General features: G+C 43.7%; 1 protein-coding gene across 1 annotated transcript; it reads right to left on the bottom strand.

Annotated features, from left to right (window-relative positions):
* Nucleotides 1–24794: 24794 nt before the first annotated feature.
* LOC146005801 (uncharacterized) lies at nt 24795–46420 on the bottom strand. Its single transcript, XM_083145227.1, has 5 exons — nt 46368–46420; nt 44202–44340; nt 42742–42842; nt 26406–27594; nt 24795–26225 (listed from the first exon to the last, which is right to left on the bottom strand). The coding sequence occupies exons 1-5, from the start codon at nt 46418–46420 to the stop codon at nt 24795–24797; spliced, it is 2913 nt and encodes a 970-aa protein (XP_083001353.1).
* Between the last annotated feature and the right edge of the window lie 25669 nt (nt 46421–72089).

The raw sequence follows: 72089 nt of genomic DNA, 5'->3' as shown, positions 1-72089 counted from the left end.
TTATGATAAAATACAGGAGTGTCCTTTTATAGGTGAAATAGTAGAACAATGTTAGTAATAGTTACACTCCATTTGAAAAATGGCCACACTTAGGAGGTTCTGATTGACTCGCAAAGCTGCGAAATTTGCAGCTTTGGAAGTAATTTTAACCCCACCCACCGCAAGAACGACCACCTGCAGCATGCACCGTGAATCTCCCCGCACGCATGCGAATGGCTGTTTTGCATAAACATCCATTCGCAGATTGCATGCGGGTAAGCGGGTAACAGTGGGCGTTCCCATGTGCGGTTCGCCACCCTACGCCCCCCACCCGCAGTGCTGTGTGCAAGTGGCCGGCGACTAAGCAATTCGCAGTGGCTGCTTGCATGAAGCGGCTGCACATGTGCATAAATGATTATGCACGTGTGCAGTCGCCAAACATCGCTCACAGTTGCGAATTTGCAACGGCGAGTAGGGACCAGAGTGACCTCCTTAGAATGACTGAGTCCTCACGATGTAAGATGGCTAAATTAGGGTACGATGCAAGTCCCAATAGCCATTGGAGGATATTCCTAGTGGATTTGTTGAGTCCTCAATATGTAGATGGCCAAATTAGAGTGCGTTTTAAATCCCAATAGCCACTGGAGGATACTCTTGATGGTAATAGCCATGGAAGGATGGTATTTTACAAATGGACAGAGGAACAGGCCGGAGTGATAATTCCGAAATTTGGGAAAGGGCTGGTTCAGACTCCATAAGGTACAATGGCATACATGTCAACATCTTACATTGTGTGGACTCATTCATTCTAAGTGTGGACATTTTTCAAATTGAGGGTTAGCTATTACTAACATTAAAAGGACACTCATGCACTTTTTCATAAAGGGCTTTCTAGGGAGAGACTCATCTTAATGCATTATTCATGGATCAATCCTGGTACATGTTACATCTGCCCCACCTGCAATGCACATGGTTTTGTCCATTAAGGAAGGCGTTTGATGCACATGGTTTTGTCCATTAAGGAAGGCGTTTGCTTTTGCAAACAAACCTGAATAAGGCCCTTTCTCTCCTTCCACGATTTTACCAACACACGGTACTTAAATGCCCTACCTTTTTTTAATTCTCCATAAAAGATCCCATACTGTTTATGTTTGTAGATGTTGAACAGTTATCAGTGAATAATTCAGATTATTTTCACATTTGAAATTGTTGCTGTAAACATATAAAATTGTATGAAATTAGCTGGTAATTATATCAGTCCTCTAAAAGATTTAAAAGCAGCATTGCCACAGTTTATATATACCTTTTTAGCATGCATCTTAATGTGCCCACACACACAGTGCGATTCTGGCATATGATTTGAACTTTTTAGTTAAAATCAGTGCTCGAAGTGGGTATCGAACGGTATGGTATACCGGCACTTCAAGCCGGCAGCTGAGCGGAGACCCAGGGAGAAGGGGCTGGAGCGTGGAGATCAGCACTGAGAGGGAGCTGGTACAGAGCTCCGCAGAGCTGCTATTGTACAGAATGTCACCATAGTATTTTTCTGTGAGACCTATGTGTTTATATTTTTCCCTATCAATGTCAATAGGTGTGGTACCATTAGGCACAGTGATTGCTCCTATGTGTAGTGCACTACCAGTACCCCACCCCCCCCCTTCCATATTGACTCCTCTCTTCATTATAGAACAAACATCATACATCTAGGAAAAGGGGGGCGGGGGACATGCCTCATTTAAATGATCACACTTCTTTTCCCAGAGCGTGCCAAATCTGCAAATGAATTGTGAATTGATCGCTATTCGCTATTCTCTTCAAATCCATACGCAATTCACTCACCATCGAATGGTTTTCCCAGTACAGGTTGAGTATCCCATATCCGAATATCCGTTATCCGAATTATTCTGAAAACCATACATTCCAGAAAGTGAACAATTTTTGGTACTCTTTACCTAGCACAGCGCCCACGATTTTGACCGTGGGCATCGCAGGTAAAAAAATCGCGGGCATCGCGGCCATTGAATGCACTAAAAATCGGGTGCGACGCGACCGCAATTTCCCATAGGGACCAATGTTAAATTTCTCAATTGACCCGATTTTACTGTTCAATGCCTCAATTGACACGATTTTTCCATAGGAAACAATGTTAAATGGCCCACAGAGGCCAAATAGCCACCCTGAAGTGTGAAATGGCCCCCACAATTGTTAACGCCACCCCACGATCAACGTCAACCCGAAGCGTGGCGAGCGCAGCGAGCCCGCGAGGAGCGGCGGTACGCGTCCTACGACCTTTTCATACCCCCACTATCCACGTCGGCATGGAGTTGAGAATAGAATAGTGTGGCGAGCGCAGCGAGCCACCGAGCCCGAAGCGTGGCGAGCGGACGCGGATACCTTCACAGGTAAACGCGTCCCTTCGCGGGCTTCACAGGTATCCTCGTCCCCTCGCCTCTGTGGGCCATTTAACATTGTTTCCTATGGAAAAATCGTGTCAATTGAGGCATTGAACAGTAAAATCGGGTCAATTGAGAAATTTAACATTGGTCCCTATGGGAAATCACGGGCATCGCGTCGGTCGCGTCGCACCCGATTTTTTAGTGCATTCAATGCCCGCGATGACCGCGATGGGTGCCGTGCTAGGTAAAGAGTACCCAATTTTTTTTTTTTTTGCTAAAAACTTACTGGGGACATCTGTAACAGCACTACTGGGGACATGTTATGTAACTGGCACTACTGGGGACATCTGTAACAGCACTACTGGGGACATGATATGTAACTAGCACTACTAGGGACATCTGTAACAGCACTACTGGGGACATGATATGTAACTGGCACTACTGGGGACATCTGTAACAGCACTACTGGGGACATGATATGTAACTGGCACTACTAGGGACATCTGTAACAGCACTACTGGGGACATGATATGTAACTGGCACTACTGAGAACATGATATGTAACTGTCACTACTGAGGACATGATATGTAACTGGCGCTACTGGGGACATCTGTAACAGCACTACTGGGGACATGATATGTAACTGGCACTACTGGGGACATCTGTAACAGCACTACTGGGGACATGATATGTAACTGGCACTACTGGGAACCTCTGTAACAGCACTACTGGGGACATGATATGTAACTGGCACTACTGGGGACATCTGTAACAGCACTACTGGGGACATGATATGTAACTGGCACTACTGGGGACATCTGTAACAGCACTACTGGGGACATGATATGTAACTGGCACTACTGGGGACATCTGTAACAGCACTACTGGGGACATGATATGTAACTGGCACTACTGGGGACATCTGTAACAGCACTACTGGGGACATGATATATAACTGGCACTACTGGGGACATCTGTAATAGCACTACTGGGGACATGATATGTAACTGGCACTACTGGGGACATCTGTAACAGCACTACTGAGGACATGATATGTAACTGGCACTACTGGGGACATCTGTAACAGCACTACTGGGGACATGATATGTAACTGGCGCTACTGGGGACATCTGTAACAGCACTACTGGGGACATGATATGTAACTGTCACTACTGAGAACATGATATGTAACTGTTACTACTGAGGACATGATATGTAACTGGCGCTACTGGGGACATCTGTAACAGCACTACTGGGGACATGACATGTAACTGGCACTACTGGGGACATCTGTAACAGCACTACTGGGGACATGATATGTAACTGGCGCTACTGGGGACATCTGTAACAGCACTACTGGGGATATGATATGTAACTGGCACTACTGGGAACCTCTGTAACAGCACTACTGGGGACATGATACAGTATGTAACTGGCACTACTGGGGACATCTGTAACAGCACTACTGGGGACATGATATGTAACTGGCACTACTGGGGACATCTGTAACAGCACTACTGGGGACATGATATGTAACTGGCACTACTAGGGACCTCTGTAACAGCACTACTGGGGACATGATATGTAACTGGCACTACTGGGGCCATCTGTAACAGCACTACTGGGGACATGATATGTAACTGGCACTACTGGGAACCTCTGTAACAGCACTACTGGGGACATGATATGTAACTGGCACTACTGGGGACATCTGTAACAGCACTACTGGGGACATGATATGTAACTGGCACTACTGGGGACATCTGTAACAGCACTACTGGGGACATGATATGTAACTGGCACTACTGGGGACATCTGTAACAGCACTACTGGGGACATGATATGTAACTGGCACTACTGGGGACATCTGTAACAGCACTACTGGGGACATGATACAGTATGTAACTGGCACTACTGGGGACATCTGTAACAGCACTACTGGGAACATGATATGTAACTGGCACTACTGGGGACATCTGTAACAGCACTACTGGGGACATGCTATGTAACTGGCACTACTGGGGACATCTGTAACAGCACTACTGGGGACATGATATGTAACTGGCACTATATATGTCAAGAAAATGATTGCTTGGCATTTAAATTCAGTGCCTGAGATTGTACACAAACTTTGTTTCATGTTTTGAAACCTTGTTTTATGCACAAATAAAATATATTTGTGTTTATTTTATGTGTTTGATGTATATGTACAACATAAATGCAAGATATCTCAAGATACATCATTGAAATATTAAAATATTCCGAAATACGGAATAATCCATTATCCAAAATTCTCCTGGTCCCAAGCATTTTGGATAAGGGATACTCAACCTGTGTGTGCAAATGAGAGTAACTCTGACTCTTTCACAACTCTGCGACAGAGGCAGGCTGATCGAGGCAGCAGTCAACATTGATCAACTCAGAATAACCCCCTAAATCCCTTTTCATTCTTCATACCCCCACTTCAAAATTCCCACTTCAACCACTGGTTCAAATCGCATCGTGTCCAGTTCAAATTGCACCGTGTTTATTATGCATGCTTCCGTGTATTCCGTATGTGCAGGCAGGTATTTTTATACTGCATTGCATCGTGTCTAGTTCAAATTGCACACTGTGTAGGGAATCGCATGTGATATGTACATTACATATTTAAATTACATATTGAAGTCTAGTCCTAATCTTATGTAGTTCAAATAGCACAGTGTATATAGCTCAAATCACATAGCACTGAAGTCCAAAATGCATAATACACATTGTATAGCTCAAATCGCACCTAGCACACATCTCACCGTGTGTGGGCACCTTAAGGGCGGGATGTATTAAAATACATCGCCGCCACCCCACGATCAACGTCAACCCGAAGCGTGGCGAGCGCAGCGAGCCCGCGAGGAGCGGCGGTACGCGTCCTACGACCTTTTCATACCCCCACTATCCACGTCGGCATGGAGTTGAGAATAGAATAGTGTGGCGAGCGCAGCGAGCCACCGAGCCCGAAGCGTGGCGAGCGGACGCGGATACCTTCACAGGTAAACGCGTCCCTTCGCGGGCTTCACAGGTATCCTCGTCCCCTCGCCTCTGTGGGCCATTTAACATTGTTTCCTATGGAAAAATCGTGTCAATTGAGGCATTGAACAGTAAAATCGGGTCAATTGAGAAATTTAACATTGGTCCCTATGGGAAATCACGGGCATCGCGTCGGTCGCGTCGCACCCGATTTTTTAGTGCATTCAATGCCCGCGATGACCGCGATGGGTGCCGTGCTAGGTAAAGAGTACCCAATTTTTTTTTTTTTTGCTAAAAACTTACTGGGGACATCTGTAACAGCACTACTGGGGACATGTTATGTAACTGGCACTACTGGGGACATCTGTAACAGCACTACTGGGGACATGATATGTAACTAGCACTACTAGGGACATCTGTAACAGCACTACTGGGGACATGATATGTAACTGGCACTACTGGGGACATCTGTAACAGCACTACTGGGGACATGATATGTAACTGGCACTACTAGGGACATCTGTAACAGCACTACTGGGGACATGATATGTAACTGGCACTACTGAGAACATGATATGTAACTGTCACTACTGAGGACATGATATGTAACTGGCGCTACTGGGGACATCTGTAACAGCACTACTGGGGACATGATATGTAACTGGCACTACTGGGGACATCTGTAACAGCACTACTGGGGACATGATATGTAACTGGCACTACTGGGAACCTCTGTAACAGCACTACTGGGGACATGATATGTAACTGGCACTACTGGGGACATCTGTAACAGCACTACTGGGGACATGATATGTAACTGGCACTTCTGGGGACATCTGTAACAGCACTACTGGGGACATGATATGTAACTGGCACTACTGGGGACATCTGTAACAGCACTACTGGGGACATGATATGTAACTGGCACTACTGGGGACATCTGTAACAGCACTACTGGGGACATGATATATAACTGGCACTACTGGGGACATCTGTAATAGCACTACTGGGGACATGATATGTAACTGGCACTACTGGGGACATCTGTAACAGCACTACTGAGGACATGATATGTAACTGGCACTACTGGGGACATCTGTAACAGCACTACTGGGGACATGATATGTAACTGGCGCTACTGGGGACATATGTAACAGCACTACTGGGGACATGATATGTAACTGTCACTACTGAGAACATGATATGTAACTGTTACTACTGAGGACATGATATGTAACTGGCGCTACTGGGGACATCTGTAACAGCACTACTGGGGACATGACATGTAACTGGCACTACTGGGGACATCTGTAACAGCACTACTGGGGACATGATATGTAACTGGCGCTACTGGGGACATCTGTAACAGCACTACTGGGGATATGATATGTAACTGGCACTACTGGGAACCTCTGTAACAGCACTACTGGGGACATGATACAGTATGTAACTGGCACTACTGGGGACATCTGTAACAGCACTACTGGGGACATGATATGTAACTGGCACTACTGGGGACATCTGTAACAGCACTACTGGGGACATGATATGTAACTGGCACTACTAGGGACCTCTGTAACAGCACTACTGGGGACATGATATGTAACTGGCACTACTGGGGCCATCTGTAACAGCACTACTGGGGACATGATATGTAACTGGCACTACTGGGAACCTCTGTAACAGCACTACTGGGGACATGATATGTAACTGGCACTACTGGGGACATCTGTAACAGCACTACTGGGGACATGATATGTAACTGGCACTACTGGGGACATCTGTAACAGCACTACTGGGGACATGATATGTAACTGGCACTACTGGGGACATCTGTAACAGCACTACTGGGGACATGATATGTAACTGGCACTACTGGGGACATCTGTAACAGCACTACTGGGGACATGATACAGTATGTAACTGGCACTACTGGGGACATCTGTAACAGCACTACTGGGAACATGATATGTAACTGGCACTACTGGGGACATCTGTAACAGCACTACTGGGGACATGCTATGTAACTGGCACTACTGGGGACATCTGTAACAGCACTACTGGGGACATGATATGTAACTGGCACTATATATGTCAAGAAAATGATTGCTTGGCATTTAAATTCAGTGCCTGAGATTGTACACAAACTTTGTTTCATGTTTTGAAACCTTGTTTTATGCACAAATAAAATATATTTGTGTTTATTTTATGTGTTTGATGTATATGTACAACATAAATGCAAGATATCTCAAGATACATCATTGAAATATTAAAATATTCCGAAATACGGAATAATCCATTATCCAAAATTCTCCTGGTCCCAAGCATTTTGGATAAGGGATACTCAACCTGTGTGTGCAAATGAGAGTAACTCTGACTCTTTCACAACTCTGCGACAGAGGCAGGCTGATCGAGGCAGCAGTCAACATTGATCAACTCAGAATAACCCCCTAAATCCCTTTTCATTCTTCATACCCCCACTTCAAAATTCCCACTTCAACCACTGGTTCAAATCGCATCGTGTCCAGTTCAAATTGCACCGTGTTTATTATGCATGCTTCCGTGTATTCCGTATGTGCAGGCAGGTATTTTTATACTGCATTGCATCGTGTCTAGTTCAAATTGCACACTGTGTAGGGAATCGCATGTGATATGTACATTACATATTTAAATTACATATTGAAGTCTAGTCCTAATCTTATGTAGTTCAAATAGCACAGTGTATATAGCTCAAATCACATAGCACTGAAGTCCAAAATGCATAATACACATTGTATAGCTCAAATCGCACCTAGCACACATCTCACCGTGTGTGGGCACCTTAAGGGCGGGATGTATTAAAATACATCGCCGCCCTTTGCTGCCTGCCCGCCGCGATGCCAGCGCATATGTACTAACATATGGGGCTGCCATCGCGGTGCGGTGACGGAGACCCCCCGCGATACCTGTACTGTGGTGTGCGGGGACAGCTAAACAGGCTATCCCCGGGGCCTCCTCCTCCCACCTGCAGCCGGAAGGACATTCGGCTGCATTTGCCAGGGGGAGGACCTTCCAGGGTCCAGGAGGACCTTTCAGGAAGGTAAGCCCAAGTGAGGCGGCGGGGTTGCGGTAGAGGCAGCGAAAAGAAGCCCATAGGCTTCTTTAGGGTATCGCTACCCAAAGGTGGCGATACCCTGCCTGGCGATATCGGTGCACCGGGTTTTAGTAAATATGAAAATGCGGTAAAACGGGGGTTTTACCGCATTTTCATTTTAATACATCCCGCCCTAAATCCTATTCCTAGAAGTTTGCATAGGTGAAGTTTTACAGTTAGGAGCCTCCACTCCCTGGTTGTCTGAGGAGAGCAGGGCAGATAGTGGAGGCTCCTTGAGTGTAATTATAAATATATCTAATGACAGATGTTCTCTTATTTATCTTCTATTACTAAGTAGTAGTTGCCTCAAAAACAAAACCTGTAAAGTGTACTCAGCAGTGGTTTAGATGACTTTCAAGACTGCTACAAAAAGCTAGTTTGATCTTGGCTTAAATGACTTAAATGAAAAAGGAAAAATAATTTTGACTGTCAAGTCTGCCATCTAGTGGTCACTATTACATTTGTAGCTGTGATGTTTTACAATGCTTCTAAAGTTGTCAATATTCTATTTAGGTTCTCTCTCTCTCTCTCTCTCTCTCTCTCTCTATCTCTCTCTCTTTCTCTTACTCTTTCTTTCTCTCTCTATGTATAATTATTGCCATATTGTATTAGATTTAATGCAGATTAAAGGCCCAGACACACGTTGAGATTTGTGCTTAGTGATTTAGGGTAGGCAAATTCCCTAGAACTTCCAGGCATTTAAATCGCCCATACATGCATGGCAATGTGTGCTAAGCCTTTTGTGCTAAATTGCAACAGGTGTGCGCCCCCTAACTTTGAATGGTGCCCAGCAGCAAACAGGCTAATTGATGTAGCAGTGCCTCTTAGCTGCAATGGAATATACTGGCACTATATAAGTAATTGTTACAAAAAAAATTAAAATTCCCTTTTTTTAAATGTACAGCTCTTAACCCCTGCTCTACCTACTGATTATTTTCCTCGATAATATATTATTTCCTCTGATGCTTTCCATGGGTGTAAATCCCATAGGTAATGGAGATGCCTGCCATCAGGCTCCAACCCGTTAAGGGGAACCTGCATGTACAGCAGCACCTGTGTGGGTCACAGCGGCATCCAAGTGTGACCATTGCTCTTCCAATGGAGCTTTGCGAGATGACTCATGGCTGAATCGTGTGAGTCCGTTGTCACACCTCTTTAGGGAAGTGCACCAAATTTCAATTTATACTGTACCTCTGCTGACCTCGTATACACTGTGACCTACTGTCTCTATGTTTGGTTTTAATAAATGGTGTTATACTATATATAATCTCATCATTTTTGGGGTCATCATCATCAGCTACCATTGCCCTGAGTTTCGCTGCCATATGTTTGAACACGGTGAACCCCTGTTTTGAAACTAAGGGGCAGATTTATTAAGCTTGGAGAAGAGATAAACTGGTGATAAAGTGGAGAAAAGGTAAAAGGAGATAAAGCACCAGCCAATCCGCTGTGTTTGAAAAAGACAGTTGGGAGCTGATTGGCTGGTGCTTTATCTCCTTTTACCTTTTCTCTGCTTTATCTCCAGTGTATCTCTTCTCCAAGCTTAATAAATCTGCCCCTAAATCTGATACATACTGTAGAGGTGGAGAAGAGGAACTCCCCACTGACAGGAGGGACTTAGAGTATTTATTATACACACCACTTGCTATCTGTTATTGGGAGAAGAGGAGTGCATCCTGCCTTTCAGAGACATACCTTTCTATCTAGCACCAGTGAAGGGAACACCCTAATTTTTATATATTTTGCATTGTTTGATGGTAATAGGGTAACCATTTTTGGGCTGTACCCATCACAAGGCTGCTTGAAGCGCACTTTGCTTGAACTGTCTTTTATTTATTTACATAATATACAATTAATGTTTCTATTTTGAACCACAATTTAAAAAAAAGGTTTGGTTTTATGTTTGTAAATCTTAATTTGTAGTGTGAAAATGTTGGTATTAACTGTCATTAACCCCTTCCCGACATTGCCTTTTGTGTTAATTTTTTTTTTTTCCTCCTTGCGTTCAAATAAGCGTAACTTTTTTAATTTTCCGGCTATATAGACACATGAGGGCTTTTTTTTTGCGGGACAAGTTGTACTTTGTAATGGTACCATTTACTATACCGTATAATATTCTGGGGAATCAGGAAATAATTCAATGTGGGGTAAAAAAAAAAAAAAACGCCATTCCACAATTTTGCGCTGGTTACGCTTTTTTTGGAGTTCATAGTTCGTTTAAAATGATGGGTTATCTTTATTCTATGGGTCGTTACGATTCTGGTGATACCAAACTTATATAGTTTTCGTTATGTTTTACCACTAAAAAAAAAAATAGCAACTTTTACGGTTTTTCGAATTTGCGTCGCGTCGCCATGTTCTGCGGCTTATAACTTTTTTATTTTTCCACCTACGGACCTGGGTGAGGGCTCATTTTTTGCGGGCTGAAGTGTACTTTTTAATTAATACCATTATGGGATATGGGCAACTTTCTGATCTCTTTTAGTTATTTTTTTTTGGGTACGCGATGCGACCAAAAAACGTAGTTTTGGCGTTGGGAATTATTTTCCGTTTACGCCTTTAACCGTGCGGGATAACTAATGTTATATTTTAATAGATTGGACTTTTAGGAACGCGGCGATACCAAATATGTTTATTTTTTTTATTTTTTATTTATTTTTATTTGTGAAATGGGGAAAGGGGGGTGATTTGAACTTTTAATATTTTTTTTTTTTTTTTATACTTTATTTTTTTTTTTTTTTTACTTTTACTACAAGGCCCCCTAGTGTACTTGACCACTAGGGGGCGCGATCGCCTGTACTAGGTTCAGCCATAGAGCTCTATGGCTGAACATAGTGATTTTCAGCACTTTCTATTACATCCTGCCTCAGTCAGGATGTAATAGGAATGCTGACACGGCCAGCACAGGGGTCTACATTAGACCCCTGGCTACCATGGCAACCGATCGGCACCCTCCGATCTCGCCGCGGGGGGCCGCGATCGGCGCCGGAGGGGGGCGCCCCCCTCCGATCAGCTATTTAAGCACTGCGGGCGCTTTGCCCGCGGTGCTTAAAGGGTTAAACGGCCACGATCGGCGAACTCGCCGCTCGTGGCCGTGAGAGCAGGTGCCTGGCTGTAATATACAGCCATTACCTGCTCTCTTTCAAGCCAGCTCACTCCGTGAGCTGGCTTGATTCCCCCGCAACCGACATATGACGTAAATGTACGTCATATGTCGGGAAGGGGTTAAATTTTCCACTTGGCAAGCATTCTATTAAAGCTTATGGGGGGGGGGGGGGTTAATTTAGCCACCAATTGGTGGAATTATAAGGGATTTTGTTTCACTTGCCCGGAGGCAGGAAAAACAAAGTACCCTAATAAGTGCCTTTTTTCGTGGCCAGGATAGCAAAACCAAATGGGTCCAGGAACTTACCCCATAGTGTGTGTGTCTTCACAGAATGCATAATTTTTTCTGGAAAAAAGGACATTAACTGGATTACCAATAAAACAAAACAAAACAGACAAGTCATTGTAAAAAGAGCCATTTTTTTCTTTAGGAAAAACGTACTTTTTCTAATTGAATTCCCCTTACATGTATTATGTTAAAAAGATAATATTTGCAAAACATCACAAATTCTATTTGAAATATTAAACCACATTCACATTTAAAGGCCACGAGTGAACAGTTACGATTCAGGCAGTTGTCATATATTTGGGAAACGGTTGTGGATTTCACAGGAAACAAAAACCTTTCATATTTATTTTATCTAGCTGGCATTTTTTGCAACCCAAATTTTTGTGAATTCAGCTGAAGTTTCTTTCATAAATATGTAATGAGCCGACAGTGTTCCTGGCCTCTTGTCACTTAATTCCATTAATTTCACCTTAATAACCAGAGAAATGCTCAGTCTGTGTACAGTATAAAACCTGTTTGATACTAGAGGCAAAGGATGCTGAGTAATTCTCAAGTTTTTGTGGGTCAGTGTAGAATTTGTGCAATATCTGGGAACTAGCATTCCCTCAATTTTAATGAAATACAGATTTCAGTCCAATTAGGTGACTGCAGAGTATATGTGATTTTTTTCTATTTAAACAGTGTGGTCAGATATGTTGGAAAATGAGGTTCAATGTGGATAAATGCAAAGGTATGCATCTTGGGAGACATAACCAGTTTGCTAGTTATAACCAAAGTGGGGTTGCTTTGGTATTTTAGAACTGGAAAAGGATCTAGGAGTCCAAATTGATAACAAATTGGGGTGTAGTGCTCAGTGTCATGTAGCAACAAATAAGGCCAACAGGATACTAGCCTGTATAAGAAGGGGTATGGAGACTATGGACTAAAATGTAATTTTGCCACTCTACAAAGCATTGGTTAGATGCATCTAGAATACGGAGTACAATTCTGGGCCTGGCACTATAAAAAGGACATCATAGAACTGGAAAAAGTCCAAAGAAGAGCAACAAAGCTAATAAAGACAAAGGTTTGGGATAAATCCACTTTCAGCGCCACAGATGAGGAAAGGTAATATTTGAGGAAATGTGCGTCCCTTATGAATAAATACTGTTCCTCTTCTCCGTATATGTCACTCGAGGATTCAACCGAAATGACAAGCAGTATTCAAATATCCTCTAGGATTCCGTCCTGTTCTCAGGGTATTTCATCCATTGTATATGCAAAAGAATGTGCAAAGGAAATGCATATAGTGCAATGATCCTTTTTTATTCAAACATAACACATACTGACATATACATAAAAAGCTAATAAAGGGATTGGAGAATTTAAGCTACAGTACTGTATGAAGACAGTTTGAACAAATTGGGATTTTTTTTGCTAGAAAAGTGACATGCTTAACATGTACAAATACAGCAGGAGCCAATATAAGGACCTGTCAGGCAAACTTTTCCCTTTGAGGAAGGACTCTAGGCAGGGCCGGCAACAGAAATCTTGGGGCCCGATACCAAGATATGTCTGAGGCCCCTATATATATACAGTCGGGCAAAAAAGTATTTAGTCAGCCACCAATTGTGCAAGTTCTCCCACTTAAAAAGATGAGAGAGGCCTGTAATTTTCATCATAGGTATACCTCAACTATGAGAGACAAAATGAGGAAAAAAAATCCAGAAAATGACATTGTCTGATTTTTAAAGAATTTATTTGCAAATTATGGTGGAAAATAAGTATTTGGTCAATAACAAAAGTTCATCTCAGTACTTTGTTATATACCCTTTGTTGGCAATGACAGAGGTCAAACGTTTTCTGTAAGTCTTCACAAGGTTTTCACAAACTGTTGCTGGTATTTTGGCCCATTCCTCCATGCAGATCTCCTCTAGAGCAGTGATGTTTTGGGGCTGTCGCTGGGCAACACAGACTTTCAACTCCCTCCAAAGATTTTCTATGGGGTTGAGATCTGGAGACTGGCTCGGCCACTCCAGGACCTTGAAATGCTTCTTACGAAGCCACTCCTTTGTTACCCGGGCAGTGTGTTTGGGATCGTTGTCATGCTGAAAGACCCAGCCACGTTTCATCTTCAATGCCCTTGCTGATGGAAGGAGGTTTTCACTCAAAATCTGACGATACATGGCCCCATTCATTCTTTCCTTTACACGGAGCAGTCGTCCTGTTCCCTTTGCAGAAAAACAGCCCCAAAGCATGATGTTTCCACCCCCATGCTTTACAGTAGGTATGGTGTTCTTTGGATGCAACTCAGCATTCTTTCTCCTCCAAACACGACGAGTAGAGTTGTTACCAAAAAGTTCTATTTTGGTTTCATCTGACCATATGACATTCTCCCAATCCTCTTCTGGATCATCCAAATGCTCTCTAGCAAACTTCAGACGGGCCTGCACATGTACTGCCTTTAGCAGGGGGACACGTCTGGCACTGCAGGATTTGAGTCCCTGGCGGCGTAGTGTGTTACTGATGGTAGCCTTTGTTACTTTGGTCCCAGCTCTCAGCAGGTCATTCACTAGGTCCCCCCGTGTGGTTCTGGGATTTTTGATCACCGTTCTTGTGATCATTTTGACCCCACGGGGTGAGATCTTGCGGGGAGCCCCAGATCGAGGGAGACTATCAGTGGTCTTGTATGCCTTCCATTTCCTAATAATTGCTCCCACAGTTGATTTCTTCACACCAAGCTGCTTACCTATTGCAGATTCAGTCTTCCCAGCCTGGTGCAGGTCTACAATTTTGTTTCTGGTGTCCTTTGACAGCTCTTTGCTCTTGGCCATAGTGGAGTTTGGAGTGTGACTGTTTGAAGTGTTGGACAGGTGTCTTTTATATAGATAAAGAGTTCAAACAGGTGTCATTAATACAGGTAACGAGTGGAGGACAGAGGAGCCTCTTACAGAAGAAGTTACAGGTCTGTGAGAGCAAGAAATCTTGCTTGTTTGTTTTTGACCAAATACTTATTTTCCACCATAATTTGCAAATAAATTCTTTAAAAATCAGACAATGTCATTTTCTGGATTTTTTTTCCTCATTTTGTCTCTCATAGTTGAGGTATACCTATGATGAAAATTACAGGCCTCTCTCATCTTTTTAAGTGGGAGAACTTGCACAATTGGTGGCTGACTAAATACTTTTTTGCCCGACTGTATATATATATATATATATATATATATATATATGTACACACATACTCACACATATATATATATATATATATATATATATACACACACACACACAATTTAGGTAGTTTTGTAACAGTTGGCAAAACTACAACTGCCAGAGTTAGGGAAAGGGGGAGGGGAATGCTCTCTCAGCATAGCACAGCTAGCAACCCTCAACAATTTGAGCACCCTCTAACATCACAGCACCCACCTCCCATTCTAGCACAAGTCTCCCACCAAACCATCCCCTTCCCTTCACAGAACCCACTCCTACCACAGCGCTCCTCACCCATTGCACTACACCTCCATAAGTTCCCCTTACATTACAATACCCCTTTTTTCACTCCTTCACACCATACCCCAACTACCCTCATAGAACACTACAAGGTGACAAGGCACGTACCTTAATAGCACAGAACACTTCTGAAGCTGGGGCTGTGTGTGGTCTCCTTTCGGCAGCCTGCTTCCGGCGCAGGCTGCGCAATCAAACAGGCATCACAGCCCGCCCCGCACTAAATCTACAGCGCTGCCGGCTATGACTTGTGTCACAGGGGGCACTAGGGCTGCGGATCAGATCGCAGCCCTGGTTCCACAACACATATCCCTCCCTTGCCGCCGTGCAACCTTCGCATCCACGCTGCACAATTAAAAAAAAAAGGAACCCTGAAAACAGCAGGATGCAACGCAGACGGCTGCTGTCTGACACAGACAGCCAGTGTGCCCGGGACCTTGGCAGTGTTATACTGCTGCAGCACGGCCCCATTTTATGTGCCTTTGATCACTGGGGCCCCTCCGACCCTCAGGGCCCGGGTCAAGTGTCCCCTTTGACCCCCCCCTGTCGCCGGGCCTGACTCTAGGACACGTGGGCATGAGTTTAGACTAGAGGAAAGAATATTTTGTTCCCTTAGAAAAAAATTGTGGAACCCTCTTCCTGGTGAGGTGGTGTCGGCAGACACAATAGATACATTTAAAATACAGTTGGACAAACATCTATTGGGTAAAAACATCCAGGGGTACAAATAACTATCATAGTCTGTCTTTAAATAAATCAGGATACACAACGCATAATAAGGGATGTAGAAAATGGATCATACACACTAACCAAGGTTGAACTCTATGGATGCACATCTTTATTCGGCCTTAACTACTATGGGCCTTATTCTAGTTCACTCTTTCTGACAAAATCCTTCTTAGATGGACAAAACCATGTGCACTGCAGGGGGGGCAGATGTAAAATGTGCAGAGAGAATTAGATTTGGGTGAGTTATTTTTTTTCTGTGAAGGGAAAATACTGGCTGCTTTATTTTTACACTGCAATATAGATCTCACTTTGAAGTAAGACCCCACCCAAATCTAATTATATCTGCACAAGTTACATCTGCCCCACCTGCAGTGCACATGGTTTTGCCCATCTAAGAAGGATTTTGTCAGAAAGAGTGAACTAAAATAAGGCCCTATGTAACTATGTAGTCTACACAAATATTTTACAGTGATACATGCTCATATTGGGACAAATATATATTATTTGTAATACTGTAGCTTGTTGTTACACTCTTATTAAGTATCTAATTAATTTAAAGTAATTTATAAACGGCATAACTTGACTATAGAACTATTGCATTGATTCATGAATTAAACAGCTAAAAATAAAACAAGTTATAACACAGAGCTGATGAACATTGACTTGACTATTTTCTTGTCTCTTGTTGCACAGATGCCCTACTGCGAGACCTCTGATTTGCATAATACAGGCCTATTCCAATTCATTTCTATAGGGTTGGCTGCTTGCCATCAGAGGAAAACTATTGCACTTGTGGATGGGATGAGAGACCCTGTGTGGGCACAAGGTAAAGATAAATATTTGTAGCACACGTGCAATCAGCTCTGCCCAGCACAAAGGACATAAAGCATCCAAAGCAGCAATCGGAAGTTGGAGACAGGATGAACACTGTATTATGTTGGATCTAATTGGATCCTTTCCTTCCAGTAGTATTTTCAGAGTATTTTACATTCATGCTGTTTGCAGTACATGTGTAGTGCAACCTATGGAATATTTTGGAACAATGTGATCACTGTTCCCGCAGGTCCTTTTAACCCTGTAAATTCCAGCATTCAAGAGTGTTGATATCAAAGCTGTAAAAAAAATGTGGATTGATTATAAAGCCACTACTCTAGATTATAGAATTTACAAGCTATAATGAGTGCTGTTTGTATGAGGCCAAGAGCAGTAAGAGGGGCAGACAAGCACAGAGATTGGTTTGCCAAGTATAGTAGGTGCAACCACACCATCAAGATGGTATGAAAATCTTCCATCTAAACTAAAAATCTGTGTGTTTGCATGCTAAGTGGAAAAGATCTAGGTAGATGTGTATAATAGTAGTAGAATCGTGAGCACACCTGCAGCATAGATGTAACACAGGTCTTTATTCACCATGAGGCAGACACTGGCCACTATTCAATGCTCCCGATTGACTGTTTTTTTTCGGTGAATCGGGCTGTTTTCACTCCTTGCAGTGAATCTTTTTTACGGAAAATCTGATTCACCCTATTCAATGTTTACTGTTGCCGAATATGAACAGTGAATGCCGGCCAGTTCTCCGTTTCATGCTCGCTGCAATTCGCTGGGGGTGTGGTGGGAGAATAAAATAGTGTGCTGAGTGCAGCAAGGCACCGTGTCTGAAGCATGGCGAACGAAGCATGCGATTTTGAGGGGCTGCAGTTGACTTCCATCTGTGTCCATGTCGACTATGTCGACATTCGGGTAAAAAAACCTGTGAAAAAAACCATGTTGACCTAGCAACCTGTCAACCTAACCCATGTCGACCTAATGCATTTATCGACCTAAAACCATGTCGAGCTAGGCCCTTGTCGACCTAGACACCTGTCGACCTTCATCCATGTCGACCTAGAACCCTGCCAACCTAGTTGCCTGTCAACCCAACGGTGTCGACCTAATGACTGTCAACCTAAATCTGGTCGACAATACGACCGTTTCCCATTAAGAGATGGAACAATTCATATGCACTAGCAAAGTCGAGGCCTAATTCGGGATTGTTAGAAAAGCAAAAAAGCAAGAAACTGGGCAAAACCATGTGCACTGCTGCTGGGGCAGATGTATCATGTGCAGAGAGAGTTAGATTTGGGTGGGTTGCAGTCAAAATGAAATCTAAATTGCAGTGTAAAAATTAAGCGGCCAATATTTACCCTGCACAGAAACAATATAACTCACCCAGATCGTAATCTCTCTGCCCGTTACATCGGCACCACCTGCAGTGGAACATGTTTTTTGTCCCCCAATTGCATGCAAAGCTGAATCAGGCCCTTTGTCATTACCTGATCCTGTTCCTGTTCCAACCTCTTTCTTTTGCTAATATGTAGTGTACTGACATGCACAAGAATAGTCTGCATTTCCTCTGGCTGGGAAAGCACTAACTTGGCTGCTGTACAATGAATTGATCTTATAATTTGTTCTTTCTGGATGAAGCCATATTTTAAGTGATCTGTAGCTAATCCCATGGTTCTTCTTGACTTCTTATCCACGTCTCGCAGTGTGTTGGTACCTGACCAGCTCAGCAAAGTCTGATCATCCTGCAAACAAGTTCAACTCAGTGATTTTCCCAGTGCAGCACTCGGCTGTAATCCAGACAGCTGTAAACCCAAGTCTTTTATCATAAGTATAAATTACTGCCTCTCTACACCAGGCATGGCTCTGCCACTATGTATTTATCAGTCTAGCACAGCCTGCATATTTGTCTTATGATCTAGCAGTTAAAAGGATATCTGTGTTGTTGTATTAAACTGAACAGGGTAGTTGTGCAAATAATCTGCACTTTCTATTACTTGACAATAAGATGGTCTTCTGTAGTCAGTACTCGCCTGTGCTGCCATATTTCAATGAAAAAGAAAAAGACCAATAGTTGTTCTAATATAAATACATTCCATGGTTCTGTTCCAAGTTAACCAAGGCCCACTGCCAAAAGACAGGCCATTCTGGAAGTCCCTGCTGACCCCTGCTAGCAAGCAAGAAGATGATTACTAAGGTTGACGTAACCTGAGATGTAGAAGCCACCTCAGGCCATTTGGAGGGGTAATCAATTCTAATTATGGGATACTGTAGGAAGACTGTTCTGGCTCATTTCAAATGGGTGGTTGATATTAATACTTTTTTCTACCTACCATAAATGGGGTTATGTTTTACCGCACAGACCTTGCTTTTGCAGTTAACCCTTTTCAATACATTTTTATTTCCAATTATACCTGGAGGGTCTACATTTATAATGAGTGTAATAAATGGGAGCTGTTGATGTCATACTGTACATATTTTTGTGAATGACTGTCTTGCAAATTTGAACACTTAGATGGGTATTCAATAAGTGCTGAAATGTCTGCACATTTCACCATTTTTAGGCTATTGGGGATTTGCCCTATTCAATTAAAGTGCAGCTTTTCCACCCACTTTCCGGGTGAAATTGCATGTGCTTTCATCCAATTTTGAGTCATGACTCAAAACTGGGCAAAAACTTTGGTCGCATTACTGCCATTTTTATGCCTATGTGAAAAAAATGGGACTAACTGAATACCCAACCCCCCCCCCCCCATATTGCGAGATGTAGACATTTTTGTAGAGAGATACATTGGAGACATTGCCCACATTTTCTCTCACCATGGCTTGATACACCTCCTCCATTTATAACCAAAGATAATAATTAGAAAACTATAGCCTTTTTTAGGCCAAATGCTCAAAACATGTTTGTGCAGAATTTAATAATTGTGCCAATAGTACAAATGTGCATTAACTAACAATGATCAGTTGGGCACTGGACACAGATCAGTCTAGTGCCAGTCAAGTGATTTGGAAGGCATTACGTCACTGGGTGGTATGGGTTACTGCATAAATGTGCTATATGCATCGTGTAATAGACCCCGGTAATGATTCTGCTGCATAGCCAGAGGCTGCTTCTCCTCCAAGATTTTCACATACTTTTTTTGTGGTTTATTTCTATTTGTGTCTTAGATCCATCATAAAATTGTGCGGGTAACAGTTTTATTACATGTTTTGGATTTCTGAAATATTGGTTAAAGTAGTCAAGATGTCCTATCTTATACACAGCCTGCAAGATAACTCTTTACCAGCAATTCCCCTACCTGCACTTCCCATTAAGTATTTCATAAAAAAATGCCTTGCGTTTACCAAAATATGTGATGGCAGCATAGTTGCCTACTTTTGAAAACTAGTTTCAGGGAAATTATAGTTGGTAGTAGAATTTTGTACAGGGCCCCATTGAGGGGGCATCTTGCTCCACCCAAAGGGCATGTCTAGTTCCATATATGAAGAGATTGTGAAAAGAGATTGTGCACGTTGCACCTAGAAGCATGGGTGTGTACTGCTACATCTGAGAGGAATCTTGTAAAATGACCTATAGCCAAATGTGGATGAGCCCCAAAGCAGTTAGTAAATATACATATAAATGTATCTGTCTATCTTTCCTTTTTTTCCCAAAAATGTAACAGTGTAATGTGGGCTAGGTGAAATGAGGGAGATTGCTAGACTAATGAGGGAGAGGGGGAGATTGCTGCTATTTGAGGGAGTCTCCTGCAGAATGCAGGAGGGTAGGCAACTATGGATGGCAGCAAAATGTGTCTACTGTGTACTCTGTGCATGTAAATGTATCACATAAGCAGTGCTTAATGCAGTGGTATATTTTTATGTCAGCAGACGGGACCCATACAGATTTGGGAGAGATCATACCCTTCTGTATATGTGTATTTATAGGGTGCATCCAATTACCCATGGTCATTGATCACGGGTAATTACTTTGCCTGGGGCTATCCTATTAGCCCCACTAAACCCGGTAATTGTAATCCATCTGGTCAGCAGGTCACGAGGCTCCTATTCTGTGAGGTTTATTTCTTAATTATTTTTACAGTGATTAGCTTGTGGTCTATTTACAGGGGCCGGCTCCCATCTCTGCTCTACCTGCCTGTCAGAGCAGAGCCAGAGACGGGGAACCCAGGGGAGGGTGTGGAGGAACCATTCATAGGGCCAGATTCTCTGAGCTTCAAAAGTGATAAAATTGAGTGATAAACAGCCAGCCAATCAACACCTATCTGACATTTTTCAAACACAGTCTGTGACATGGTAGGTAGGAGCTGATTGGCTGGCTTTTTATCACTCTCCATTTTATCACTTTTGAAGCTTAGAGAATCTGGCCCCGTATAACATATTCAGATAGCGTTGTTATTGCAGCCCCCCCCCTGGTATTTTTCATATTTCCCCTAATTCATCTTAGTAAATACGGGCAGATCACATTTCCTATTTCAAGAAAGAGAAATGTGATCTACTTACTTAAAATATGCAAAGTACGGTTTTGAGTAGTCATTTATTCAACCTGCTCCAAAAGCCCTTTAATACTAAAATGTAAAAGGGTGTGAAAAAAATAAATAGAATAAATATGCCCGATAGAGATAAATTAATCAATGGGGTGTTCCCCTGAAAGGGGGGGGGGATGGGGAAGGTGGTGCTTTGACGTGAGTTGGGTCACTAGCAGCTGCTAGATTGTCAGGTTAGTCAGGCCTGAACTACAATGGACAACAAAAAGAAAAGAAAAAACAGCGCTGACCGGTGGATAAAATGAATATACAGTTAAGATCAATATAAAACCATAATAAATTGGACTGATTTTACAGTAAAAACATTTGAATTTTATTGATATAATATATAGCCGTTTGGGGGAAATTCTGGTATATTGGGTATAGGTGGAGCCTCACATATGGAAATTGATGTAGCTGTCCGTTCCTAGTATGCCTCAGAAGACCAAATAAAGTGCATTGCTAAAAAAGGAATTGATGTTACCGTCCACTTTAGTTGAAGACCATGGTGTTTCTTATACCTCCCAGGGACTCAAGGCCTGGATGGAATGGGCCGAGTCACCGTCCTGAATTAGGGGAGTACACTGCAGTTGAGGTCATACAGAGTGGTTAGGAAGTACTTAAATGTAGGTTGTGAAGGTCCAAGTGAAATCTGAGGCTGGTCCGAATCAGTCCATAAAGTGCAAAGTGGGCAGAAAACTGACGCGTTTCACCGTCTCAGCGGCTTTATCAAATGTCCTTTGTTAAAGCCGCTGAGACGGTGAAGCTCCTGATGAAGATGTGAGTTAGCATCGAAACGCATTGAGCATTATCCAGCACCATCTCCACTGCACCTCAATCCGCCCCTTTGCACATTACCAGACTGCACTATATTCTGCACTTTATTCCAGACCAGTTCTACATTCATCTCCAGGACTCTCCTATTCAGCAGTTTCCAGCAGTGTCATGCAAGGTATGCATAGACCAAAAAGACTGCCCACAACAAACCTGCTTTGATTACCTTGACCTACTGGGTATTTATCCGGATCTGGACAAAATTCATGCAGCTATACAAATAAGGAGACTTTCAACATCACCCAGTCTCCATCTGGTAACTATTAGGTGCTGGTGCATTTCTTATCTTGTGGAGTCCATCCATAACAGAGAAATTCTGTCCAATTTATATTAATTGTTTTTAATATAATTTTATTGCTTATTATGAGAATTCTCATTCAATTATATACTTTTTAGATTGATTAATAAATGTTATAAATTTATTCACATGTGGTAGTGTATACTTTTCAGTCATAAACCTAGCACTGTAGATCAGGGGCGTAACTATAGCACCGCTGCATGTGGGGGCGCCGGGGGCTGCGGTGCTATAGTTAAACCCCCCCTCAATCCGCCGCAGACTTACCTATCGCGCTGGTCCTGGCGGCTCCGTTCTTCTGCTGAGGACCACCACAAAATAGCCGCCCCCATATAGCACACAGTTCTCTGAAACTGTCTGCTGTATGGGGGCGGCCATTTTCTGGTGGTCCTCAGCAGAAGAACGGAGCCGCCGGGACCAGCTCGATAGGTAAGGCTGTGGGGGATTGAGGGGGGGTTTGCATGGGCGGCGGGGCGGCGGGGTAGGGGTGCTCGGCGGGGCGGCGACGGGGGGGTGCCCCCCCCTAACGGCGGGGGGGCGCCCAAAGCGTAGCTACGCCACTGCTGTAGATCCACATTACATCTCCTTTGCAAGACCACACCCCCTTTCCACAGCATATGCAGCAGCCCATGTGCAGGAATCCCAACCCTGAACAGGAAAAGGAGTTCTGCAGGCACAGAACATGAAAACTGAGGTGACAATACAAATGAGAGGGGTTTCTGGAGAAAATATGGAAATGAATCAATAACTCTATTTGTATAAGGATTGGTAGGGAGAAATTGTATTAATGCAAGTGAATAATGTCGTGATAGATGGGTGGAAAACTCCTAATAAAGGCACTTTAAAGAAGGTACTATTATCATAATACAGAGGTTTGGGCAGATGACAAATGCTAGGAAAGGTCCCTTCTAATTCATCAGTATCATGTATTGTTTATACTTCACCAGAAAGTAACCAACTAAGCAGCCATCTTGGGTTCACTACTTGCGTTACAATGTGCAATTCACAATACATGAACATAAGAGACAAGGGTAAATAGAAAAGTGACAGGATACCCATAACATAAATAGTCCTGCAGCTTACAGAGGAAAGACTTACAGCTGCAAATGAATCAGACCAGAATAGTATCTAAATTACGGTCACCTGCTTTTATGCTGCTTCTAAAAGTTGGCCACAAGTTTCTGACTATACCCACTTTGGGCAGATGATAATTACCATCAGGAGCAGTATATGTGTCACTCACATTTTTCTCAGTTTCAAGTTTTCTAAGCTGCCTCCTCTGATCATGCGTTGGGTGGTCTGACAGTCATACACTGGCGCCTGACTACCAACAGCCGATTCTAAGTGATTATTTGCACGCACAATCCCATAACTACATCTAAGGAGATAGTAGCAGACAGTCAGTAGCTGTTTTTAAAATCACTATTCTATTACAAAGTAAACAGAAGGGCAAGATAGTAACTTGCATAGTACAAATTACTAGTGGACTTGAAGGTGTGGCGTACAAAAAATATGACTTTTTATAGTCATTGTACTATATTTGCTGTTCCAGTATATGAGATTATTATTCAATATTTCTATTTATTGTTTTTTATCTATATATGTCTGATGTTCGATTTTTATTGTGATATATATGCATGATTTATTTTTTTATTTCCAAGGTTGCCGCCTTTATGACATTATTATCTGTGTTATTTTAATAAATTATTTATAATATTTATATATGTGTGTAATTTTGATTTATTTAAGCAGGTGAATCAAAAACCATATCTTAAAACTAGTGCAGGATTATACATTTGTTACACCACATGTCTTAATGCCCATTACACATTATACCACACACTGAAATTACATATTATACCACATAAGTGTGCTTCCCTACATGCTCGTTGCCAGGAGGTACATGCTCATTGCCAGGGGTTATGTGATACCCTCAAAGAGTTAATATATATATATATATATATATATATATATATATATTTATGACATGCTGTTAATTAAATATGCTTAAAATGGAATAATGTATTTGTTGGCTGTTACCCCTCACAGAGGGAAGTAATAATAATAATAATAATAATAATTTTATTTATATAGCGCTCTTTCTCCAATAGGACTCAAGGCGCTTAACAGATAGAATGAATGTAATACAGTACAGGAACAATAAAGTACAGAAAAGCTTTTCATAAACAATACTTAAGGGACTGAAGGAAACGCTTGAGTAACTAGGAAAGTCTTGAGTCTGTTTTTAAAGCATTCTAGAGTTGGGGTCTCTCGAACTGTGCGGGGAAGTGAGTTCCATAAAGTCGGAGCTGAATGGCTAAAAGCTCGACCCCCAGATGAATTACGGGAGATCCTAGGTACTGCTAAAAGTCCTTCATCTACAGACCGCAGTAATCGGGTGGGACAGTATGGAATCAGAAGCTGCTTCAGGTACCTTGGGCCTTGGTCATGTAGGGCTTTGAAACTCAGTAGATTGATCTTGAAAATTATTCGCCATTTTATTGGCAGCCAGTGAAGCGAGTAGAGAATGGGAGTTATGTGGCCAGAACGGGGCTGGTTAGTTAACAGCCTGGCAGCTGTGTTTTGTACCAGCTGTAATCGGTGCAGTTCTTTTGCTGGTAGACCAAGGTAAAGGGCATTGCAGTAATCCAAACGAGATGATACAAATGCATGTATGACTTTTGGCAGATCTTCAGATGGGATTAAGTGTTTGATTCTGGCTATGTTCCTCAGATGAAAGAATGAGGATTTGATTGTGGCTGATATCTGATGTTTAAGTGTCAATCCACCATCTAGTACCACGCCAAGATTCCGCACATGATCAGAGTTTTGTAATTTTGTACCCCCAATTGTCAGTCCAGTTGGGTGGCTGTGCTGCAGTCTTGTCCTTTGATGTTGAGGTCCAATCATAAGGACCTCTGTTTTATCAGGATTCAGTCTCAGCCAACTGGCACTCATCCATTCCTGGAGCTCAGCTAGACAGCCATTTAGGGTTGCTATTGGGTTTTCAGTGCCCAGAGCAAAGGACAAGTACAGCTGTGTGTCATCTGCATAGCAGTGGTAGACAAGGCTATGGCGCCTAATTATTTCACCCAGTGGCAGCATGTACACTGCAAAAAGCATGGGGGATAATATAGAACCTTGTGGGACAGCGCATGGCAATGGCACAGATGCAGATGAGTATACTCCAGATGAAACTCTTTGTGACCTGCCAGCGAGAAATGATTTAAACCAGCTTAGTACTGTGCCATCCAGGCCACAGAAATTTTTTAGGCGCTCAACCAGAAGCCCATGGTCCACAGTATCAAATGCTGCAGAGAGATCAAGAAGGATTAAGATTGAACAGTCACCTCTGTCTCTTGCCATCAGAAGATCGTTTAGCACATATACCAGGGCTGTTTTAGTGCTATGTCTTCTCCTGAATCCTGATTGGAATGGATCATACATATCATGAGATATCAGGCGGGTTTCAAGTTGATTTGCAACCACTTTTTCAATGACTTTTCCTAGAAAAGGAAGGTTTGATACCGGTCTGTAGTTGGTCATGATCTCTGGATCTAAATTAGGTTTTTTAAGAAGAGGTCTAACAATTGCTTCCTTTAGAGGTTGAGGAAAAATTCCTTTCTGCAAAGAGCACTGAACAATTTTTGCAAAGACAGGGCCAATTATATCCATGCACCCTATTAGGAGCTTGGTTGGGGCAGGGTCCAGATCACAGGTAGTGGGACGCAAAATCTGGACAATTTCAGCAATGTCCTTTACATCCATTGGGTCAAAGCTGGTCCATGAGGATAGGTGGCTTACATTGTCAGGCTTGATAGTTTGGCACTCCTCTGATGGAACTGTGGGGATTCCAGCTCTGATGGCGGATATTTTATCTGAGAAGAATTTTGCAAACTCATTACATCTTGCCTGGGAGAGTGTTTCATCGGGTTGCAGGCATGCTGGCTTGCAAAGCATTTCCACTGTGCGGAAAAGTTGAGCAGGCCTATTGTTTGCTGCCATGATCTCAGTTGACAGGAACTCTGACTTCTTACGGGTTATTGTTGATTGATATTCCTCAATATGCTTTGTTAGTTTTATCTTGTCCTCCAAAAGGTTAGTCTTCCTCCATTGTCTTTCAATTCGACGCCCCCTTTTCTTGAGCTCATTGAGACTGCTGTCAAACCAGGGAGCTTGACGATGTGGTTTGAGACGTTGTACAGGCACTGGGGCTATAATATCAATTGCAGCGGTTATATCCCTATTATAGTTATGGACTAGGGAACAGGGATCTTCACAAGCTCCCAGTAATGCAGAGAGATCCAGATTTGCTGCAAGAGCCTGTGGAGTCATACCCCTTCTCGGACGATACCTGGTCAGCTCCATTGGCACTGATCTATTTTGAGGGGTTGCAATTGAGAACCAGAGGGAGTGGTGGTCTGACCACGTGACTGGGTTTATTTTTAGGTCAGTGACTTGTAATCCAATCTGAAAGACGCGATCTAGCGTGTGACCACTTTTATGTGTGGCAGAAGGAATGATTTGTGTGAAGCCCATGCCATTCATTGTGCACAGAAGGTCTTGGCCAAGGTGTGAGAGCTCGTCATCAACCCATGCATTGAAGTCCCCGAGGATGAGCCATCTTTGGTGCTCCAGAACTAGACCAGCAACAGTGTCTGCAAGTTCTTGTAGAAATAACTTTCCATCTCCAGGGGGGCGGTAAATGAGGAGTACTCTGAAACCTAATCCTGTCGAACTCCGGGCAGCAATGCACTCAAACGAGCGAGTGCTTTCCATAGGGTGGACTCTAAGTTTGAGTGATTTTTTGAAGCAGATAGCCACCCCGCCTCCCCTGCGTTCCAGTCTAGGGTTGTGAATGACAGAAAAGTTTTTGGGGACTGCAGCTTCCAAGATAGGTGCTGCATTTTCGTCTAGCCAAGTCTCTGTAATACAGGTTAGATCTGAAGCTTCAATAAGGTCAGCAATTGTAGCAGTCTTGTTTCTTATAGATCTGGCATTACAAAGGACAGACCTGATTGGGCATACCAGAGAGCCTGCGGTTTTCTTTATGTTAAGCGCTGGGGCTCTGGGTATGGGAGTCACGAAGCGAGGATTGACAGTTCTGTCCTTCCAATTACAGGGCCGTCTGTTGTGTACCACTTCTATTTGTTTTCTCTTTGGAAATGGGGGTGCGCAGGTGAGTAAGGAACCTCGGTGGTTACAGGGAGAAAAACGTTTCTGTCCTGCTCGCTTCCCATGCCTGCGTCTGTTTTCTTTCTTTTTTTAAATGCCAAGGTCTTGGAGAAAAGAAGCCTGTCCTGGTGTAATAGGAACTGCAGCACCTTGTGGGCGGAGTGAAATAATGAAGCTGGAGGTATACTTATACATTGGTTCATCAATGATGGGCTAACTATAAGTATGGAATGCATTACGGAGCCTAAATTGTCTCAGTCATTGCTATAACCTATAGCTTTTCTTTAATCCCATGTATATATTAAACTTTTCTTTTCTTTTCTGCTGCTGCTGAAGTAATCTGGACGCACATTTGTTTCATAAATCCCCCTCATGGAGGGGAGTTAAACTGAGCCTAAACTGTCTCAGCCATTTGCCTTAACAGGCCTGAAACTGGATTGGAGAGTACCACCACAATAGAAGGGGGTGGACAGGACCATATGTGTATTTGAGAGAGGGTCTCGAGACCAGAGCATAGAAACATAGAAACATAGAATTTGACGGCAGATAAGAACCACTTGGCCCATCTAGTCTGCCCCTTTAAAGCAGGAGACACAACTGGCTCCTTAATGAGAGAGACATGACATTTTTCAAACACAGTCTGTGACATGGCAGGTAGGAGCTGATTGGCTGGTTGTTTTTCACTCTCCATTTAATCACTTTTGAAGCTTAGTGCATCTTGGCTCCAGTGAGCTGGGCTCCATCTGTCTGTGTCTCCCACTTGCTTTACTTCCTGGTGTATCACACCTCTATTACACCAGTGGACCACTAACAGCCGTGTGCTACATCATTGTCTGGTATCAAACGGTCCCCCCTGTCTGGCTTAATTTATACACACAAGTGTGTAAATTAAGCCAGATCACTTTGCGGCCTGAGGCTGTGGAGATAATAATTTTAGCGGCTTTATCGGACAAGTGGGTCCGGTGTCATATGGGATCTTATCGGTGTTCAGCAGGATAAATAGAAAAATAAGTGAAAATAACCACCTGTGAGATTAATGTATGAAATTTGCTTTACATTACTAGAATCAATTGAAATGTAAATAAAATGAACAGATACTACACTTCGTACACTCAACCCGTAAATAAGCAATTTTCTTTTCAAAGCGAGGCAGTGAGACACCCAAAAGAACCAGATCTTTTCACTGAGCACTCATTTGATCCACGCTCTCTTTAGTGAATCACATTGCCCATCTCTATGGCAGTCAGTGAACTGTATGAATCAGTGAACTACTGAACTGCTGAGACCATGAGAAGTGAATGGAATTAGAAGAACTAGTGTAGATTTTTACAGGATACAGTCATTAGGTCTACAGTAACTAGGTTGACAAGCATTGGGTCGACACCACTAGGTTGACATGCAGCAAGGTCGACATGGGTTAATGTGGACATGGGTCAAGGTCGACATGGATCTAGGTCGACATGGGTCTAGGTCGACATGACATTAGGTTGACACTAGCGTTAGGTCGACATGGGCTAGGTCGACATGGGGTTTTTCACTGTTTTGAGCCGACATGTGTACCATCTACTAGGGCGTGGTGGGAGAATAAAATAGTGTGCCCGGAGCATTGCGAGTGATGCGAGCGATGCGAGGGGATGCGTTTCACTTCAAATTGTGTCCATGTCGGGTCAAAAAACAGTGAAAAACCCCATGTCGACTTTTTAACTATCGACCTAGGTAGTGTCGACTTAAGGTCATTAGGTCACAATTTAGTCAGGCAAAAGACAACAGTGACCTTAAATCAGAAATAAGTAGTCTTGGCCTGTCTAGTGGGATCTGATGTCATCATGGTGCTGTGATGTCATAATAATTACAGCCTGTATTGCTGTCTCACACATACTGTACAGATTCAGGGACACCTAACTGGCAGGAGTCCTTTCTTTCTTTCTTTCTCTATCTTTCTCTCTCTTTCTGGCCAGCATGGCGCCGTGCGTCTGTGTCCTCTTGCAGCGCTCGCTGCGCTCACCCACACTACAGGCTCGGTGGCTCGCTACGCTATCTAAAATCAACTCCATGCCAACGTGGATAGTGGAGGTATGAACTATCCACGTTGGCTTGGAGTTTACAGCCCCGCAGCTGGACACAGACGCATGCTGGCGCCGTGAAACTACACAAGTACCCTCTTTCTTTCTTTTTCTTTATCTTAATTTTGGATCAATCTTGAGTAAAAAATTATTAATTTCGTGCAAAAAAATATTTTTTATATATATTTTATTTGAAGTTGTCTTTATTATTTATTAATAAATGTTCTCAATGGTAAAGAGGCATAAACAAGGTCTGGTGAGGTATAGTAGAATAGAATTGGTTATGGAAAGTAACATGATAGTGGGGAGAGGATGCATGGCCAGCTTAGATGATGTACAGGAAAAGTTGTGAGTTCTGCAGGCTCAGAACATGAAAACTGAGATGATAATACAAATGAGAGGTTTCTGGAGACAATATGGAAAGTAATCAATGTCTCTGAGTAATATGTGATCAAGGATTGGTAGGGAGAAAATGTATTAATGCAAGTGAATAATGTCATGATATGTAGTTGGGAAACTCATGATAAAGGCACGTTACAGAAGGTACTATTATCATAATACAGAGGTTTACTTTGCATAAAGTACAGAAACCAGGAATAAAATTCATAGGTGCCACAGCAATTTTGGGTCAAATGCCATTTTACCCAAAACAAATTCAGGGGGGCAGACATTTAAGGTGCATTACATAGGATTACACTTGGCAGAATAGACATTGCCTGGAAAAGACACATACAGAAGGAGCCCCACTCTTCTTTGCCCGGCTCTCGCCAGACCGTCCCTGCTGGTGAGAGCTGGTGGAGAGGGACTCCATCAGATGAGCGGGGTTAGGGGGTTTTGGGTAGCAGTGGGGACCAGCGATGGCGGCAGGGAAGGCGTCGGACAGCTCTGTTGCCACGGGTCTCGTGCGTGCATGTCTCTTGTGCGCCTGCCCCCTGGCGATGGCTGGCGGGGGCTGGTGATAGAATCGCCAGCCCCTGCAAAGATGAAATGCGCTACATCTGTAATTGGGGAGATAACAAATACTAGAAGAGGTCGTTGGTAATTCATCAGAATCATGCATGGTTTATAGTTTACAAGTAAGTACCACACTAAGCAGCCATCTTGGGCTCACTACGGGGTTTATTCTGGTTGGTGCGGCCAAACGTGCGTACGTTCCATATCAGCGTACGCTCTCCGTACGCGGCCGTTGAGCTAAAGTCCACCCACAAAACAGCCGCATACTTACGGGCACAAACACCGACAAAGGGGAGTGGCGTACAATTGAGCGTATGCCAACGTACACGGACGGATCACCCCTTAGACTCCGACAACTGGCGTACAACAGAGCGTACGCCACCGTTTACGGACGTCTCTTGTCCGTCTTCCCACTGACTTCTTGCGGCTATCTGAGCGTACGTCACCGTGCACGGACGAGTCTCTATTGTTTACACTGGAAAACTCAGCGTATGTCACCGCTCGTGAGAGTGAGCGTACGTCCGTGCACGCTGGCATACCCTTCACATATATGGCCCTCATAATCTACCCTTTCAACTATGATTAAGACAATTAAAATAATTATTCTATTTGTTAATCAATTATTGTTTGCTATTACCTCAATTGTCTACCTTCATGAACAGCATAAAAAGAATACATTTTAACACTCCTTACATGTATATATTTTATGTTCTAAGGTTGCATTTTAATCACTATCTATGTGTCCCCACTTTGTTTTTAAATTGAAATAAAGTCATGGGGTTGTTTGTGTGTATGTACTAAATTATGTCAATAATTAGTTTATTCCGATTTTGTAACATGTATACCTACCCTGATGATATGTGTGATGTTTTAATCTAACAACAATAAAAAAATCATGCCTTTTCACTGTGTTATTTCAACCCAAAACACACACATTCACACATCATTCGTTACCCCTCACCTCAAATTACCAATATTACTTACATTACACATTTGTATGTACCTGCCCTTACAAACCCTCTCACATATTTATGATTAAAAACACAGGCAACTTCTAACTGTAAAAACACTTTTATTTAGAACAAAACTGAAAGGGGGGGGGGGGAATTAAAGTAGGGCCTCCAATCGGGAAAACAAAATATTTAAATATAGCAGGGTCAAAAAGAGTTCCCGCATAATTTCACCAACATCATCCTGGTGCTGTTTAGTGTTTGTAGTGAAGGGAAAAAAATAATAATAATGAATATATAATATACACAAATGTGTGTTCTATTTTAACATAATAAGAAGTTAAGTGTGAAGGCCGCATACATTTTTCAACTACATTGAAGATGGGTATGCTGTAAACACGGTACTAAATACTATTATGTTTTCACACACATACTGTACATATTACATTACATGAAATAAATTACTCCTTCTTGGATGAATGTATGCTGTTTCCCAATTGGTAGGTTTGTGTTGGGGGACTCACCTCTAACCTCACAATTAGCCTGTGCTATTTAAGGGTAATGACATTGTTGGGGCTTAAGCACTCCTTACTAATTTAAATTTTGGACATTGCTGTACAAATTATAGGCCTAAAGCTATGTTTGTAAAGCATGCATCCGCATGGCCTCACACACTATTAACAAAACAATCTATAAATTAATGTTGCACATCATGCTGGGAAGTGGAGTTACCCAACACCTGGACCCACATAACTACAACACCACTAATGTCGGATATGTCATTGGATGTACTGTTATGTCAATTATTCAAGGGGTGAGCCATGGCCACACTCAAAAAAACCCCCAAGGGGACCCTTGTTCCTGGAGAAGGACAGGCCACACCTCATGGTCGACCTGCAGTGATATGTTGCAACTAATGTTGATGTTGGATACACATATGTGGTTGTTGTGATTGTTTATGTGTAGAAATGTGTAGGTAAACATTAGGCACATTATTTACTTACGGCTAGTTGAGCCATCCTGCTCGCCGCTGGTTGGGTGTCCGGTGGTTGGGGGGGTCAGGAGCAAGGGGGATGGGATTGGAGTTTGGATAGAGGTAGTGGGTTGGAGTGGGGATTGGAGAGGTTTGGGGGTGGGTAGTGGGGAGGTGTAGGGGGGTTGGAAATGGGGTGGGGAGGGGTGGGGGTAGGGGTGTGGGTGGGGGTAGGGGAGTGGCTGGTGGAAGGGGAGGTTGAAATGGGGTGGGCACCAGCAGGCCCCAATGTCTCCTCTTCCTGGTGTAGGCCTTTCTCCTCTGGCCCTTCCTCCTCTGGGGCTGCCTCCTCTGGGGCTGGCTCCTCCCGGGCTGCCTCCTCTGGGGCTACCTCCTCTGGGGCTGGCTCCTCCCAGGCTGCTTCCTCTGGGGCTGCCTCCTCCCGGGCTGCCTCCTTCCGGGCTGCCAGGCGTGCCCTTGCGCGTGCTGAAATGTTCAAGTTGATGGCATAGAAATCGAAGTTTGGGTTTCATAAAATTGGGGGATAGAAAAATTCACATTAGTCATGCTCATAACCTTACAAATTATCATTGCAGCTATATTTAATAAATGTAACAAGCTAAATAATTGATATGCTACACCCAAAAACAGAGGGACTACATATACCCCCCATATACCCCCCATATACACCCACATACTCATGCACATATTTATAACAACTACAGAAATCATTGCTAACAAACGCAGACATATTTGTAAATATATACTTAAATCGGCCAATATGTCGTCGAATTGTGCTTGGCAGCACTGGCTGCCACCGCCGCAGGTCAGACCAGCGCCGCTCCACTTGCCCCAGGCTTCTGCGGACGCCGGTCCGGGCGTAGATTAAGCGGCGGGCAGCGTTATACGACACATATGGGCCCCTGGGCCCCAGGCGCCGGTCCTTCACCTCAACCAAGGCCAACAGCTCCTGCATGGAAAAGAAGTTAGCCCTGGTTGAAGACATATTGGCAATGGCGCAGTTATTAATTGCAGGTACATATATAAGTTTTGGTGGTTGCTGATTGGCCTAAAAACTTTTAGTATTTAGTATTAACTTTATTAATCCTTCTGACATTAACAATATGTATGCGAATAGAAACTTACGCGGACCGTTCCGATATACACACACCATAACAAACAGTATGCTTTTCAATTTATAGAGAGACGTACTGTATATATAGTGTGCGAAAAATAATACACGCAACCATCTACTAATACATACGCTGATAACAAGGCACATACAACATATTTTCAATGTAGAGACGTACTGTATATACAGTGTGTGAAAAATAATACACGCAACCATCTACTAATACATACGCTGATAACAGGCACATACAACATGTTGGTGTATGACAAATTCATCCTCATAACAAATGTAAGGAAAGCATTATAACGTTGTTATGTTTTTAAATGTGATTCAGAAAGCATACACGAACTCCAACAGATACCACCTGAAAACACTCATCATTGGAATGACAGGTGCACACATTTAACCATGTAGCACACAATGGTCAACAACCTGTGTATGTGCATGTACAGGTGAATGCTCAGGTGCGTTGATACCTGCGTAATTTCCGCGGTAATTATCGGCGGAAATTATCTGTGTAATTTAGCTGCTACATTGCGGTGAAAAGTATACGCCCCTTGTTCAAGGCGGGAGTTTTGCATATAAATATCAAGTCTGATGCAGGCCATAATTGCTGCAAACATGTCTAATTAAGATGATTCCGCAGCAGAGGACGCCCTACAGAGAGCTACAGCAGAATCACTGCTTGAAGCTTTGACCAAGAGGGGACAGGAGCGGAGAAGGAGGGCCCAAGAGAGGAGTAGGCTGCAAGACCAAGCAGGCCCCTCACTAACAGGCCCTGTTCAAACTCCACCAGCTCCACAAGGGCCAAGCAACCAGCCAGAACAAGAGGTTGCATCTCTCCAAACAGGTGTGACCCAGCAGGTGCATGGTGAGAGAACTGGGGCCACCAAAAAACGAGCTGCAACATCTAGGGCGAGGACTGAGCAGGATACCACCACCAAAAAGAGAAACCCTGCATTTCTAGAGGCAGAATTGAGAATTTTAGTGCCCAGGGCACAAGAATGGATCGAATTGCCAACCAGGAAGCCGGGTGCCAGTGCAAAGAGAAACCTTTGGGAGAAGATCACAGAGGAAGTGAACCAGGTGTCACCAGTGGTCAGAGATTGGCTATCAGTGAAGAAAAGGCAAGTGTGTTTCTCCCCCTGATAATGTCATATTTGTGTACATATGTTACATGTATGTTTTGAGAATAATATAAAGGTGTGTTTGTAGATAGTGCTACACTTCAATGTCACATGTGAACACAACCATGTCTAATAACCCACATTTATATATAAAACATGCACCATTGGTGTGATGTGAGGTTATGGGCACAGTTCTGCTCATGTGAAGTATGTGATGGGACAACAGAAAGTGTGTTGTTGAAAAAGAGTTGTTGTAACATGTTCCATATGATGCTACTGAAACAAGAATGTCCAAACTGTGCACATGTAGCTGGTGGGAAACTACACATCCCAGTATAATGTAAAACAAAAGGTCTTTTTTAGCTACACAGCGCTCTCTATAATCACTGCCTGGTTATCTGTTCAGGGAGCACCACTCCTTAACATACGTAATCACAAATACAAAAGAACAACAACCGGCGCTGATTATAAATGGTGACTCGTGAGAAGGCTTCCTCTTTATTTTCCACAAGTCCTACTAGAATACCAGTGAGTATCACTATTGGACCACACTGACCTGAGTGTAGGTCCCTATGTACACATAGCGTTTTCTTTGTCCAAATATCCTTATTCACCAATCCACATGTCACAATTGCTTCCAAGAACTGACCTGGGAAATGGTCCCTATATTCACATAAAGGTATCTTTGGACAAAGTGTGTTCTCCAAAATCACTCCAGAGTCAACCAGCAACACACATCATAGGCATAAGGAGAAAAACTGACCTGTATATAGGTCCCTATGTTCACGTAGCGTGTTCTTTAGTCGCTCAATCCTTTTCTTTAGACCAAAGATGGTCTACTTTGGTCTAAAGAAAAGGATTGAGCGACTAAAGAACACGCTACGTGAACATAGGGACCTATATACAGGTCAGTTTTTCTCCTTATGCCTATGATGTGCATTGCTGGTTGACTCTGGAGTGATTTTGGAGAACACACTTTGTCCAAAGATACCTTTATGTGAATATAGGGACCATTTCCCAGGTCAGTTCTTGGAAGCAATTGTGACATGTGGATTGGTGAATAAGGATATTTGGACAAAGAAAACGCTATGTGTACATAGGGACCTACACTCAGGTCAGTGTGGTCCAATAGTGATACTCACTGGGATTCTAGTAGGACTTGTGGAAAATAAAGAGGAAGCCTTCTCACGAGTCACCATTTATAATCAGCGCCGGTTGTTGTTCTTTTGTATTTGTGATTACACATCCCAGTATGCCTTCCCATAGTTAAATTACTCCATAATAACAACACTGTCAAGCTATGGTGGAATGTGCAGTTTCACACCAGGTGGAGGTGCATAATTTGGCCATGGATGATGTCATTTCTGCATAGTGATCTATGTATGTGCATTTAGTGGCCTAATGAATGAGATGAGACACTGAAATGCCTCATAATGGAGACATTAATGTGTGTGTGGGAAACATATGCCTAAAAAACATAAGATCACCCACACTAGGAAATGTAACATAGTCATGATGTTCACTAGCACAGTGGTGCACATATCTCATGGTGATATTTGTATTTTTGAACTTGTAGGTGGTCAGACTTCAAAACTACACTGAAGAGGAAGATGACTGACCGGTACAACCACAGCATGTCCACCGGGAGGGGACCTATGCCAGATAATTTGGAATATACCCCCCTGGAGCAGGATGCCTTGGATGTCATTGATGTGGCCGAGGTCAGGGGGATATCCAATATGGATAGTGAGCTCCCAGTGGAGGTCTTTGATGCTGCTTTTGATGGTAAGTCACAGTAATGCATTGTATTTGGTAAGATAGTTTTTTGTGTGTATGTGATGGTGACATTGTTTTCAATTATTATCCTAGAAGAAGCAGAAACACAGGATGAACCGGCAGCATCTTCCTCTGCAGAGCCACATGTGGAGCAAGTGGTCCAGCCTCCACCAACACGACACCCCCAGCCACAGGACACATGGGATACCAGGTGGATGGTGATGCTGGAGAGGATCGAGCAGCAAGGGGTGGAGGCTGCGGTCCGTCAGCAGCAGGTTGGGGAATTTCTGGCGGATTGGAAGGCCACAAACAGGCAGCAGTGTGAGGCCTTCAACCGCACGAATGACACTCTGACGGCTGGCATGCAAAGCATTGCCCAACAACTCAGCCGCCAGAATGACATTCTGGTGGAGCTGCTCTCCACCGCCCGGTCCCTAAGGGACAATCCCCCATCTGCTGGGCCACCCCAAGCTGCTCCCCAACCTTCCACCTCTGCTGACCCTCCTGTGTCCAGTAGGGCAATACGGCGCAAGCCATCAGAGCCAAAGGCCCCATCTAAAAAGGGGAAAAAAGGGCCTAAATAATGACACCTGGTTCACTTCCTCTGTGGTTGGACCCCAAATGTTTAAATTGCACTGGACATCCTTTTCCTGAGTTGGCCATCTATCCATTTTCGTGCCATGGGCAGTAAAGTTCTTATTTTGACCTCTAGAAATGCAGGATTCATTTTTTTTTTTTCCATCAATAGATTTTTATTAGTTTTCATTGAACAAGGGGTACAGAAAGAAGAACAGGGAGGGGGGGGGGGGGATACGGACAACAATTCAAATAAGGTAAGTAAAGGAGATTTACAAATTACAAACGGAACATATTTGTTCACTGTACATCTGTTTAGAACATACAGAATAGAGGGTACCAAAGACAGAGTATATGAGGTTACAGCTCAAGTAAGTCAGCAGTGCAGTTAGATCAAAACACCAGGCGGGGGTTAGTTGGCACATGGGCGAACAGGGGTGGGTCTTCCTGGGTCTGGGGTGGGGAGGAGTCTGGGGTTTCATTCAAGAGAGCGTGTGCTGGGGTTGGCGGGGCTGAAAGGGGGGGAGACCTGGTCTCCTCCCCTTCCGAGACGTAAATGAACCATGGGAGCCAGCGGGGATGGGGCTGAGATGTCTTATTTGTAGAAAGGGACAAGCCGGTCTCCATGAGAAAATGATGGTTAATTTTCAGGATGACTTGAAGGAGAGAAGGTGGGGAGGGGTTCTTCCAGAGCTGCGCTAAGCTAGCCCTGGCAGCAATGAGTATATGTCCGAGGACATATCGCTTGTCCGGTGTGATTTCTGGGGGGAACAGGTGAAATAAGGCTATATGAGGTGACGGGGAAAGAGCGACCTGAAGGACAGTGGATACTAATTTGAATACCTCGGACCAGTAATCACGCAGCACGGGGCATGTCCAGAATATATGAAGAATATCGCCAATACATCCACACTGTCTCCAGCATTGATTGGAGCATGCAGGCCAGAAGGTATGAAGTCGGTCGGGGGTCAAGTAGAGGCGGTTGACAAGTTTAATATGCATTTCTGTGTGGTTGAGGCATTGGGACATTGTATAGGAGGATAGGAAGACTTTCCGCCATTGGGCTGGGGTAAGAGGGCCACCCAGATCTGATTCCCAGCGTTTGAGAGCTGCCGATCTGGAGAACTCCCGGGGGGTCACTAGTATTTTGTACCAGAAGGAGATGTCCCCCTTTGAATATGTCATGGAAGGTCTATTTAGCACCTGCTGCGACAATGCGTCAGGATGGGAATAGAAGTGAGAATTGGCCCTCCACCAGTGGGCAATTTGTAGGTAGCGAAAATGTTCAGTACTGGGGAGTGAAAATCTACGTTGGAGAGTGTCAAAGGGGAGTATAGACTGCGCTTCTAGGATGTCACCTAGTGCTACAATTCCACATGAAACCCAAGAAGACACTCGGAGGTCTGGGATCAGCAATGCCACTGTCATGAGGGGCAGGGTTGGTAAAAGGTGAAATGGAGCTGAGAGGGAAGCAGTCAGGTGATCCCAGGTGTAGAGTGTGGCTTTAGTGGAGGGAAGAAGGTTCAGGTGGGGAGGTCTGATATGCTTTGGGATCTTAAGGAGATCTGACAGGGGAATTAGCGGCGAGCGGGATTGTTCAATGGATACCCAAGCTTTAGGGGGATGTTGGATCGTATAGTCCTTTGTCGAGGCTAATAAGCAGGCTGATTGGTAATGGAATAAGTCTGGGAGGTCGAGCCCGCCAAAAGCTCTGGGGAGCGTGCAGGATTCATTTTTGGTGGCGTGTATCATGCTTAGTATTCACCCTGGTTGTTGCAGTTCGTATTCTGGTGTCCACATTTCTTTCACCATTGCATTTGCAGGGTAACATATGTTTGGAGATATGCAACCTCTTGTTCTGGCTGATTGTTATTTTTGTCTATATTTTATTTTTATTTATGACATTAAAGTGTCAAATAAGCTGTGATGCTGAAGAGCAAATAAATGTATTTTCACAATTACCACACAATTGTTGTATGTGTAATTTCTTGTGTCAAACAAATAATACATTTATGTGTACTTACTGACCAGGGTATTTTTGTGCATTTCTTGAAGTGTGGTAGAAGTTTCCCATGTGTAACCCTCTCCATGGCCATTCACATGTTCATATCCAACTTTTCCCATCTAATTAGTTGGTGTCAGCACATGTGCAGAGCAACTTAATAGGTGAGAAAGCAGTTTGTGTGCAGGTGAGGTAGCTCCTACATTAGTAGGTAAAAGCAGGTCCAGAACAATGATTTCCTCATGGAGTGGGTGAGGTAGACAAACAAGGGTCAAAAGGGACATTTGTGTAGGAATGCATATGTGTCCTCCCTAAAAAAACAGTCATGTCTTGGTACAGGTATGTTAAAGATGTGAATCGGCCAAACATGATAAAATAGCTTGTGAACAAACGTGTTTAAATATTTAAATATATATGAGTTTACAGTGTCATAAGCAGATGTAGGAATCCTTTGTTAGAGAGATGTGATTGCATTAATGTGATTGGTGGCATCTTACATCCAGAGTGTAGTAAAATCCAATTCATAGCAGATCAGAAAAGTGGTACAGTTCTGTATTTTGGGTACTATACAAAGATTGTGTGCAAACTAGTGGCCATGGGCTTAAAACATTGCTGAAACATCCTTTGTAGCTGTTAGATGTGGTTTATGTATTTGTATCATAAATACAAAACATATGTTTGTATTAGAGTGAACACGTTGACACATGTCGACTTGTGTAGATTAAGTGTGCTACTGTGTAAAGTATATGAAAACACGTAGTGAATGTGTATAAATGTTTAACAAATACCTACCTTAGCATATATAAGCAGGTCTTAAAAAGATTCTTACCTTAAATGAAACCAACCTTTACATGTAGAGAAGTGTAGAAAGATAAGCTTCCAATGTGTTTGAGTGCTGTGTGTGGCTTGCAGGTAGTGAAATAATGGTTTGGACTTAATAGACTGCAGCATTGCTTATTACATTCAGGTGTATGTGTTTGAGTAGTAATCAGTGTTAATTAGCAGACCCAGGTGTCCGCTGTCATGCGGTATCTGTAGGCAGGGCCGGATTATAATGGGGGCACAAGGGGTCAGTGCCCCTGGGCCCCCCTCTAGCTAGGGGCCCCCTGTGGTTGGCATGTATTTAAAAAAAATTTAGCTAAAGGTTTTGTGCCTGGGAGTGGGGTAGTGCTGCAGCTTCACCTATCTGCCAATGTGGCAATGATTAATGGTGCTGAGCATTAGGAGCCAAGTGTGCAGTGCAGTGCATTACTGGGAGTTGAGTAAGTCCCATGACACTTTGCACCAGAGGGCAGAGGCTGAGACGTTTGTGCTGAGCTCTGATTGGTGGAGCTCATTACATGCTTCTCAGGCCCATGTAGGGTTACCACCTAGTCCCTTTAATTCCGGACACATGTTAATTACACAGGTTCTGTGGCAGTTTAAAATCAGGTGAAGTGGAGTCTTGAAGTCAGCCAGCCACAGAACCTGTGTAATTAATATGTGTCCGGAATTAAAGGGACTAGGTGGTAACCCTAGGCCCATGGATAACAGCAGCAGCAGCCTAGTCATGGGAGGGTTTTTAATCAGAGGCAGCACTAGGACTGTGAGGTCTCCTACAGAGTAAGGTGCAGAGGGACAAACACAGGCTTTTCATGTGGTATGTATGTGTGTGTGTGTGTGTGTGTGTATATATATATATTTCCCCTGAAGTTACCCATTGACCAAGTTTATACTGCCTTTACTCTGTGTTTTGACAGTGTAATATTCCCCCATGCAGTTTGCGGCCAGTAATGACAAGTGCAAGGGGGCCCCCCTGTCTAAAGTGCCCTGGGCCCCCCGAAGGCTTAATCTGCCACTGTCTGTAGGGGTGGTCTGAGGTGGCGGTTGGCGGCCGCCTGTTTTGTTTCTGAAATGAACGGTGCTTTCGCCGATCGAGCGGCAGTAGCACCGTTCATTTTTGGTGCACACCCCCGTGTACGCCCATATTTACGCCCATTTTCCCTCATTATTTTGGCCGCTCCCCTCAACACGCCCCTATGCCGCCCACAATGACCGTACTCTCGCGTACAGGTTTTTTCGCACGGAAAGACCCATCCGTGAGCGTTGTGGAGTGGTCGCGCCTGCGCATTGGAGATGGTACGCATGCGCAGATCAAAAAAAATCCCGGAAAGTACGCGTACGGCCCAGCCGCACGAACCAGAATAAGGACCTACATGAGTTACATTGTGTGATTCACTTGTTGTTATGCTCCTAATGACTGGCCACACCTTTCTGTTCAGTGGATATACCCACTTTGGACAGATGATAATAACCCCCCATTAGTGGGCCCATACCATTGCCTTCATATGGTGGCCTTTCATGTCGTATGGGGAAATTCAGACCTGAAAGCACAACGGGCGATTAGTAATAATCTGTGCATGCGTACAGCCCATAGTACTTGAGTGAGGCCATCCTGTGATATAAACCTACTACTTTTTTTATTGCTGGCCTATCGAAGTAGGAGTCTGGGGTGGTATCCGGATGTTTTCTGGGAGTGTTGGGAGAAATGCTAGGTTTGCTGATAAAATGCTGGGAGAGCCATTACATCCAAAAGTTTCCAAGCAGTTACGGTACATCCCACTACACATCGCACTCATACTAATTGCATATGTATTAACATATGTGATTAGCATCCCAAGGGGCAGCTCTTGCGAAAAGAGCTACCCTTTGTGAAGCACCAGGGGGGGGGGGGTGAGCGGGTCTCTGCAGCTCTGCCCCTCCTGCTGTGCCCGGCAGCCCCCTGCTCAGACATCTGAGGAAGAGGTGCAGGGAGGAGGAGGTCACTGGTCTGGGTAGAAAAGCAGGATTCTGCCCAGATAGAGGTGAGGGGGGGGGGGGGGCGGCGATCGCACAGGGCAGTGCGGGACGCAAAAGGAAGGCTTCTATGGGGTTACGCCAGCTGGTGTAACCCCAAGCTGAGAAGCCCCAGCGGTAGGGCTTTATTGCATACGAAAATGCTGTAAAAACTTAGAAAACATGGTTTTTAACACTTTCTTTGTTTAGTGCATCCCGCTCTTCTCCTCTTAAACTTCACATTAATATCTCGGGATGAAATTGGATTTCGGGCATCCCGACTGGCAGCCACAACACCAGCCCCTGAATACCTACATCAGTGGATATGCAGACACTGGAATCCTGACAGCCAGCATCACAACTGTAGGTATACCAGGGACTGTTAGCTTCAGGCCGCAAGGAAGGGAGATCAATTTAGGCACTAGGGGAGGAGGGGTTAGAGTTAGGGGGGGAGGGTATGAATTAGTGTGCGGGGAAGGAGGGTTAGGGTTAAGCACTAAGAGTGGAGAGCTAGGCTGCGAAGGGGGAAGGTTAGTGTTAGTTATCTGGTAATGAGGGTTACGATTTGGGGGTACAAGCAGAGGGTAAATAAACGTACTCAGCCCCTGTAGGGAGTCTGACCATCTTGATGCCTCTTTCAGTCTTCTGACCGCCATCATCCCGACTGTTGGCCATCCATATGTATTCTAATTTCTCAACCTGCAAAATGAAATAGTGTCTTTACATATAAGTGCAATATAATCAGACTTGGCCACATTTGGGAACTTCCCTGGGAGAACGAAAGGGGGATGGTGAAATCAATGACAGGTGCAGGTGGCATAGCGATGCAATTCACCTCATCATGACCCTGACCCATGCAGTATAATGACTTTCCACTTTACTAGGGTGAATGATCGGGATCCATAGGGGTCCCTGCTATCCCGGTAGTCTCCCAAACATTGTAGGAAAGTAGGAATATAAATGTAGAAAGTGCATGCATTTCCCAGCATGACTAGCCACACAATAAGCCACTTATCAGATATAAACGGTAAAATTTACAGCAGAAACTGCCATCTTGCACTATAAAAATGAATGCATTAAGCTTCTTCTGCTCTGTTACTAGTGCGGTGCATTGCCAGGCACGGTGCATGGTCCAAACACTGGCACTACCTACACTGTGATTATCCAATCTGGTAGTTATATGCATGTTGCTGGTGTAGCTGAGCCCGGACACCTTCCAGCGTATGTATAAAACCAGACCTGAATGTAGGCAAGAATGCTTTAAAAGAACAACTACAGAGAGGCATGTTCAATATTCAGTGCCACATTAGTAATGTGGCACTGTAAGTGTAATTATTATGACGCATAAGCTTAGGCACAGTCATCAGATACATTCGGTACAGAATCTCGTGAGAATCATGATACAGTAATAAGATCATGTGATACGATTACTTTAGTATGTCACACTTGATTGTTTATGCCAATCTAAATATCATTTTACACCTTGAGCCTATCATGAAACACTGTACAGTGTACTGTAATGCTGCATACTACACTTATTTGGAATTGAACAGTTTATTTAAATTACCTCTATACCTAAAATGCAAGTTGCCTTGCTTGCTACCATTTACAAATATATAGTAGACTTTATGTAAAACTTTGATAGAGATGTTTGCTAATGTATTTATACATACAGGTCGTCCCAACTTTGACCGTTAGGGAACCTGAACCTGCAGCACCGCAGTGATGTCCAAAAAATACGGGTGTGTCTGAGTGGTGTGCAGGCCCTCTAGTGGAGGGATGTGGCCTAGCACCATGACATCCATCGGATGCTTGTAAACACCATTAAAGGCTCTTTTTATAGAAACCAATCCTATGTTCAATAAATCTATTTCCAACATATCACTACCGGGAACTATCCTGCGAAAATCTGTACATATGGGAGCTCTGTGTTGTACACTTACGCAATTGTATAGATACAGGTCAAATGATGTTTATACAAGGATTTGTAATTAAATTACATAAACATAACATCTGACCAAAAGTAACAAAATAATCTATTGAGGAAGTTTCATTAACCTTCACCATCCAAGGACCGAAACACTGCTGCAAGACTGCTGTCAGAAACTGGAAGTGCTGGTGGACGTCTTTCCGAAAGTCTCTTTGCAAAGTCCATCTGCATAACATGATCATGGCAACAGCTACATATATGTCTTTTCTATGGCAACAGAAATAAACAGATTTTATAAATGTGTGCACTGACTCAGACAGTCGCCTTCCCCTTCTGAGCACTCACACTGGGCTACCTTCCAACATTCCAATTCTATTACATCTTGAGTTTTGGTTCCAATTCCTTTTTTTTTTTTTCATTTCTTTTATATTATTTGGGATTAAGATGTAATAAAACACGGGGAAGGACTAAAATCTAGCCACTCCTCAATTCTATTATTTTACCTTTAATTGTTTTAGGCGTGCATCAGTTATTTCTAATTCTGTGTATATTTCTTCATTTACATCTTTAATTCTATTCTATAGATCTTAAACCCCTATATTCATCTTCCTTACCCCATTAGATAGCATGTTCATTATACATTATGCCTTCAGTCTTGTACACCATCCTCAGGTGAGTTATATATACTGTATATAAACTGTAGGAATTCTGATGGGAATTATTTTATTTTAATGTCACCCCCTTGGATGGTGTCACCAAGCAGTGCTGTTGGATGATGCAAGAATGCACATGGCCAGTGCAGTGCAGGACAACAATGGAAGCATGACATCTGGTCACTTCCCAAAGGCATATACTGTACCTGGGGGGGGCATGGTGTCAAGGAAACAAGGTCACGGTCTTTTTACACACACTTGCCTGACATGAACCCTAGTGATGCCACTGGGTGCTATCAAAGATATGGCTCTAGGGGGAGCCCTGGTTAGTTTTCTATTCACAGAATGTGAATTGATTTGGTACTATTGTGTGGCCACGCCTCTTCCCATGAAGACACATCCCTATATTTTGACATGTGCCTTCGGTGTTCACTTTCCCTGTGTTGCATAAGGGGGGATTTTAGTGGCACCAACTCTCTTTCTGGCACAGGGCTCTAAAATCTCTTGTTATGGCTTTGATCTGTACTGCCCTTAATAGGTTTTATATATCTATAAAGTAAAGCATTGCCTACAGATACTAAGGGGGAAATTTACTAAGAAAAATTTGCTAAAAAAAAAATCGTATTTTCATACGAAATAATGATTTTTTGGGGGGGCGTATTCGTATTTTTGCCATTTACTGTGCCAAAAATAACAATTTTCGTATTCGTAATGATGGGACATTCGTATTTGTATTTACAAATACGAATGATTACACCATCGATAGAATACGACATAAATCACCATTCAAAAGAATGGTGATTCCTGATTTACTAATCAGCCGTATTTTCAATACGGCCGCTAATTAGCGTAAAACGTCCGCGAATGGTGTGCCAAATACGGCAGGAAAATACACTTTATTTTCCTGTCGTATTTGGCTTTAGCCTGCACGGATCAGTCAGATCCGTGCACGCTTCAGTGTTAAAATAAATAAATAAATATAAATTTTAAAAACGTCTTGGGGTCCCCCCCACGGCCGTAATCAGCACCAGGCTGAAAGAGCCAGGGCTGGTAATAAACATTCAGGAAACCCGGCAAATAGGGCTTCACTGATTTTTTTAAAACCAGCCCCAGGCTCCAGGTCCGGGGCTGGTTCCCAAAATATGGGGGACAAAATGAGTAGGGATCCCCCGTATTTTAAGAACCAGCCACAGGCCAAACCAGCCAGCAGGATAATGTCACAGCGGGGGACACTTATTAGATAAGTTCCCGTGGCCAAAACATCACCCTACCGACCAGTCAGCCTGGCCAGGGGCCCTGGGGGAGTGGGGACCCCCCCAATAAAGGGGTGTCCCCCTCCAGGACTTACCTGACCAGGCTAAAGCCTGGTGCTGTCCCCGGTGACCCTGTGCGGTGGCCACCGGGCTGATCTTTGTGTAAAAAAAAGAATAAACTATTGTTTAATACTGTGGAACTATGAGTCCCAGCAAGCCTCCCCGCAAGCTGGGACTTGGAGAACCACAAGTCCCAGCATGCGGGGCATTAAAGGGCCCGCTGGCACTTGTAGTTCCACAGTAGTAAAAATAATCAAATAAACACACACTGACACACAAGAAAAATAAAACTGTAACACATCCAAAGCCCACACATACTGATACTTACCTGTCTTGAGCCCTTAGGTAGGTCCCTGGGTCCGGGGCTCCATGGATCGGCATTATTTTCGCAAGCCATTCCCACAGCCATTTGCAGGCTTGCATAGGGCAGTATTTAACTTTGACTGGGCGGTGATTACCTGATCACAGGGCTCAGCAATCAGGTCTGAATAACATATGTTTTACTGGTAAGCTTAGTTAGACAAGTACATACAGTGGTCAGATCATGTATATATGGTATGCATAGTTAGATGAATCGAGAATTGGGATTAGCAGTAGTTTGTAGTGCATTGTTCAGTTGGTTGATAGCTATCGGATAGAAGCTTCTTGTGGTTGTGACCGACTTGGCAGGGATCGACCTGAAGCGTCTACCCGATGGGAAAATGTCGAATAGGTTATGCCCAGGGTGAAGCTTGTCTGCCGTGATCTTCTCTGTGCGCTTCTTGACCCATGCTGAGTACAGTTCCTGTACAGAGGGGAGGTCAGCCCCAATGATCTTCTCTGCTGTCCTCACCACCCTTTGTAGTCTACGTTTTTCAGACTTGTGTGCCCCTCTGTACCAAATTGTGATCCAGGATTATAGGATGGATTCTACGATTGCCGTGCAGAAGATACGCATCAGCTCTTGTGGGATGTCGAATTTCCTGAGTTGTCTGAAAAGCCGTTGCTGGGCCTTCTTGATGGTAGTGTTTATGTTGGGGCCCCAATTGAGGTCATGGGAAATTCTTGTCCCTAGAAAATTGAATGTCTCGTCCCATTGTATTACACCAAGGTGTTCCCTTAGCCACCATGTGGTAGCATCTAAGATTGCAAGAATAAGATCAGGGGCCAAATATAATAGGTTGTGCAAATCAGAAAGTGAGAGATTTTGGCAGAATTTTCCTATTTTTTTAAAGCGGCAATAAATTACATGGCAAAATCAACCTTTTTTTTTTTTTTGTGTAAATGATTGCCACTTTTAAAAAAAATAGGAAAACATCTCCCAAAATCTCTCAATTTCTGATTCTCACACCCTTTTATATTTGGCCTAATATGTCATAGCATGCCAACTAATAAGTTACATGTATATATATATATATATATAAACAAAACACAAGATACTGAATCAAATTGAAATAAAAAAAGTTGCAGAAATGTAGCTTAAAATAGCACCAATGTTATATAATAACTATCAATAATTTCACAAAAATAAATCATACTTCCTTGTTTCACTTCAACACACTTGGATAAAAAGAAAAAGAAAAAAACCCTGTCACAAATTCCTTTTCCAGAAAACTTCTGAATAAAGACTTCTTTTCAAGATGCCTTTTCTTCTTTGGAGTTTTGGCAGCACAATGACACATATGGTGCTATAAATTGATTATTTTATTTGAAGGGACTTTCAGAAGGGTCTGTGTTGGAAGTATGCCTGCGCCACAGTCTCCTCACCCAGTCAGTCATTATACCAAGTATAGAGAGAAATTAATTGTTCAAAATCCCGAACAATAAATTGAGTGGAAAGGTTTTGGTGTTGAAGCCAAGAATCTCTATAGCAACCACTACTATATTGTGACTTATGTGGCGTGGTATAGCATTGATATCCCTTTGGCTCTAATTGCTGGGTTATTTTATTAACGTGGTATGCAGAATGACGAGGTTGGATTTCATACACTTGTAAAAACTACACTCTATTAAGTACAGTGTTTATTTTGTATATAAGCACAAACTCCCTGCAGAATAGGAGGAGCGCAGAAGTCATTTGGCTCAGTAAACATTTTATTGCTAATGTTTTATCATTGCCAGAATACGAAAATGTTAATGTGCGTTTGAAAGGTCAATTGAAAATTGAAGCACACAGCGATAATTACAACATAATATTGAATTATTTATTGACTCCCCAGCCATATATACTGTATTTATAAGAAAAAAAAAACATGTATTCTTACTGTTTATAATTTGAGGTACTTTTTAACTGCAAAAGTTGTGGTACTTGTTTCCTAGCACGGCGCCCCCGGTTTTGATCGTAGTGCATCTTATACAATCGCATCGCATCACATGCAATATAGCGGCATGCGATGCATGCGATGTGATTCGATTTTTAATTGTACAAGCACCCTGATGGGTGCTTACAATGTTAACCCCTTCATGACAGAGCCAGTTTGTGCCTTCATGACAGAGCCCTTTTTTTCAAATCTGACATGTCTCACTTAAGTGGGGATAACTTTTTTTTGCTTTTACTTATCCCAGTGATTTTGAGATTGTTTTTTCGTGACACATTGTACTTCAAGTTAGTGGTAAATTTTGGTCGATACAGTCTGTGTTTTTTTGTGAAAAATACCAAAATATCGTGAAAAAATGGAAAATTTAGCAATATGCAAAATGTCACATTTTCTGCTTGTGAGACAAATAATCATACCACTCAAAATAGTTAATAACTAACAAAGACCATATGTCTACTTTATGTAGCAATCATTATTTCAACTTCCTTTTCATTTTTTTGGACACTAGGAGGCTTCAAATATGACTAGCAAATTCTCAAATTTTCAAGAAAATTTCAAACACTGATTTTTTTAGGGACCAGTTCAGTTCTGATGTGACTTTGAGGGACTTGTATGTGAGACACCCCCATAAATGATGCCATTTCAAAAACTGCACCCCTCACAGTATTCAAAACAGCAGTTTGGAAGTTTGTTAACCCTTTAGGTGTTTCACAGGAATTAAAACAAAGTGTAGGTGAAATTTCAAAATTTCTTTTTTTTTGCAGAGTTTCAATTTTAATACATTTTTCTAACGAATACAGTAGATTTTACTAGAGAAATGTGACTAAAAATTGATTCCCCCAATTCTTTTGTTTTCAAAAATATCCTATATGTGGCCCTAGTGTGCACGTTGACCAAACCACAGGCTTCATAATAGAAGGAGCACCTACTTGATTTTGGAGCCTCCTTTTTATGAGATTTTTTTTTAGGCACCATGTAGGTTTCTAGGCACCATAAGTGCTAAAAGTTAGGAACCTCCCCCACAAGTCACCCCATTTTGCAATCTACACCCCTCAGGGAATTCATCTAGGGGTATAGTGTACATTTCAAACCCCCAGGGGTTTCACCAATTTTGGTACAACTGGGATGTGAAAATGGAAAATTACATTTTTTTACACAAACATGCAGTTCTGGCTCAAAATTTTTCATTTTCACAAGGAATGAAGGAGACAAAGCACCCCAAAATCTGTGCCCCAATTTCTCCCGAGTACGGCAATGCCTCACATGTGACCAAAAAATACCAGTTGGGCGCATGGCAGGACTCAGAAGGGAAGGAGTGATTTTTGGATTTGGCAGCACAGATTTTGGTGGAATGAATGGTGGGTGCCATGTTGCATTAGCAAGACTCCCAAAGCACCAATACAGTGGAACCCCCCCACAAGTCACCCCATTTTGCAAAGTACACCCCTCAGGGAATTCATCTAGGGGTATAGTGTACATTTCAAACCCCCAGGGGTTTCACCAATTTTGATACAACTGGGCAGTGAAAATGAAAAATTACATTTTTTTACACAAAAATGCAGTTCTGGCTCAAAATTTTTCATTTTCACAAGGAATGAAGGAGACAAAGCACCCCAAAATCTGTGCCCCAATTTCTCCCGAGTACGGCAATGCCTCACATGTGACCAAAAAATACCAGTTGGGCGCATGGCAGGACTCAGAAGGGAAGGAGTGATTTTTGGATTTGGCAGCACAGATTTTGGTGGAATGAATGGTGGGTGCCATGTTGCATTATCAAGACTCCCAAAGCACCAATACAGTGGAACCCCCCCACAAGTCACCCCATTTTGCAAACTACACCCCTCAGGGAATTCATCTAGGGGTATAGTGTACATTTCAAACCCCCAGGGGTTTCACCAATTTTGGTACAACTGGGCAGTGAAAATGAAAAATTACATTTTTTTACACAAAAATGCAGTTCTGGCTCAAAATTTTTCATTTTCACAAGGAATGAAGGAGACAAAGCACCCCAAAATCTGTGCCCCAATTTCTCCCGAGTACGGCAATGCCTCACATGTGACCAAAAAATACCAGTTGGGCGCATGGCAGGACTCAGAAGGGAAGGAGTGATTTTTGGATTTTGCAGCACAGATTTTGGTGGAATAAATGGTGGGTGCTATGTTGCACCAATACAGTGGAACCCCCCCACAAGTCACCCCATTTTGCAAAGTACACCCCTCAGGGAATTCATCTAGGGGTATAGTGTACATTTCAAACCCCCAGGGGTTTCACCAATTTTGATACAACTGGGCAGTGAAAATGAAAAATTACATTTTTTTACACAAAAATGCAGTTCTGGCTCAAAATTTTTCATTTTCACAAGGAATGAAGGAGACAAAGCACCCCAAAATCTGTGCCCCAATTTCTCCCGAGTACGGCAATGCCTCACATGTGACCAAAAAATACCAGTTGGGCGCATGGCAGGACTCAGAAGGGAAGGAGTGATTTTTGGATTTGGCAGCACAGATTTTGGTGGAATGAATAGTGGGTGCCATGTTGCATTAGCAAGACTCCCAAAGCACCAATACAGTGGAACCCCCCCACAAGTCACCCCATTTTGCAAAGTACACCCCTCAGGGAATTCATCTAGGGGTATAGTGTACATTTCAAACCCCCAGGGGTTTCACCAATTTTGATACAACTGGGCAGTGAAAATGAAAAATTACATTTTTTTACACAAAAATGCAGTTCTGGCTCAAAATTTTTCATTTTCACAAGGAATGAAGGAGACAAAGCACCCCAAAATCTGTGCCCCAATTTCTCCCGAGTACGGCAATGCCTCACATGTGACCAAAAAATACCAGTTGGGCGCATGGCAGGACTCAGAAGGGAAGGAGTGATTTTTGGATTTGGCAGCACAGATTTTGGTGGAATGAATGGTGGGTGCCATGTTGCATTATCAAGACTCCCAAAGCACCAATACAGTGGAACCCCCCCACAAGTCACCCCATTTTGCAAACTACACCCCTCAGGGAATTCATCTAGGGGTATAGTGTACATTTCAAACTCCCAGGGGTTTCACCAATTTTGGTACAACTGGGCAGTGAAAATGAAAAATTACATTTTTTTACACAAAAATGCAGTTCTGGCTCAAAATTTTTCATTTTCACAAGGAATGAAGGAGACAAAGCACCCCAAAATCTGTGCCCCAATTTCTCCCGAGTACGGCAATGCCTCACATGTGACCAAAAAATACCAGTTGGGCGCATGGCAGGACTCAGAAGGGAAGGAGTGATTTTTGGATTTTGCAGCACAGATTTTGGTGGAATACATGGTGGGTGCTATGTTGCACCAATACAGTGGAACCCCCCCACAAGTCACCCCATTTTGCAAAGTACACCCCTCAGGGAATTCATCTAGGGGTATAGTGTACATTTCAAACCCCCAGGGGTTTCACCAATTTTGATACAACTGGGCAGTGAAAATGAAAAATTACATTTTTTTACACAAAAATGCAGTTCTGGCTCAAAATTTTTCATTTTCACAAGGAATGAAGGAGACAAAGCACCACAAAATCTGTGCCCCCATTTCTCCCGAGTACGGCAATGCCTCACATGTGACCAAAAAATACCAGTGGGGCGCATAGCAGGACTCAGAAGGGAAGGAGTGATTTTTGGATTTGGCAGCACAGATTTTGGTGGAATGAATGGTGGGTGCTATGTTGCATTTCCAATACAGTGGAACCCCCCCACAAGTGACCCCATTTTGCAAACTACACCCCTCAGGGAATTCATCTAGGGGTATAGTGTACATTTCAAACCCCCAGGGGTTTCACCAATTTTGGTACAACTGGGCTGTGAAAATGAAAAATTAAATTTTTTTACACAAAAATGTACTTCTGGCTCAAAATTTTTAATTTTCACAAGGAATGAAGGAGACAAAGCACCCCAAAATCTGTGCCCCCATTTCTCCCGAGTACGGCAATGCCTCACATGTGACCAAAAAATACCAGTGGGGCGCATAGCAGGACTCAGAAGGGAAGGAGTGATTTTTGGATTTGGCAGCACAGATTTTGGTGGAATGAATGGTGGGTGCTATGTTGCATTGCCAATACAGTGGAACCCCCCCACAAGTGACCCCATTTTGCAAAGTACACCCCTCAGGGAATTCATCTAGGGGTATAGTGTACATTTCAAACCCCCAGGGGTTTCACCAATTTTGGTACAACTGGGCTGTGAAAATGAAAAATTACATTTTTTTACACAAAAATGTACTTCTGGCTCAAAATTTTTCATTTTCACAAGGAATGAAGGAGACAAAGCACCCCAAAATATGTGCCCCCATTTCTCCAGAGTACGGCAATGCCTCACATGAGAACAAAAAATACCAGTTGGGTGCATGGCAGGACTCAGAAGGGAAGGAGTAATTTTTGGATTTTGCAGCTCAGATTCTGGTGGAATGAATGGTGGGTGCTATGTGGCATTAGCAAGACCCCCGATGGACGGTGAAATGATGAACCTAATAATCCATCGATGTGTGGTATATTTTGAAACACTCCTTTATACATAGGCCGGGTTTGTCGGGGCAAGTTTCACAGTGGAAAATAGTTTCCTTTCTTATTCCCTTTTTATAGCAAACTTTGCACCTTTTTTGTGTCCTGCCCTTTCTTGCAGTGGAGGGGATTTCGTTGGGAAAATGCTGCCCTGGTACAATACGGGGGCCAGTACTAGAAGTACTGGGGCCCTCTGCCTGCTGGTTCCCAAATATTAGGCCCTTTATGACTTCCTCTTGAAAGTGCATAAATGTCCCCCTCTGGCCGGTAGAACGGAATAGCACGTAAGCGTTATACAGTGCCATCTGGATGATATACACAGCCAGCTTCTTGTACCAGATATTTGTTTTCCGCAGGGCACTGTACGGCTTCAGTACCTGATCTGAAAGATCCACTCCGCCCATGTACTTATTGTAATCTAGGATACAATTTGGTTTTGAGGTGTGGGTACTGGTACCTCGTACAGGGATGGAGGTGGTACTGTCTCCATGAATTGTTGTCAGTATAAGGACATCCCTCTTGTCCTTATATTTGACCAACAACATATTTTCGGTGCATATTCCCCTGCTTTCACCCCTTCTCATTACTTGGGCAATGTGCGTTTTGGGGAGGCCTCTTTGGTTCTTGCGCACAGTACCGCAAGCTGCTGTACCTCTTGAACCAAGGGCCTTAAACAGGGGGATGCTGGTGTAAAAGTTATCCACATAGAGGTGATAACCCTTATCCAGGAAGGGGTGCATTAAATCCCAGACAATTTTGCCACTAACACCTACGAGGGAGGGGGGGCATTCTGGCGGTTCAATTCTTGAATCCTTCCCTTCATATACCCTAAACTTGTGGGTGTACCCTGTGGTGCTTTCACACAGCTTATACATTTTTATGCCATACCTTGCCCTCTTACTGGGAAGGTACTGGCGGAATTTAACCCTTCCTTTAAAATGTATAAGGGACTCGTCGATGCTAATACATTTATCAGGGATGTACAGCTCTGCAAATTTGGCACTGAAATGATCAATGACCGGCCTGACTTTGAATAGCCTGTCAAAGGTGGGATCATCTCTGGGTGGGCACTGTGCATTATCGGTGTAATGTATAAATTTATGGATTGCCTCAAAACGAGTCCGAGTCATGGCCATACGGTAAAATGGGGTGCTGTACAGAACATCTGTACTCCAATATTGCCTAATTTGTGGCTTTTTTACTATGCCCATATGAAACACCAGACCCCAAAACGTCATCATCTCTACTGCATCTACAGGGGTCCACCTAGCAAATGATGACGTGGGGTTTTGAGCAATAAACTGCTGGGCATATAAATTAGTTTGGTCCACCATTAAATTTATAAAATCATCAGAGAAAAATAATTTGAAAAAGTCAATTTCTCTGAGACCTGTGGAATCAAATTGGATTCCTGGCATGGCCAAAAACTCAGGAACCTGGGGCTCAAAATTGTCTGGTGGTGGGGTCCATACGAGATCAATTATTGGGGGGGGGTCTCAGCTGCTCTACGGGGGCGTCTTTGAGAGGGTCCCTCATCACCAGAGGAGGAAGAGGAGCTTAAGACGAATCCTTCAAATTCCCCGCTTGCCTCACTGGCTGTGTCAGAATCAGAAGCAAGCATGGCATATGCCTCCTCCACTGAATACATTCTTCTGGATGACTGGGATGACATTTGGGATGACATTTGGGATGACATTTTTATTTTTGTGTTACTGGTAGTGAAATGTTTCAACACGTGTATAGTGTAGGGGGGGGGTACAAACTTTATTTCAACCCGGGGGGTATGTAGTGTGTTGTGTGTATGTAGTGCAGAAAAAAAAAATACTTTATACAAAAAAAAAAAAATTGAAGGGGTTAAAAAAAAAAAATTGAAGGGGTTAAAAAAAAAAAAATTGAAGGGGTTAAAAAAACAAAAAAAAAGGTCCTGCGCCAAAAATTGAGCACAGATGTTGGTCAGTAACGTCTGTCACTGAACAGCGCTCAAAGGCAACAGGAATTTGATAAAAAAAAAAAAAATAGATCAACCCTGTGCCGAAAAAGCTGATCAGTGATGTACGTCACTGATCAGCGCACAGTGGCCACAGGACACCCACAAAATCACAGTGTGTGTAAAAAAAAAATTAAAAAAAGACCACACAGCACCCACAAAAAAAAAAAAAAGGTGATCAGTGATGCGACACTGATTACCAGTGAGGGGCAGCAGGTGCACAACCTTTGGTGCAACTGGCAGCAACTGACAGGTATATATAAAAAAAAAAACCTCTGCGCCCCCAAAAAGTTGCTGATCACCTCAGATATAGTGATCAGCACAAAAGGCGGGGGTAGCAGACACAAAATATACACTCTCTGTCACTATCTCTCTCTATCTCTCACTATCTATCACTATCTATCACTATCTATCACTATCTATCACACTGCAGCAGCAGCACTGACAGTTATATGTATAAAAAAAAACCTGCACCCCCAAAAAGGGGGGGTAGCAGACTCAAAATATACACTCTCTATCACTCTCTGTCACTATCTCTCTCTATCTCTCTATCTCTCACTATCTATCACTATCTATCACTATGACACTGCAGCAGCAGCACTGACAGTTATATATATAGAAAAAAAACCTGCACCCCCAAAAAGGGGGGGTAGCAGACACAAATCTCTCTATCTCTCACTATCTATCACTATCTATCACTATCTCTCACTATCTATCACTATGACACTGCAGCAGCAGCGACAGTTATTTATATATAAAAAACCCCTGCACCCCCAAAAAGGGGGGGTAGCAGACACAAAATATAGCTCTCTCTGTCACTATCTCTCTATCTCTCTCTATCTCTCTCTCTCTCTATCTCTCTATCTCTCTATCACACTGCAGCAGCAGCAGGAAGTCTCAGGAAGTCAGATCCAGGAAGCGTCCAGCACGCTACAAGCAGTGATCAAGTGATCAGGTAAGGTATTTGCAAGGATCAGGTAAGTATGAGCAAGGATCAGGTCAGTATCACGGCAGATAGGCACGGTGACCGCTCTGCACGCTACTCCAGACCGGAATGGCGTCTGCAGCGCAGTCACCGGTAGTTTAAATGTCGCGCCTTGGCTGTGATTGGTCCGTGGGTCCCACGGACCAATCACAGCCTTGGGGGCAGGTGGGGTGAGGGTGGGGTGAGGTGTCATCGTCACCGATGACCCCCTCATGCCCCCTGACGCCCGGCGGTGATTGACACCTGTGTTACCAAGCGTCTGATTCGCTGGTAACACAGGAAAACGCTGTGAATGGCTGTTCACACTGAACAGCCAATCACAGCGATCGCCGACGGGGGGGCGGCATCGCAGCCCCCCCTGGGCATGCAGGGACATGTCTGCTGTCAGGGACAGCAGACATCGTCCCTCTGTCACTGCGTCTCGAGACGCAGTGACAGTTTAAAGTCATGACGTATATATACGTCATGTGTCGGGAAGTACTTCCCGGCCATGACGTATATATACGTCAAATGTCGTGAAGGGGTTAAATGCACCCCCATTGTCAACGCCACCCCCACTATCAATGCCAACCCGAAGCGTGGCGAGCGCAGTGAGCCCGCGAGGGGTGGCGGTACGTGTCCTCCGACCTTTTCATACCCTCACTATCCACGTCAGCGTGGAGTTGATTTTAGATAGTGTGGCGAGCGCAGCGAGCCACCGAGCCCGAAGCATGGTGAGCAGACACGGCTTACTTTACATGTATTCCGCGTCCCCGGATTTATTTATATGGAGCCCCAAGGGTTTCACAGTGCCTAACAATACATAAATGAGTAAAAACATAAAAAAAAAAAAAAAAATGACAGTACAAAGCAATTTAGGACAAGTACATGATAAAAAAAGACAGTTCCATCAGGGGACAGGACACTGAAGCAATTATTAGCATGGCAGAGATACAGTATATGTATTCTAAGAAATGCATACGAGAGAGAGGGCCCTGCTCGTGAGAGCTTACATTCTTACGGAATTACATGCAATTGTGCCAATCAAGTGAAGGCACCAGCCCCACACACACTAGACATTGGGCTCTGCTTCCGATACCATTAATAAAGTGGCGAGCGATCTAGTGCATATACCCTAAACGATTTTTTCGATATCGCTCAAAAGGGTCGGAATGAGCGAGACTTTATTTTTATAAAAATCGTCTATTTTGTATGGGGCTAAAGTCTTCTGTGAAGCAAGAAAATAAGTTTACAGAGTTTTTAAGTACTAAAATATAAATTAGGAATTATAATAAAGTAAACAGAAATATTAATGATGAACTGTTTTTTGTTATTTACTTTTTTATGTTCTTAAAAAATCACCATAATAAATTAAAAATAAGGAAGTGAACAAAATAAAGTGCTTTAAAATATATTTCAGAATCACCTTTCACATATAATAAAGAGTATTTCTTATACAATATGGTCAATTATTTGTAATTCTAAATGAATTACTATAATTCTACATAGTCCCAATACAGAAAAGTGTGAAGAGACCAGCACCATAAACTCAACAAACATCTATTAACTACAGTTGATATGAAAAAGTTGAACTTTCACAAGGGACAGTTCCTTGAAGATGAAAGAATTTTATTTTTACCAAATCAAATCCAGTTATTGCAGCCAATAAGCAAATGTATTCAGGCTCAAGACCAAGCCTTAAATTAAAGTTTAAAGCAAAGTATAAATATGATCCACAGTTCAGAATCCTTTCCCAAAGTAATCCCTCAGACAAGTTGACCATACAATTACTCTAATAATAAGAATGATTAAATCCTTTCCTCTGAAGAACATAAAACTCTTACAAATTTGTCTAGCCTTAAAGGCATGACTATCCGTCAGCAGAGGAAGGAAAATACACTGAGTTACAGGTTTACACTGCATAAAGTTGTCTGATTATGGTACATACTGTATGAAAGGAATGCTATTGGCCCTACAACGATATTAAAACAAAGGTAAAGGTATTGTAGATGTGAAAAAAATGTGACAGGACCGCATGCAATGTATTGCATGCGATCCTGTCACCCTGAAGGGTCCCAGGTGGCTCAGAGGGGGTCGCAGTAGTGTATGGCCACCTTAAGATTCCCAAAAGCCTCATTGTTACGCAACTAAAATGTTATTTTCACTTATGTCCATTTCTTTAGAAATATCTCATTTGGAGGCATTAGTAATCAAAACAGAATATCTTTTAATTACAGTTTACTCCAATTTAAGATATTTGATTAGCTGCAGTCCATTGATGTATTATATAATAGGAAGAAATCTAATTTGACAGCAGATAAGAACCCATTTAGGGTGTGATTATTAAGGCTAGGTGTAAAGGAAGACATACACTTGTGCAAGGTATTGCTAGCATTGTATGCAATACTCCGGCAAGTGATCCGGCAGTGGGTCCAGCGGATCGCCCATCGGATCTGAGCTAAACACATAGGATTGGGCAATTTTTTAATCATCCCAATGCATCGAAATTAGATGAAATTGGCCAGAATCGCATTAGTGTCTGGGCACCTTTAGAGATGGATTAGGGGTTTGGGTTAATGATTTGGTTAGGGTATTCATGTTAAGGTCAGTGTCCAGGTTTAGATTAAGGGTGAGTATTGGTCTGTTAGTGTTTACAGTTTAGAGGTAATAAATTAATGTTAGAGTATTCGTGTTTGGGATTAGGATTAATAGTAATAATAGTAATAATTTAATTTAATTTAAACAGAGCACTTTCTACTTTTTGAGTAAAGGAATTAGCAAAGGGTTGTTAAGGGTTATGGTATTAGTATTAAGGCATTAGGATTAAGGGTGGAGGTTAGGGCATTAGTGTTAGAATTAAGGGTGGGGGTTAGGGTATTAGGGTGAGATATAGTGGACAGATAAACATAGTCACATCACCGAGGTTTAGCTGAGAAGAGGGTCCAGGTAGGGAGCAGAAGCCAATGTCTAAGCAGAGTGCCCAGCAAGTAGAATCCAAAATGTGGAGAAAGCAGGTGTTTGAATTGGAGAGAGGCCAAAGCGCAGTTTCTACAAAGTCATTTTGCAGTAGTAGAGATTTCAGGTAAATATATGTATGACTAATGGTTGGACCCCATCTTCAATACCCCCTCCCATCTCCAGGCTAGTAATTAATTCCTCAGCAAGACAATACCAGAAAATAATCCCCTCATGTATGTGGACATACATAATGATACCCTAATTTAAATTATGACGCATAGTAACATAAACTTTTTCACCTTACACTATGCAGTGCCCCATATTTATATAACACCACATAATAGTGTCCCTTTTTCATGTTTTTATACAAAGTAGTGCCCTTATTCACATTATGTCACACAGTAGTGCCCCAAATACACAAGGCCCAGTATTGCCCTTTATACAAAATGCCCACAATATTATTGCCCTTTACATATAATACACACAGTAGTGTGTATACACAGAATACTCACAGTATTAGTGCCCATTAAACATAATACCCACAGTATTAGTGTTCCTTGTACACATAGGGGGACATTTACTAAGATGTGAGTTGTATTTCACATGGGATGTTGCTATGGGCAACCAATCAGATCATATCTATTATCTTCTAGAAGGTGCTAAAAAATAAGAAGTAGTTTCTGATTGGTTGACCATAGCAACATCCCATGTGAAATACAACTCACATCTTAGTAAATGTCCCCCATAATGCCTACAATGGTAGTGCCCTTTACTCATAATGTCCACAGTAGTACTGCCCTTTATACATAATGTCCACAATAGTACTGCCCTTTAAAAATAATGCCCACAGTGTTAGTGCCCCATATAAACATACTGTAATGTTCACAGTAGTGACCTTTATACATATAATGTCCAAAGTAGGAGTATTCCTTATACACATCGGAGGTTATTCTGGTTGACATGTTCGCATGCAAATTCACACCCAAGGCATAATTTAGCTAATTACGCATGCGCAACTGCCACATTGCACATGTGCAGGTTTCATAGTCCGTGCACGCTCGCACCCTTGTGCACAAAAACACACTTGCAAACAAGCACACCAAATGTAGGCGTGATGTGGGACTCAGAGTTTCTCTGGGCGCGGCTTTGCAAGAGGGCAGAAATGGGCGGAAACTGGGGCATATACAAGGGAGTTGACCACAAATGCTGGATGGTGGCTTCGCAACCTTGCATGTACACTTGCTCAGGCTGAAAAACCTTTGCAAGTAAAAAGTGAATCTCAGGTCTCGCAGGGCAGCAGCTTTACAGAACAATGTTCGCAACACCAATCAGCATGCACAATAGCTAAAATACATGCACAATACTCACCCATGGACCATACAAGTTTCGCTCATTAACCAATTAAGTAACCACATCTACTTAATGCAGGCACACAGTAAGCACACTATTGCACTTTAAACAGGTCTACCTTTCATGCTTCATATATTTATAAAAAAATAAATCTTTTACAATGTCACACTACCACTCGATCACTCTATTGAGTCCTGTTATCTAGTGATTGTCTTTACTCTGTGTACTAAGTTCTGGCTTTTATTCTCAGAAGCAGCTTTATAAGTCTTTCATGTCCCAATGCATTCATGCACCACACAAATCAACTTATCTAAAATAACGACTCGGACAACTGAATTGGGGTGAATGGGGTCGTCTTTTTCTTTTCTGAAAGAGGGCGGCCTATTTGATCTAACTATAAAAATTAACTTTAACTATCTATGGTGGCGAGGTCAGAACTGCTTTATATAAAAAAAATTTGGGCCTCCTGCCCAAAGGAACAAGAACTGGCCTCCTGCCAAATCCCTGTCCTTAAAATACAATTTTAAAATTATTCAAAATTAAAATCAGGCCACCTGCCTCAACAATTTAAAAATCCCCATCAGGTCACAACTCAACTAAAGTGACATCAGGGGCCCACCTGGATCGGTGATGCCCCTGAAGGAAAAAACTGTTGCCATGCCAAAGTCACTTTCTCCAAAGGAGTTGCCCCTCAAGGGAAATGAATCACAAAAAGGTGTTTATGCAAAAATTAACCTAGCCACCGTTCTGAGACCGGCCACCTGCCAAAGATCTCCCGAACCGGCACCGCCACCATAGACTGAATCTACATGGCCCTCACTCTCTCTATAATATCTCTAAGGAATAGAGCCATACCCTCCTCCGAAAGGTGTACTCCATCACTCCTATACAGCCTCTGATCGCGGAAAGTGATACCCGCATGCGAAATCGAGTATCCGCCGTGCTGACAGACAGCTCGACCCACTACTGAGTTCACCCTCCGTCTCACCAGATCGACTGCCCCAGGGTTAAGAGCACCCCTCCAATGCTGTCTCGGTATAATTTCTGACCAAAAAATTCTGCAAAAGGGGAAACGCTGTAACAGATCTAACAACTCATTTCTAATTTCAAATCTAACCTCCAGACAAGTTCTGGATGTCAGATCATTACCCCCTAAGTGAACGATCAAAAAGAGCGGGTATCCAAACCTATCAACTGCCTCTTCAAATGTTCGTCTAAATTGCGAAAATCTTAAACCGCGATGGCCTAGCCATCTAAACAAGTTTAATTCTGGATACTGCACGTAATCCAGAGCTATCGGAGATACCGACAGCCAGTAAACAAATGAATGTCCCAATAACCAAATAAATTGCGGCTCAATCCGCATGCCTGAAAAAAGAAGTTAGAAAAAATTAATAAGATTTCTGAATTGTTTTTAGATTAAGATAGTCTGTAAATCCTGACAATGGGCTGTTTTAAAGAGGGGGGGGGGGTGTTTGGGTCGCCCCAATTTGACTTGAGGCAAAAAACACACATCCACCAGCCGGCAGCAGCCGTAATTACACTAAAGCGTGTTTGAGCGAGCGGCTAATCCTCAAAGGGGGCGCACTATCAGATCAAGGCCTGATGTAACGTCGAAACGCACCAGACGTCCATCTACCCAGTGCCCGAATAGATCCATCGGACCAACCCGCCGCAGCCGCAGCTGAAGCAGCGCCGATGCGGAAAGAGTGTGTCCCATAAATCTCCGGTGAAAGACCCAGATGCAGAATGCCCTGTTTCAAAACCGAGTGAATTGGTAACGAGTCAGAGGAGACCCATCCAAATGAATGAGCCATCCCCCAGGCATATTAGGACACAAGGTAGAATAAGCCCCTGCCACAACCAACGGACAAATGCGCCGATCCGGACAGGAACCCATACAAACCCACCGCCCCTTGCCGACTACATCAGTTTTGGACCGTTGCACTCTGCACCATAAACCGTCGGGGGGCAACGATGACATGGTTTGCCAGCATAGGTGACACCAATGACCGAGAAGGTGCCACCAGTTCACCTACCCTGAACGCCCCATGATAGGCCATTATAAAGGCCATAGCAAACAGTTTGGCCTCATACTTTGATGTGCAAACTGCTTTCAAGGCACGTACCAACCTTCCCAACAGGTGACCATCAATCGGCCGTCCCCTATCGGGGATGGGTGGTTCTAATCTAGCCCAGCCCTTAAGCATCCTTTGCAGGAAAAAGGACTTGGTAATGTCCCTTTTTCCTTTAAACGCAGAAAGTAAGAAATGCCAGCTAGGGCCTTTCCCACTGCGCCGCAGTGGGACGCTGACCACCAGCACCCTGTCAACCTGGTCCGGTGGTTAACAGGGGCACTATAGCGGACACCACTGCTGCACAAATCAAGCGAAGCCATATTCGAGCGAAGCCATATTCCCCGTGGAGGGACCCCCACGTACCACCTCTGCGTAAGTACGGTGGGACCCAGAACCATTATCTCTGCCCCCAGTTGGAACCAATGCCAGGACATTTTCATCCCCTATGGACCCAGAGGATGAGCCCCCATCCTCTGTTCCAGATGCAGCAGCATTATACTGCTGCGCCCTTCTATTCCTTCTTCTGCTCCTGGCATTGGCCCCACCTGCAGCAGACACATTCACATTCCCTACATTGAGCTGGGGAGTTATATCATTCTCCCCAGCATTTAACTCATCACTGTAAGGGGACAGCTCAGCGCGAATCCCACCTCGCGCAGACCTGCCCCCCCTAGCAGCAGCAGGGCGACTACCCTGCCGCTGTCCTCTACCAGTGCCAGCAGGAACCCTAATGGTCCCTGCTGCTGACAATCACCAATGGGAGGCGCAACGCTGCTGCGTTGCCCGCGCCTGCCCGCCCGAGGCCCCCGCCGACCTTTGACCCCCGCCCGCCTGACGCGAACGACCAGCGCCAGGCGGGCGGTGCAGGGACTCTTCAGCCGCCGGCGCGTGGCTTCCCCTGGACGCCGGAGCATCACTCAGACGCCCGCGAGCTGAATCAGCCGCGGGCTGCCTAGCTCCAGCACGACGCCCGCGAGCTGACTGAGCATCAGCCGCGGGCGTCACCCTCCTTCCACGGCGCCCGCGAGTTGCTTGAATATCAACCGCGGGCGCCATTGCCCGACGCGCGTTAACAGACCAGAGGTCGGTCTCAGGGCAGATCCCCTCACGACGCCCGCACACTGACTGGGCATCAGCCGCGGGTGTAAGGGCTCCCCTAACCAGTGCAGCGGAAGAGCCAGACAGGCCTCTCACCGCATCCCTACCTGGCGGCCGGGTGCGCACATGGGCGGGAGCAGTGGAAGAGCCGGGACCCACTGGCTCCCGAGCCCTTGACCTCCCTCTTGCCCCAGGGGTAGACGGCAGCCCCGCTCCCTGTAAAAAGCGAGCAGGAACACCAGCCTCCCTCCTCGGCCTCACAGTAGACATTATTAGTAGAACTAAGGCAGAAACAGAAAAATAGATAAGCTAGATTTCTAGGAGATGACAGGAAGGATAGAAAATAAGTGAGGTAGATTAACAGTATGAAGAGATAAGAAAAGAAAGAGTAGATAGTGAAAAGACAGGCAATAAATCTCTGAGTTCAAAACCACAGTACTTATTAGTCCAACGTTTGAAATCAAAGAGGCAGAATATTCCAGAATCTCCCATGATCCTAACCTTAATCCACACCCACAACAATTCCTAACCAATGACAGCCTGATATACATCAGCCAATCCGTCTTTCAGAAAAACAAAACACCTCATCCCCTGTTGCCGAGTGCTTATGGAATACATTTTATGCATAGGCCATAAAACTTATGTCACTTCATGCACACAAGGTGCACTCCATGATCTTTATTTTTAAAAGTATTCCTGGTCCCGTTCTCATTAAATGCAATACACATGTAATCCACTGTAGCACTTGCTCCCTACTGTACAGTATCTCCATTAACAGCAATGTAGACCATGTGGAAGTCATATCTATGAGATACTGTACAGTAGGGAGCAAGTGCTACAGTGGATTACATGTGTTTTTGCATTTAATGAGAACGGGACCAGGAATACTTTTAAAAATAATAAAGCTGCTTCTGAGAATAAAAGCCAGAACTTAGTACACAGAGTAAAGACAAAGGGCGGGATGTTGTAACATCCGCTGCCCATTATCGCCGGGCATCGCATTATTAATAACGGCATACGCTGTAACATATGCGGTTATTAATGCAAGGGACATCTCTTGCGATAAGAGCTGTCCCTTGCAATGCGGTGCTGGCGCTGGACTTCCGGGTCTGTGACCCGGGAGTCCATCTGTGCATCCGCAGAGTGACAGCGCCGGCCACAGGGCATACTGGGAGGGATCCGTGATGGATCCCTCAAACAGCGCTGCGGTAAGAAGCCCACAGGCTTCTGAAGGGAATTGCCAGCATTTGCTGGCGATTCCTTCCGCAGCGCTGCCACTGCGGAGGGGGTTAGAGCATACAGAAATGCGGTAAAAACCCAGATAACGGGGCTTTTACCGCATTTCTGTGTTAGAGAATCGCCACCAAAGTTACGTAAGGGTCTGTTGGCTATTAGAGGCATATAAAGTACGCAGCAATGAGGTATGTGGACACATCTGTATGTGAACAATATTAACCCCTGATCCACTTTTTAAATAGTAAATACAAACAAGACACATTGCCTTAATCCACACACACAATTACAGTTATGAAAAAAACGAGCCCAATATAATTTTTTTATAAAAGCTGATAAAACATTGGTCAGTACAATATTTTAGAAACAAATACCAACATTGTATTCTATGGTGTTGAGTGACACACCATCATAAGGAACATCATGTCATTAAATAAATGGTTGAGAATGGTTTGGCTGCGAGCGTATGGATGGAGTTGCGAATGAATTCACAGAGGATGTGTGCATGCACACACAGTGCCTGAACTTGCAAACAGGGCAATGTGCTTGTGAGCACACAAGTGTGCGTGTAGTTTGTGGCCACTCCCATTTCAATAGCGTTGCGAACACTCACGTTCGCATGTGGTGTGGGCGTTGCTTCACAGACTGTGTGCGTGTGATTGCAGTTTCAATGACACCACAATAACCACAATAAGGTCCATAGTGTCTTATAGCAATGATCTTATACACAATAGTAAAACAAACACAAGATAGCACTAATGTAATAGTAAGAATATATAAATGTATTTTCTGCTCTTGTAAAAATGTATATACTGTAAATGTATTCACATTAAAAAAATTGGCCTAGCTTTCAAGCCAGGCACAGGTTGGCAATATTTAGGGTCACGGTGGCTGAGTGTGACATTAAACTGCTGCCACAGCCCTCCCCCAGAGCGGCCCGGACACGCATGTGTTTATCAAGCCACTCCCATAAAACAGTCCATTAACGTTCCCCTGCCGGAACTTAAACTGCAATCGCGAGGCACCAGTGCACATGTGCGCAAGTATAGATATGTGAAAATCATCCGTGAAATCATTTTTACAGATCTGCGACTGGGTCTGAATCAGATCATGATGCCCGCCATAAACTCAGTCTGTCTTCCCTTTTGCTTTGCTACAGTATATTTATGTTTGTTTCTTATAAGAATACATTTTTTAATATGTATTATTTAAAGGGAAATATCCCAAAAGTAATAGACTGTTATAAATTGTTTGATTGAGCAGCGATTCAATCATATGGTGAAGCAATCCACTATAATATTGGTATTTCCTGCCAAACTGGACTGGCAAATCTGCAGAACAGGTTATGCTGTTTTGACCAGGTATGGACGGGTCTGCCAGCTAAAACCCCTTTCCACCACATGTCTTTAAACGGTATTTCAGTGCAGTTTTTGTCCTTAAACGGTATTTCAATGCAGTTTTTGTTCCTTCACAACACTGAACCCGTTTTAACCCATAGAAAACAGTGGATGAAACAAAATGGGTCTGAAAGCTTTATTACCGTTTAGAAATACCAGTTCAATAAAACCAGTAAATTCACTTTGCACCTTTCAGACTGCACAAATTACCGTTTTAAACCGGTAAAAAAACAGCAAAATAACGGTAAAAAGTACGGTCTGAGAGGGGTATTAGTGATTCATAACCTTCTGCTATGCCCTCACAACTCTGGTACCTATCAAGAAAAATGAGGATGTACAAAGGTTTCTGTAGATGCTATGATATTCCAATCCTATGTGTTTTATGCATTCTTCCCAACTTTGCTAGGACGGAACGAGGGATGCCGCCTGCACATGCCCAAAATTTGGGAATGTGGCCTATCAACTTTTTACCACTGTGGGGGCATGGCCAGAACTCAGCCTCTCTGTCTCCGGGAATGGACGTTGTGCACATGCATACAGTACCTATTCACCACTGCTTTGCTCAGCAGAGGAGTGGGTAGCAGTGGGGAATCCCAAATGCCGCACTGTGTGACACTGCTGGCCCCTGAGCAGAACAAGGGACCATCCCAAAAATGGGATGGTCCCGCGAAAATCGGGACAGTAGGGAGGTATGTTTTTGATACATATCTTCACAGCTGCAAAACCTACTTGAAACAAATATTGGGCTGAAAATCAATAGTGGTTTGCTGTAAACCACCTGTGATTTGGGGTGTCTGCATGCACCTTGGGGTTCCAAGTCGGATGCAATTTGAGGATGCAAACCGCTGCTTGTCTCTGAAAACCACAAGCGATGAGAGATGGTTTGTGTATAGAACCTCCTTATTAAATCTCCCCTATTACTTATCAGCGATAAATCAGCGATAAATATCACATTGCTCAAACTATGGAAAGTGACTTTAAAAAACCACTAGCAAATTAATATTGACGTGTGTTAAATTGCAAGTTCAGGAGGTCTATTCTGCTGCTGCCAGCAAAGCGTTTACATATGTGTGACCCCAGCCAGAGAGATGCAGGTGCACTGGCCAGTTTTACTTATCACTAGGTCATTGTCTTCAGCAGCATTCCCATCATGTCACCTCCCACTGCCATTAATCTTTAATGACATCCCACTCAATCCTAAATAAAGGCAAGCTAAGCAAATGAACTTCTGACCTATCTGTTAATAAATATAAAAAAAAAAAAAAGTTCTTGTCCTTTGGCTAAGAAAAGGTGTATAATACATTTAAAGAATGCTACAGTATAAAGCACCCTGCTTTTTATCTTTTATCCCTGACAAATAATTTATTTAACATAAAATTAACTTACATTTTAATTTCAGACTTATACAGACCTTAAGTTAAAGGACTTAATTTTTCTGTTCTTTTGTCACTAAAATGAATGATTGTTCTATGCTTTGGAAAGGCAACAATATCTCAAATGAAACATAAAACTAATATTTAAATAACATATGATCAATAGAACTGAAATACTGGTATTAAGTAATATTTCAAATATATTTTCCAGTCTACATTGTTGTCTTGTTTAAGACTACCGCCATGTGCAATCCGCTAGAATGAAGGCACTCACGCTCTCCATTCTAGGCAATGGACACGCGAGCATGTGAGGGGCTTGCACGTCCACATCCATCTGCATCCACCAGATCGCCATCCGCCAGAAACCTGCGGATGGCGATCCTGTGGTAACAATGAGAGTGGCCCCATAGTAACACACTTTGAATGTCATTTAGGATATACTAAGCATTTCTCCTAGTGGTGGATGCTTCTTCCTTTGTAGTAGGGCCTACCTTAAAACAACCCCATAATGCTCCAGGGCTTTCCAATGAGCCCAGCCCTGTGTCTCTATCCGTGTGGCATTATGTGAATTTTGGCTCAATCCATGTGGCATTATGTGAATAATGGCTCAAACTGTGTGGCATTATGTGAATTTTGGCTCAATCCGTGTGGCATTATGTGAATTTTGGCTCAATCCATTTGGCATTATGTGAATTTTGACACAATCCATATGACATTATGTGAATTTTGGCTCAATCCATTTGGCATTATGTGAATTTTGGCTCAATCTGTGTAGCATTATGTGAATTTTGACACAATCCATGTGGCATTATTTGAATTTTGGCTCAATCCATGTGCCATTATGTGAATTTAGTTTCATTCCATTTGGCATCATGTGTAAGGGGCAAGTATAATGGGGTCTAGTATTTTGTTGCATAATGTGTACACATTGTATATAGTGTGGTACACTACACTCAAGGACACGCCCCCTGTTGAGTGTCCACACCCCCTTTTCCGGAGCATGCCTACGGCGTTCACACAACTACGTCCTTCACTTTTGTCGCCATGGTGTGCCTGCGTACTTTAAATGCCAGGGCCTATTTTTAATCCCATTCCCACCCTCTCTCTGCCGCTCTCTTAGCATGTACACTGGCACCACTAACACCGCCCCTCCCCCACCCAAACCCTCTTTTATCATGGTGCCCCCCCTGTCATTTTATCCTGGATCCGCCCCTGGTTTCTGATAACATTCAGTGTGCTGGGGGACACGATGTATTTTTCTCTTGCTCATTATCACCCCTTCCTTTCATGCACCTTAGTTGTATCACTAAACTAAGCATCTGCCAGCATATACAGTATGGGCAGTATTCAATGCTCCCGATTCACAGTTTGTTTCGGCGAATCAGGCTGTTTTCACTCCCTGCATTGAATCTTTTTCACTGAAAATCTGATTCACCCTATTCAATGTTCACTGTTCGCCGAAAGCGAACAGTGAATGCCGGCCAGTTCTCCATTTCATGCTTTCTGCAAGTCGCTGGTGTATTTCAATGGAGTTTTCACTGGGATTTGCCAAGAGTGTATTCAATGCTAGGATGGAGAACTGCTTTCAGCATGATTTTCGCCATGATTCACCGTTTTGCATTCGACATCTTTTTAAGGTGAACTGGTATGTGTTCTTTTAAAATCAAGGGTTTGGGGATTTTTTGGTGTAAAAAAATCAGTAATTTTATTTTGTGAAGGTGCATGCTATTTTTATTTATGTTCTTTCAGCACATGAATATATATTTAATTTTCTTTTTTTCTTTTTTTACATATTCACCAGCAGGGGACGGGGAGACACTCATTAGATATTCATGGCACACTGGTCCCACTGATTACATATCCATGAGCGGGACCAGCACAGCGGCTCCCTCCACCGCGTCCCCTGCGAGCTCTCCGGAGGGGCAGCACTGTGCTGCCTGTGTCCCCGGGAGTCCTCCTTCTCCCCCACACATTCTGGGGCGGACACTGAGGCTTCCATCTCCCAGCCTGCCGCCATCCCCCGGCTCAGTTAAAAATCGCCGTTAGGGGAAGTGAGCCCCTAAGGCATTGAATAGGGTGAGAGGGAGGGCTGGCAGTGAATGCTCCAGCCCTCTGGAACCCTTCGAATGTGCAGTGATTCCTAAACAGGATTTGCTGCACACAGGGCCGTTTCTAGAGGCGGACAAGCCGTGCAGCAGCCCGGGTGCCTCTGTTAGACAGCCAACAGAGTTTCATGTTTTGGTTTAAACCAAGGATCGATCAAAATGTATTCCTCTGACCTTAATACACTGGCCACCCTCGTATCCTGTGAAAGCGTATGAAGGGCTTCATCCACAAGACCTACATGCTTTGCGGAATCACCACACTTTAGCTCCTCCTTGACTTTCTCCAGCTGCTTCTGCAACCGCCTGATCAGGGGAATGACCTGACAGGGTCGGAACTGACTTCACGTGTGGCAAGTTTAAATGGTTGGAGAACCTTACACTACATGGAAATCAGACTCCACTTTGCTTGAGTCAGGTGCATCCCCTCCTTCTATGTCATAGGTGGCTGTGTAGGCTTGAATGGCCTTTTGCTGCTCCTCCATCCTCTTCAGCATATTTAGCAGGGGTTCCCAAACATTGTAGAATCACGGTACCCCAGAGTAACAGAAAGTTTTTCATGGCACCCTAGACCAAAAGTTTCTCATTAAGAAAGTCAGAAAAAAATATTAAGTTAATAATATTGTGTTTTTAACTCCAATGGTCAGTTATGTGGTAATGGACAGGATTTCCTTCTGTTTGTCCACAATTTGACTATTACTTTGGCAATAAACAACTTAAATTTGATCATGGACCACCAATCCAAGGCACCCATTCAAATCCCCCAAGGCACCCCAGGCAGGGCCAGACTGGGACCAGAAATTGGCCCTGGCATTTTGAGCACATAGGCCCACCCATAGCAGGTGGAACCTTTGCACGGCGAAAAAGGTGCGTGGCCTCATGGAAAGGAGGCATGGCATCACACAAAGGAGGCATTACACATTATTGAACACACAGTTATGCCCATTACACATTGCCGCACACTGTGTTGCCCATTACATATTATGACACACACTGTTATGCCCATTACAGACTATGACACAATCTTTTATGCCCATCAGGGGCGTAACTACAACTTTTGAGAAAGTTGACAAGCATCACTTTGACCCCCCAAAGTACTAGTGGCGCTGTGCAGGGCTAATTCTCACCTGCCTCATAAGTATCAGATCTCCTCTGCTCCAGCAGGCTTGGACACTGGTGTTGGTAGGTCTCCTGTGCCCCGCATCGGCTCCAGCAAGCGCATGGTGGGTGTTGGGTGCCCCGATGCCGGAAGTTGCAGTGTCTTTCCTCCGGGGGTGAATGGATTCCTTTGCCCGTCACCAGCGGGTTTCTTTTGCTCTGGCGCCGAAAGTACAGTTGCAGAACTCCAGAGCTCGAGGGTCTCCTGTGCCTGCCACTATAGTCTTTCCTGTGTCCTGGCACCAGAAGTGTTAGTTGCAGGTGTGTTGTGCTCTGGTGCCCGGCACTAGAGGGTCTCTTGCGGCCGGCGGCGGAGGTTGTCCTGTGCTCTTGGATCGGAAGTGGAGGTGATGGGCGTCCTGTCTGTGCCCCTGCACCAGAGGTGTTCTCCCGCACTGTCTCTACTAGCCATCATTCTGATAGAACTTTCTGCACAAAATTGGCCCACAAGGCCATCAGCCCTTCTGGCATTTGCCAGGAGTGCCAGATGGCCAGTCCGGCCCTGAAACCAGGGAACTACTGATATTGAGGGTGGAGTTCCACCATGTCACAATCACTTGTTTGAGGTGATGGCAGGGCAGGTTCAGGAGGGTTTGGGTTATGGTATTTTAGATCTACAATGTCTAGGTTTACAGTCATATGGTTGACCACTAATGGTCGACAGAGTCAAAAGATCAGCAGGTCCAAAGGTTGACAGTGAAAAGGTCGACAGGGTCTAAAGGTCTACAGGCAAAAGGACGACAGGGTCAAAAGGTCGACATGGTCCAAAGGTCCACAGTGGAAAGTCAACATAGGTTGACATGGACAACGTCTAAGTGTACCACGTCCCCTCGCTACGCTCGCCGTGCTCGGTGCCTCGCTCTGCTCGGCACACTATTGTATTCTCCCTTCACGTCACAGTTGATGGTAGGGAATGAAATACCATCTGTCAGCACAAATTTTGTAAAACAATGCATGTTGACCTTTTGTCCATGTCAACCTTTTGACTGGGTGTACCTTTTGACTGTCGACTTCTGGACCCTGTGGACCTTTTCACTGTCTAACATTTGACCCTGTCATTTGGTACCGGGGATACAATACCCCCATTAATCATCTAAATGGCGTACACCGGATGCACATCTAACACCAACATAGCTATCAAGGCCTGAGTTAACCGCCTTGCCATAGGATGACTCATCATCGCAAATGACTGTTGGACAGTATCCCCAGCTTTCAGCCATCCGGCTTCCTGTATCGCTGGTGTCGCCAGCTTCCAGCTATCCGACTTCCTGCATTGCTGATGTCCCCAGCTTCCAGCCATCCGGCATCCTGCATTGCTGGTATCCCCAGCTTCCAGCCATCCGGCATCCTGCATTGCTGGTATCCCCAGCTTCCAGCCATCCGGCTTCCTGCATTGCTGGTATCCCCTGCTTCCAGCCATCCGGCTTCCTGAATTGCTGGTATCCCCAGCTTCCAGCCATCCAGCTTCCTGCATTGCTGGTATCCCCAGCTTCCAGCCATCTAGCTTCCTGTATCGCTGGTGTC

The sequence above is a fragment of the Crinia signifera genome, chromosome 5 (genome assembly GCF_055691185.1).
Source record: "Crinia signifera chromosome 5, ASM5569118v1, whole genome shotgun sequence".
NCBI classification, from domain to species: Eukaryota; Metazoa; Chordata; class Amphibia; order Anura; family Myobatrachidae; genus Crinia; species Crinia signifera.
This window is presented reverse-complemented; position numbering and strand designations above follow the sequence as displayed.

What these genes read in the sequence shown, in the direction of transcription:
- LOC146005801 (XM_083145227.1), bottom strand. Translation starts at nt 46,420, where the DNA reads ATGCCGATCCATGGAGCCCCGGACCCAGGGACCTACCTAAGGGCTCAA. An exon ending in TACCTAAGGGCTCAAGACAG is followed by an intron (nt 44,341 to 46,367) that starts GTAAGTATCAGT and finishes CTGTTGCCATAG; the next exon opens with AAAAGACATATATGTAGCTG. An exon ending in AAACTATCAAGCCTGACAAT is followed by an intron (nt 26,226 to 26,405) that starts GTAAGCCACCTA and finishes TGCTCTTTGCAG; the next exon opens with AAAGGAATTTTTCCTCAACC.